We start from the raw sequence: 72,089 nt of genomic DNA, 5'->3' as shown, positions 1-72,089 counted from the left end.
CAGCTCTAACTGCTCTGACTAACTTCCTCTCAGCTCTGCTCCACCCTTCCTGTTCCACCCCTTCATCAAGCTCCTCCCAAGACAGGCTTCCTATGACTTAGGCTTTCATGTGACTTAAGCAGGTCACATGGGCCTATTAATGGATGGGAAAGAGCTTCAAATTAAGCAAAAATACATTAACAATATAGGCAGGCAAGTTACTTGGACTCTCTAGACCTCAGTTTCCTCATCTATAAGACAAAGGGTTTGGACTTAACTTCTTGTAGCTCTAACGCTATGATCCTTAGTACGAGTGGCCTGAGCTATCGATGTTCACTATGCATGTACCCTAATATCACACATGTTTCCTGCCACACGTATTTCCTCTCCCACCAGTAGTATAGGAATATGTAGAAGAGCATCCCCCACGTGTGTAGGAGGAATTTTCTTGTCATTTACTATGCTCTGCTATTTAATTAAATGTCATTTGCTTTGAACTTGGTGTCCTCTCATTGTTCTGGTTAAAAAAAAAATCAGTGGGTGCTCATGATCTGTAGTTCTGAGTGGTTGCTTAACTAAAATGTGCCTTGAATACAGGGAAGGGTTTTGTTGTTGCTTTTATGTTTTGTTTTTAATGAAGGGCCCTGGGATACTCTGCTTTCTCTGTGACTGCTCACAAAGGATAGTCCTTTGTAGTCTTTTAACTTCTGTAGCTTATAATAGGATCTGGAGTCTGAGGACCTGCTTTTGACTGCAATTTTGGGCAAGTTACTTGACCTTTCTGGGCTTCCATTTCTTGGCTCCTGTAAAATGGAGGAGAGTAGCTGTTCTTGTGAATAGAGGAATGACTATAACTGACCTACTTTCCACTTGCATATCAGTGTTGTTTTTTTTAATGGGAAATACTCATAAAATATTATGTACATATATGCATGTATGTGTATATGTATATATGTATGTGTGTATAAAAAGATAATGCATGTAAAGCTCTTTGCTATCCCTTAAGTTCTTTATAAATGGCATCTATTATTGGTGATGGTAGTGGTGGTAGTTTCTGAACACTACAAGCTTATATACATGTAAATACACGCCTGATTACTCTCCTCTTAACAATGGGACCAGTGATGTGATGTAATGGGAAATAAAGTGAAATCCTCTCTGTTTCCTGGCCACTAGATTATGATGTGTTCTGGCTTTCTATTTAGTCCATTAACAATTTTTCATCTTTCAGTTGAGCACTTGGCCTCTGATTACACTAATGTGCATGGAGGTCTAATTTGCACACAACTTAACTGTGTAATTGCTACTCTGAAGGCTATAAATAGTCTTGTTTTTTTCCAGATGAAACCACATGCTCCAAGTTCATTCTCATTTTGGTTAACATTTTTCTGATTAAAATTGTTGCATGAACTCCATTTTCATCCCTTCTGTCTGAGGCCACATTTCATAGACTCCTATCTCTCAGGCCCACTGAAAAAGAAAATTCACCACCAAATGCTGCATGATCTTGGACAAAGCTTTTCTCCCCTTTGGGTCTTAATTCCTTTGCTTATAAAATGAAAGATTGAGATTAGAGGATTTCTCAGGCCTCTTCCAGCTCTCATTTCTAAGATTCATGAAAACATTTCCTGACAATTAGAGAGATTTAAAAATGGAACTGCTGACCTTGGAAGGTAGCATATTTCCCTTCAGTGGAGATCTTCAATTAAAAGTTGGGTGACTATTTGTCAGATACATTGTAGCTAGAATTCCTCGTCGGCTTTGGGGTGGACACGGTGACTGCTAAAGTCCTGTTCTGCAATACTCCTAACACGTGGACCCCCAGGTTCAAGATACTATGTACAACTCATCCATTCAAACGTGTAGTCTATGAGCCCCCATTGATATGTTCACTTTATTTCTAGTTGATTAGAGGGTAAAATTAGTTTAGAGCAAAGGCATTTAATGAAATAATATCATAAGAAAAATCTCAGTAGAATCTTCCATCCATCATCCACAAATACGTAGTTAGGAGAATGGATATCCTTGGGGTTTTTGGACAATGAGCATATGTATAGGGAGCACATGTGGCCAGGGTGCAGGCATGGAGAGGTAACTCATGCCTCTGATGCTATGTTTTCTAGTGGTATCACTGTGTGCTCTGATTATTACCATTGCATAGTTTCATCAAGGTTTGATACTTCACTGATGTTATGGTGACAATTGGGTATATACCACTGCTGGGCTACCTGCTACCAGCTTCTGAGTTCATCTCTTTAGGACTATGCCAGTCATCTCAGCTGTAGACTGCTTTACAAACTTTGAAGTGTTATATACAAATGTTTTAAATTTTTTGTTGTTGTTACAGTTATTGTTTGCTAGAAACTCTCCCCAAGATGACAAGCTAAGACGATCTTTTCTACTTGAATAATATGTCTTTTGGGACGGAGATCAAAGACCTCTATTATAGATAATTATCCAACTTTGAGCTAGATATTCCAAAGATTCTCTGGGCTTACTATAAAAATGAATTTAAGTTGGATAAAAGATAAACCAAGAAGCCAAAGTCACTGTTCTCCCTCCTACTAGAACTGTTCCTGCATTTATTATGTATGCATATATTTCAGCAGCAAAATCCTAATTTGGGCAGGGGGGCGTCTTTTTCTTTTCTTTCTTTTTTTTTTTTTTTGCCAATAAAAAAAACCCTTGATATCTCTTTACACTAGAATTCAATTTGAGATCTGGTAGCTGTAACTCAACTAAAGTTTTCTTTCAGTAAGAAAAAAAAGTTTGTGTTCATTGTTTTTGTTTTTGTTGTCAGTGTTTCTTAGTCTAATTATTAGGAGATAATTAAAAACCACTCACGTTTATATTATATGACCTTGTCAGTATTATAAAGAGATGCAAGGTAGTTTTTTCAGTTATGGAGCATAACTTCCTAAGAGTCTAGAGGTGGGAGGTTGCAATGTACATGAAGCAACGGCTGATATCAATAGATATTTTTGAGGAAAATGCCATATATAATATATACATTTTCCCAGGGAAAATAGAATTCAAATCAAAGTCAACAAAAACAAAAACAACAGGGTAAGTTTGTTTCAACTGATAGTGAATACAGGATAGTAATTATTTAATCAGTATATGCAAATGAGGCAAAATTTCTATTGGCACGGTTCATGTTGAATCACAGTGAGGACGAGCATAGGTTTGCAACATAAATGAGTTGTGTTATAATGCTATTTTTTTATTTGAATGTGAATTGTGCAAACTCAAAATTTAGCCAACTTTGCATGGCAATTGAAAGTACCATAATATATGTTATATTTTTCAACATCAGTCATGTTGCAGGTACAATATAATGAGATAGATTTTTTTAAACACCCTGCAACTCTTAAATAATTGAAGTGGCTTGAAAATAGTTATAATTATTTGACCTTTTCAATAATCAAATTTATCTAAAATTTTTTCTTGTCTCATGTTTTTAAAAAGTGAAATAGTATCACTTCATGATAGTTAAATGCAGCTAAAACCAGTGTAAGCAAGGCAAGAGAGACAATTTAAGTAGCAAAAATAGAGAAACAGAGAGAAACCATACCAAATCCAGAAACCATGACCCATTATTTTCATCTTTAAGATTCCCAAGCACTATATGGAGAAAAGAAACCAAACCAATATGTTTCCTTTGTATGAATGGTTTTGCTGAAGTTAGAGTGAAACCTAATTAAGTTGAAATTACAACCTTGTAAAAGTATTCATTCAGATTAATGGGAAATTTAACAGAATTTTTCTAGGAAAAATTAAACAGTTTTAAAAATCGAAAGGACCCATTTCAAAAACCTTATCTGTGATCTCTAAAGAATTCTTTGCATGTTACAAGATTGTTTATAGAGTTGGTAAGTGGGGAAAAACCCAAATTCATTCAGTATAAGAAACATTGGTGCTACAGTAGGTAGCATTGAACTGATATGCTTAGCAAATCAGATATAAAGCAATTTTGAATGTTTCCACTTTTAGAGAGATAATATAGTAGGAAGGTTAGCTGTCCATATGTCTGAGAGACCCTGGAAGTGGATGAAACAACAGAAGTAGCTAAAGATGCTTATTTGCGTAAGGTGGATGGATCAGGGAAACCCCTATTCAAATGAAGGATTTCCCTGAACAATCTGATAATATTATAAGATGTAGCCTTCTGAGCTTCTAAATAATGGGGGATTTTGGACTATTCTCATTAGTGTGCTAGCCGTATTTCTAAAATAGCTGGCAGCAGTGTCTGCCAAGAACAGACTGGATGAAGTGAGGTGAACATATTCATAGCCTTGCAAAGAGCCCAACAGAAAAGCTACACCTTACCTAAGGAAGAGCATCTTAAAGATTCCATCAAAAGGATTTCCAGGAGCTGTGAATTGTCTCTTTGCTAATTTGTTCTCTAAGCTTAAACCCACCTTTCTTAGAACTCTGTATTTATTGCTGGGGAGATGGGTTATATCAACTCCATCCCCATAGTAAATACTCATTTCTAAAAGCGAATTAACTCTGCCTGATTTATATCAACAGATAATTATGGAGGAGAAGCACTTCGGTGGGGGATCATAAACTATACTATCAGAAGCTTCCTTTGCCCCAGCGGAGTCTTAAAGGGCTTATACATACGTAGCTACAAAAGATGTTGGAAAGGGTAACAGATTTGGTGACATGAAACGAGGGTTCAAGTCTTGGCTCTGATAATTACTAGTCTTGCGACTGTAGGAAAGTCACATAACATCCCTGAGGCTATTTTCTCATCTATAAAATGAGGTGAGAGGTGTTGTTGCATACAGGATAGAGGGCCAACCTTGGAGTCTGGAGAACCGGGTTCAAGTCCTAATTCTGCCACATACTACCTAAATACCCATGGGCAAATCCCTTTAACACCTTGTAAAGATTAGTTCATTTGCATATGGTAAATCCCTGGATACTACCTGAGCAGTCAGCCGAGACAATGAATTTACACTAAGGGCCCAGAATGTCTTCTCCCCACAAACTCATTTACATGGATTAGTAGGAGAGACTTTGAGTTTTAAAAACTGAGAAGACTGAAACCCCATAGCTGTTTGATGATTACTGAGCAAATGATCATTTCCTAGTTAAGGCCTAGACTGCAAAGATGACTATTTAGCAAATGTACTGGAAAGCCACCATAAGTTAAGGTGATCCAGCCCCAAGAGTGTTCTGAAGTAAACTTAAAATGGCTCTTGAAAGTAAATCTACAAATCAAGGCTTGATTTATTATTTTATTGATTGTCCAAGCTTAAGACAGTGATGGATAAAATGCTTATAAAGTTGATTAAACTTAAAAGTAAGCCGTGTGTATTTTTTCCCCCAGAGAGCCAGTTGGTAAACATTTACCAATACACTGAGCCAAGACCAGTACTGGGAAGAATTATTGAAAAGTAAAAGCTTAGCTTAACAATGCTACAGTAGCTTGCCAGGACAACTCTGATTTCCCACATCCTGCCCAGGTGGTGGCAGGCTTCAGAGCTATGACAGCAAAAGAGCAGAGCCAGGAAGGGTAAGGATCCATTCTCTTTCATAGCACCCCAGCTGAGGATTTGAGGCCAAGTATGAAGCTGGCAGTGGTAGAGACCACAGATGGCTATTGAGGTCAGTTCTAGTGGGTCTATACAGGAGTCATACTTGAAGAGCAGCTCAAATGATTACGAAGTATGTGTTAGATGCATGGAACTAGAGAAGGAGAGACCACAAGATGCCACATGAACATGGGAGAATGGAATCTCATGCAGAAGAAGCAGGGCCAGCACTGAAAGAGTAAAGCTATTTGAGGCTATCCAACATGAAGAGTGTCAGAAACTGTTGCTGAAATATTCCTGGTGTAAAGCCCCCAGGGCTATATGTCTGTACCTCCTTTCTCTCTAGTCCCACATGAAATCCTTTTTAAAAAGCTTTTTATTCTGGGCAGAGGCCAGAAGAAATGTTTGCTGAAATGTTTGCTTTGTCTTAATAAACAGTGTTAAACACAGGTCTTTGCTGGTCTGCATATACCTATTAGCTGGTTGGTTGTTGTCCTCTATTCTCAAAGAGGACTGAAATGACATCACTATGTTGGGGTCAAGGTACAGTGTATCAGACTGTGGCTGATCAGACCAATAGGAGCTTGGAAGGTTCTACCACAGGTCAGGCAGAGTCCATAAGACCATTTGGAATGGAGTCTTCCACCCATTCCACCAGGGAAAGTCTTCACATGCTTGGGGATAGACACTCCCTGCCCCAACCCATTGACCAGTTTGAGGTCCCTTGGTCACCCTCAACCTGGTTTAGCCCATCTGCTGAAATGGTTTGCCAGGATGTGGCCTTTGGGCATGCTATAGCTTTTTGAGCCACCGGTGAGAGTTGGGTAATTCAGATGGACACCAGAGGGAAAGCAGACCAGAAAAGACTAGAGGTATGAGTCTTTCCTGAACACCCGATACTCCATACCTACTAGTAATAAGGGGACAATTGAGGAGGCAGAAGCCTCAGAATAGAGTGAGATGTAGATCTAATACTGAGGTGTATTACCAGGGTGCCATGTCTGGATAGGGGCTTAAAGCTACAAAATATAGAGATAATTATAAATCCTTTGAAATGACTTCCCAGAACTAGAAGGAGCATTGACATCAGGAAACCTACCTGGACTGTGAATGAATAGCAGGGTGAGGGGGGCAACTCAAAGTGGTTCAAAAATTCTAATTACTACCCCACCCGACTACTGCTACCTGCACATTCCAGGCATAAGGGATAGACTGTACAAAAACATGGAAACAGGAGACAGAATGTTGTATATGTGGAATGGCAAGTAAGGGCAGTTTAAATGGAAGACAGAGTACAATAAAGAGGAATAAGATGTAGTGAGTCTGTAAAGGTAGATTGGAGCCAGATTGTGAAGGGCTTTGAATGTCAAACAAAAGCATTTGCATTTTCTCCTACATCTTCTTAACCAGAGGATTGATATTGTCAGACATGTACTTGAGAGGGCAGAGATGTGGTTGAGGGTAGTGACAGGGATGCAAGGGGAAAAAAATATACAGCACTAATGAAATATTTAAAAGTATGAAGAAGAAACCAAAAAGAAATTCAAAAGGGGAAACGAATCAGACTTGTCACTATTATGTTAAATTTAATACACATTCTTTTAAAAAAACAAATCATGAAATAGAAGTTAATAGTTTCATACACACAATCCTGTTTTTATTTGTATGCTGAAATATTAATATGTATACAATTATTAAATTTGAAGTAAATAAGAAAAATTTTAAAATATCACTTTGGCAACTATGAGGAAGAACGAATGGAATAGAAAGAGACTCCTTGTAGAGTCCAAATAGGAGGTTATTGCAGTAGGCCAAAAGATGGAGATGTGAAAAAACACATGGCCTTTGAGGACTTTACAAAGATAAATATACACATCAAGGAACTCTTGGAAAAACAACCTAAATTTCCAGACAAAAAATTAAGTATTGTTGCTAGCAAAATGGGAGAAATTTTAAAGTTTGATACTGGACAAACTAGAAAGTTATTTTGGAGAAATTGAGTAAAATAAAAACCAACTGAAGAGGAAAATGGGTAGTGGTGGTAGGAATCCCAAATCAAAGATGCTATCTTTGATGCTTTATCCTTGATAAAGGGAAAATGCAAATAGAAAAACCTATAGAGTTATTAATATGACAGAAGAACTTTGCCTAGAGTTGTTTTGTTGTGTTTGGATTAATACTACAGATAATAAATTTGTAAGGTGTGTATTCCCTTCTAATAGAATAAAAGAGAGCCCTACCAATTGTAATGCTAAATGTAAAAATACTAACCTCTCCAATAAAACAAAAAAGAGGCACTGAAAGAATAAAAAACAAGAATCTAAGAATATATTGTAATTGTAGCAAATATTTAATATAGAAAAAATTAAATAATTGTAAAATAAGAATCATTTAAAATTCATCACATTACTGATAAATCACAAAAAGATTGATGACAATATCTGACAAAATTTAACTCAAACCAGAAAGTACTAAAAATAAAAAAGATACACAAACAGGTTTTATACCAAGAGGTTCTATTCAAAATGAGAGTGTATTATTTTTAAACATATATTTATCACCTGCACTGCTATGGAGTTGAAAGAGTCAAGCAGAAACTATTTGAGGTTACCAGTTCATGATATTTTAGAACCAGGACTTCTGGGACTATATTTTTGGGGATCTCTGGGAGAGGGGAGCCAGAAGCAGAGAGATCAAAAGTTCACTCTCCATCTTGGTGCCATTTGTGCAGGCAAGGGTTGAATTCTGTGCCAGGTCTCTGGGCATATGTTCCCCTGACATTTTGTTTTGAGACTTTGAGAGGCTCCCACTGCTTCTATTGCTACTGTGCTCTTGCTGTTCTGAGAGAATAGCAGTGGAAGGGACTTCTGAGAACTGAAAGCAATGGTCCTTGAGAGCCCTTCCAAAACACCTTCCTCTTCTCCCTCCTTCCCCTTTGAGGGTAGGAAACAGTTCCTATTAATTGCCCAATTGGGGAAAAGAATTAAAAGCAGAAGCTGATTTCTGCTCTACAATTAGCAGTATGAATATCGGCAGTTTTCTATCCTAATGGACTGTTTCCCTGCCCTTTACTCACTTTATTCCACTTAATACAAAAGAAAATCTTGGGGTTGTTAATTCTTATTGTGTGATTAATGCTAGAATAAGGATAAGGGGTCTATCAATTACCCTACCTCCACTTAAATTAAGTGATAATATGCTATGTCCTGATACATTTATCATGTGAGAACAGATTTCAATCAGTTAAGGTTGTGTGAAAAGTACTTGAATGAACTGGAATGACCTTGATAAAATATTCAGTTTGGCTAAAGAAACTTGAACACTCCTTGTGGGTCATCTCTAAAATAGAAGACTAGTTTGGAACCCAAGTTCTGAGCACTGAATCATCATTCTCTCCACCAGTGAAAGGAGCCTTATGCAAATGTTCCAGGCTTGAAACTTGGATTATACTTGTATAAAAGATGGAAATAAGGGAAGGAAAATTATGTAGAGTGACAAAATCAGAGTCAGAACAACCATAGGCACACCATGAGCATGTAATAATATAATGAAATAAAATAATAATAGAAACAATATTAGAAAAATGCAAAAGAAAGACATCAGAGGGAGTATGTAAGGAGGTAGGGGTGTAATGATTATTTTAAAAGTTAATATATTCCTTAACAAATTTAAAATGCTTTGAAATTTGTGCTTTTATATAATCAGTTTTATTTGTTTTTTTGAATATTTGTCTTTTTCAATATTACAAAGTTCTGAATAAGAGGAGAAAGGATAATGCACATAACGTTAAAGCATAGAGTGATCATGCACTGGCAATAAATGCTAAGAATAATCAGAGCCTCTTTTTAAACTGTGTTGTGGTCAAGTAGAAGATCAAGCAAAGGGTGGGACTGCTGCTCACAGTGGATGAGTGGACAATGGAGAAAAGGCAGAACTATTATTTATTTTACTTCTGTTTTCTTTACCAAGGAGAATTGTCTTCAGGGTGGGAAGAATAGAACAAAATAGTTAACAGATAGGTGAAACCTTGGAAGAGATTATAAGAAGGCATTGAGTTGCCTCAATGAGTTCAAGTTAGGTGGCCCAGAGGGGCTAAATACCAAAATACTGAAATTGGCAAAAACCAGTGTCAATGATCTTTGAAAAATTTTGGAGCCTGGGAGAGATACCACAGTCAGTCAAACTTAAATCAATAAACATTTACTTATTTGCCTATGCTGTGCCAGAAGATGGGCAAATGTCATCTTAATTTTTTAAAAAAAATAGACTATTATCTTCAAACTATTGGTTGATGGAGTTGACTTTAGTTCTTATCAAAATCCCAGAATAGAATATTAAAGGATAAGATCATAGATTTAGAGATGGAAGGTACCTTATGTATCAATGAGTCTGACCCCCTCATTTTACAGATGAGGAAATCGAGGCTGAGAAAAGTCACACAACTAGTAAGTGTCTGAGGTAGGACTGCCTTCCTATCTAAGTGTTCCTATCCACCAGAGTTCTTCAGCATTTGGAGAAGGAAGCTGTAATCACTAAGAGTCAGCAAGTTTACATGAAGAATTTGATTCCATCCAACAGAAGTTCATTAAATGCCTGTGTAAGGCACCAGAGAATGGTTAGTGGAATTAGAGAATCTTAGATTTGAGTTGGAAGAGACTTTTAAAAAAAAGTTCTTAAAAAATATTTTATTGATGCTTTTTGGATTTTACATCATAGCCATTTCCTAATACACCCTCCTCATCCCTCAGTTGTATCTTCCCTTGTAACAAAGAAAAAAAATTAGTCAATAGAGCAAACATATCTGATAGCATATGAGACAATCCACATCTGTAGTCCTCCACCTCTTAACTGTGAGCGGGGAAATTTATTTCATTATCTATTCTTCAAGGCCAAGACTGGTTGTCATCCATTCATTCAACACACAATATAATTAATTTGTACCCCCATGCCTGTAATGCTCTTCTTCCTTGTCTCCAACTCCTAGATTACTTCAAGACTTAGCTCAAATTCCACTTTCTGCAAGAGGACTTTCCTGGTCCTCCCCTCCCGCCACATCCACTAGTGCCTTCCCTCTCTGGTTATCTCCAATTTACCTTGTGTATATCTTGTATATACATCATTATTTACATGCCCCACACCCCATTAGAATGTTGGTGCTCTTGAGGGCAGGGTTCATTTTTGCTTTTTCTTTGTATTCCTACTACTTGGCACAGTGCCTCACACAGTAAATAGGTAATAAATGCTTGTTGACTGACTGGCAACTCATTTCTTTCTTTCTTTCTTTCTTTCTTTTTTAACATTTATTAGATTGGTAGATCCAGATCAGGGGAATACTGAATATATAATCTACTTAATTTTCAGTGACACCTTTGACTACTGTATTGTCCTCGAGAACACAGTACAGGTAGATGGATTTCAAAATGATTGAATGACTATACCCTAAGAGTAATCATTAATGCCTCAGTGTTGATCTGGGAGATATCTCTGGTTAAGTGACCTGGGGCTATGTTCTTGGTCCTTCATTGACCCATATTTTTATACTTATCATATTTGTAGATAGTACTAAGATAGATGGGTTAGCTAACATGTTAGATAATGGAGCCAAGGTCCAAAATGATTTCAACAGACTACAGTAATAGACCTAATTGAGTAAGACAACATTAACAGGGAAACACATAAAGTCAGGTACTTGGGTTCAAAAACTCAACTGTTTAACTGTATAACTATTGTACAATTTTAGACTTCATTAAGAAAGTACAAGAATAGGGAAGCGCTAATTCAAGTGTCTGATGCATTGGTTAGATCCCGTCTAGAACAAGGGTCAGCAAACTACAGACCATGGGCCAAATTCAGCTTGCTGCCTATTTTTGTATGATTTCAAGTTCAGAATGGTTTTTACATCTTAAAATGATGATTTAAATAATTAAAAATTTATGTAAACAATAATTTAATTTATAATAGTTTAGTATTATATTTAATGCCATTGATATAATATTTGTATATTAATGTTTAATATAATTAATATAAATTTAACATGGTAATTTAATTTTTATAATAATTTAGTATAATTTGATATACTGTGTTGATATCATGTTTGTATATTAATATTTAATATGATTTAATATGATAATTTAATTTGATGATAATTTAAAATATAAAAACCATTCTTAGCTCATGGTCCACACAAAAATATGTGGCAAGCCAGATTTGGTCCAGGAACAATAGCTTGCTAACCCCTGATCTAAAAGTATTGTCCTCAGCTCAGGGCATCACATTTCAGGGAGGATATTGACTAATTAGAATGAACCCCAAAGATGGGTGACTAGGCTGGTGGAGACAATGCCACAAGAAGATCAGTGGAAGGAACTGGTGATTCTGTTCCTAGAACAGAGAAAACTTAGGGGAAACATGATAACTTCAAATATTCTTAAGGTATGTGAAGTGCTATAATACAGAAGAGAGATTAGACTTGTTCTGTTTGTCCTCAGAGAGCAAGATTATGAACCATGGGCAGAAATTACTGAGAGACAGATTTAGGTAAAATGTAAGGTTGTTTATGGCCTGTTCAATTTCTTTTTCTAAAATAGGTCTATTTAATATTCTATTTCCTCTTCTGATAATCTAGGCAATTTATATTTTCGTAAATATTCTTCCATTTCACTTAAATTGTTAAATTTATTGGCATATAATTGGCCAAAATAATGCCTTATAATTGTTTTAATTTCATTTTCACTAGTGGTAGACTGATTACCAAACTGAAGGTCTACAGAGCCCTTGTGCTGACCTCATTGTTGTATGCCTGTGAAATCTGGACGGTCTACCAACACCATGCCAGGAAACTGAATTGCTTCCATTTGAATTGTCTTAGGAAGATTCTGAAGATCACCTGGCAGGATAAGGTAACAGACACTGAGGTCCTCTCTCGAACTAAACTGCCAAGCATTCAAATCCTGCTTCAGAGAGCACAACTTTGATTGGGCTTGCCAAAAAGACTATTTTATGGAGAACTCACACAGGGCAAGAGCTCACATGGTGGTCAGAAAAAGTGATACAAGGACACTCTCAAGGGCTCTCAAGAACTTTGGAATTGATTGTGTGACATAGGAGGCGCTGGCGCAGGACTGTTCACCATGGTGTTCCCACATCAGAGAAGGTTCTGTGCTCTACGAGCAAAGCAGAATTGAAACAGCTCAAAGGAAATACAGGATGCACAAATTTAGAATATCTGCCCCAAATGTTCACATGGACTATTTGTGCCCAACCTATAGTAGAGCAATCCAAGCTTGTATTGGTCTGATCAGCCACAGTCAGAGACATTGAAATTTGACTCCAGTATAGTGATGTCATTTTGGTCCTCTTTGAGAACAAGGACAACAACCAACTGACCATACTTACCCTTTTCATTTTTGATAGTAATGATTTGGTTTTCTTCCCCTTTTTAAAAAATTAAATTAATCAACTATCTATTGTATTTGTTTCTCATAAAACCAACTCCTAGTTTCATTTATTAATTCAATAGGTTTTATTTACTCTAAATTTTATTAATCTTACCTTTAATTTTTAAGATTTCCAATTTAGTGTCTAACTGGGGATTTCTTATTTATCCTTTTTCTAGTTTTTTTAATTGCATACACAATTCATTAGTCTGCTCTTTCTCTATTTTATTGATACAAGCATTTAGAGATATAAATTTTCCTCTAATCACTGCCTTTGTTGTATCCCATTGGTTTTGATATGTTGTCTCATTTTTGTCATTCTGATTAATGAAATTATTCATTGTTTCTATGATTTGTTCTTTAACCCACTCATTCTTTAAGATTAGGTTATTTAATTGCCAACTAGTTTTTAATCTATGTTTCCTTGTTCCTTTAATAAATATAATCTTTATTACATTATGATCTGAAAGGGATACTTTTAATATGTCTGCTTTTAACTATAATATTTTTATGTATTAATATATGGTCACTCCTTGTAAAGGTACCATAAACCACTAAGAAAAAGGTGCATTCCTTTCTATTTCCATTCAGTTCTCTCCAGATATCTATCATATCAAGTTTATCTAAAATTTTAGTCACTTCCTTAACTTCTTTCTTATTTATTTTTGTATTAAATTTATCTAATTCTAAGTGGGGAAGATAAAAGTCCCCTACTACTACAGTACTACTATCTATCTCTGCTTGTAATTCATTTAATTTCTCTTTTAAAGATGTATATGCTATAGTATTTGGTGCATAGTTCAGTATTGGTAGTTGCTTAATTGTCTCTATGCAGTGCTTCTTAAACTGTGGGTCATAACCCCATATGGGGTGGTGACCCACAGTTTAAGAAATGCTGAAGGGGTTGTGAGTAGAAAAAGCTTAACAAGCCCTGGCCTATGGTGCTTTTTCTCAAAATGTAGTTACTCTGTTGATCTCTCTTGATTAAATCTATTTGAGCCATAACTTTGTCTGAGATCATAATTGCCACCCCTGCCTTTTTTGCATCAGCTGATGCACAACTAATTCTACTCCAACCCTCTCTTTTAATTCTGTGCATATCTCTCATTTTTAAATGTGTTTCTTGTAAACAACATATTGTTGTATTCTGATTTTTAATCCATTCTGCTATCAGTTTCTGTTTTATGAGTAAGTTCATCCCATTTACATTCAAAGTTATAATTACTATTTGTGAATTTCTCTCCATCTTATTTTTACTCACTATTTTCCTCTTCAGCCTCTCTTTTTGCCCTATTCCTGTTACCTTATCTTTTCCTGTTACCCTCTTATTCCTTATTCTACCCACTCCTCTAAAATTCCCTCCCTTATCCTCTTAATTTTATTCTATATATCCTTTTAAAAGTCCCTCCCTCACCCTATCCCCCAGTTGTCTCAGCTCTTGAGAAGTTCAGAAGATTTCTAAACCTCTTCAGGTATATACTTTGTTTCCTCTTCAACCCAGATGAGAATAACGTTCCAACGTTACCAGCCCTCCTTCCCCACCAGTTTCCTTGGTATTAGTTCTTCCTTTCACACCCCATTTTTATTAGATAATTCCTCCTTTTTACTTTTACCTACCCAATTTTGTTTTTTAGAATTACCCCATCATACACAACTCAGCCACAACCTTTCTTTCAAACTACCTTAATAATAATAACAGTTTTAAGAATACTGATAACATTTTTGTATATCATAAGTAAACAGTTTGACTTTTATTAGTACCTTATAACTAATCTTTAATGACTTCCGTATATTTCTTCTGAATCTTTTATATCAAATTTTTCATTGAGTTCTGGTCTTTTTGTTACAAATACCTGAAAGTCTTTCAGTTCATCAAATATCCATTTTTTTTAAATTCAGAATTATATTCAACTTTGCTGGATAAGTTATTCTTGGGCGCAAATCCCAGCTCCTTTGCTCTTTGAAATATAATGTTCTAAGACCTTTTAGTGTAGAAGCTGATAGGTCTTTTGAAATCCTGATTGTTTTCTGCAGTATCTAAATTGTTTTTCTCTTGTTGCTTGCAAAATTTTCTCTTCAACCTGGGAATTTTGAAATTTGGCTATGACATTCCTTTAAGTTGTCTTCCTAGGATCTCTTTCAGGTGGTGATTGATGGATTCTTTCTATTTCTACTTTACCTTCTTGTTCTAGAACTTCAGGACAATTTTCCTTAACAATTTATTATAATATTGTATCCAGATTCTTTTTTTGATCATAATTTTCAGGTAGTCTCTTCAATCTGTTCCCCAGAGCAGTTGTTTTTCTAATGAGATGTTCAAATTCTCTTTGATTTTTTTTCTAGTTTTATTATATCTTGGTATCTTACAATGTCATTCAATTCCACTTGTCTAATTCTAGTTTTCAAGGAGTTATTTTCTTCCTTAAGATTTTGTATCTCTTTTTCTAATTGGTTAACTTTCTTTTCATAATTTTCTTGGATTGTTTTTATTTTTTTCTAATTTTTCCTCATTCTCTCTTATTTGATTTTTAAATACCTTTTTAAGTTCTTCCAAGATTTCTTTTGGGGCATGTGACCATTTGACATTACTCTTTAGGGTAGGAGTAACTTTTTTTTTAACCTATCTTCCTATGAATAGAACCCAGATCTTCTTTTGCACCAAAGTAGCTATCAATGGTCAAGCTCTTTTTCCTTTGCTTACTCATTTTTATTTTTAATTTATCTTATTTTTAGCAGCATAACATTATTATTATCAAGTTTTAATCCCAAGTTACCGGTAATGTTGCCTTAAGCCTCAGGTCCTTCTTACTGTTGTTTTCTGAATTCAGTTGGGGGGGGGTGGGTGGGGAGCTCAACCTTAAGGACTCTTCTCTTCCTCCCCTAAGCCCCAGTCACGCTGTCCAAAAAAATGTTCTTGCTCCCTGACATACCGCACTCAAAGGGAGTGTACTTGCTCCTCCTCACCCACAGCCACAAAAAGGGATCACCTCTGGTCAACACCATTAGGCCTGACTGCAGGAAACAGCAAGAGGTCCTTCAATCTTCCCTCACTCAACTTCTGCTGTTCCTTAGATGAAAGTTTGTGAGGTAAAAGTTCCTGAGGTGAAATAAATCTCTTGAGGCCATAAGTGAGGGGGAAAGTTGAGGTGACATTTCTGGAGGCCTAGTTGCTTCCGGCAGAGCCCACTGTTTGTTGATTCAGTGGAGTCTGCCTAGAGGTGTTTATACTTTACCCAGACCAAACATCAGCCCCTGGAGTCTTCTCTGAGGTCCTCTCAAGATATCTTAGGAGGACAACTGCTTTACCCCTTTATTTTTGCTGCTCTACATTCATTTCATGGCACTTTGTCTGTTTGTGGAGGAAATCTGGAGAGCCTGGAAATTCTGACCTACTCTGCCATCTTCCCAGAATGCCTATCTCCAGTCTTCTTACACCTTACTCACCAAAACATACTGTTCAGTTCAACGATACAGGCCTCCTGGCTCTTCCTCAAACAAGACACTCCATTTCTTGACCCCAAGCATTCTCTCTGGCTGTCCCGCAGGCCTGGAACACTCTCCCTCCTCAGTTTCACTTATTGACTTCCCTGCTTCCTTTAAGTCTCATCTAAAATCCCATCCTCTACAGAAAACCTTCCCAAACCCCTCTTAATTTTAGTGTCTTCCTTCTCTTCATCATCTTCAATTTCTCCTGTATATAGCTGAAACAGTAAGACAATAATAACAACGTAGATGATAATTGTCAAAATGCCCATGTAGTTCTGTGTAGCAAAGTTACGAGAATCTCCACATAGAAGGTAGAAGAAGCAAACCATTTATTCAGACACCAGAGAACCACATCCCATAACCAAATGCTCAGCTCCCACAGCCTGTCAGTCCACTTCATCATAACAGCAAGGAACCCAAAACATTCAATACAGAATATCACAATATGGAGCTTCACCATCCTGAAACCTCTTGGACTCCCTGATGGGGTCTTCCCCAAAACAAACTCACAGTACAGCTAAGTCAGCCTGTTCAGTTCTAACAATCACAAGCATAGCCATTAGCAGCCATAACATCTTTCTCTCTCTCAGCATTTCCTGTGACATAACTTCCTTTTCCTGTCAGGAAGCTCCTCCCACCACATATATCTTAGGCTTCCTGTGATGTAAGCATGTCACATGGCCTATTAATGGGTGGGAAAGATCTTCAAATCTAAATTGCTACTACAATAGCATGAGACTTCTCTTTTCTGCTTTTCCGTTTTCCATATTCTAAGTCTGTGATGTCCTCCCTGTTTGCTGCCCCATGTAAAAATCATACCTATCCTCTAAAGCCTACTTTAAACCTTTCTTCCTTTTCTAAGTCTTCTCTCTCATTCAGTGCCTTCTTTGCTTATTTATAAAAGAGATACCAATGAAGCACATACATCATCCACTGGTTCTTGTCTTATAACCAGGCCAACTTTTTGCATCATACATGTCCTTTACTCCAGTTCTTAATAATTCTTTTTGGTATATGTTCCAGCCTGCTCACACCTACCATGCATCTCTCCATTGCCCTATGCATGATACTCATCTTCAATTCTTCAAAGACTGTAATGTTTCGTGACTCACAGCTATATAATACAATATTGGCTCATAGACCTTAGGTTGTGGCATAAGTTTGCAGTCATTAAGGGAACACTGCAATTTCCTGAAGATAATCCAGGTCACTCTCCTCCTCCTATTTAATTCTGTGTCCAACCTGTCCATTTGCATTGCTTGCCCAAGATATATAAACTGATGGTCAAGTTCTAAAGGTTACTTACCTAACTGCCTCTCATAATCTATAACATGGGTATGGGGGAGGGGGGTTGGTCCTTGCCAAGTGATTTTCTCTCTCCTCCCATGTCTAAACACGTAGTCACAGATGAGAAGGTATTCATGTATTGAAAAGGTATTAATACCCTGTTATCTGTTTATGTTTTTCCCTATGGAATTCAGAAGAATTAGTTAAACAACAACGGGTCATACCCCCATAGAAGTCATTTAAATAACTAAGGCTAGAGATAGTTAGAGGCTAGAGTTTGGAGACTGGAGTCAGTACATACCAGGAACTAACTACTATGGAGGAGATCCTTGATGGGGGTAAGGGAAGAAAGGATTTCTGTCTGCTTTCCTGTCATCCAGGAGACATTGAATCCACCAATCCTGGAGTTCATCAGTTCAAGAAAGTTTGAAATTTATTTGAGATACATCTTGTTGAGGGCACAGGGGCACATACCAGACAAGATATAGTTGTGGAAAGATAGTCACTGAAATCTAAAAGCAACTTCGAGGACTGGAACCAAGGAAAGAGTCAGCCTTCCCTGTGTAGAGGATGGTTAGGCTCTAAGTGACTTCAGACCTCTTTCGAAAGGCTTTGTGTGTTTCAGGGTTTCACCCAACCCATGTCATCTGGGAAGAACAGCATCTGGAGAACCTCACCATCCACAATGAATCTCTCTTCAAAATGAACTCACCTCTTTATTTCTTCTCGCTACTTGTATCTAATTGGGTGCCAAATACTGTAGATTCTACCCCACAGCATTTCTCCAATCGGTCACTCTCTAGTCACATGACTACTCTCCTAGATCAAGACTTCATCACGTTTTCTGTAGACAAGCAGTTCTCAAAATGTGGTCATAGTCCCCCAGGAGTTCCTGAAATCCTTTCAGGGGGTCTGTGGGGTCAAAATTATTTTCATCACAATTTATTGTTTTTGTTCAGTCATTTCAATTTTGCCTGGCCCTTTGTGATCCCATTTGGGATTTTCTTGGCCAAGATACTAGAGTGGTTTGCCATTTCCTTTCTCCAGCTCATTTTTTTGGATGAGGAAACTGAGGCAAACAGAGTTAAGTGACCTGCCCAGTGTCACATAGTGTCTGAGGTCACATTTGAACTCAGGTTTCCTGGCTCTATCCACTATGCTATCTATTTACCTATTAAAATACTCTTCCCTTTTCCAATTATTTATCTGTGCAAGATTGGATTTTCTTTATATACTTCAACCAGAATAACACATCCCAACAGATTGAATGCAGAAACAGATATGAGAATACCGCTGTCTTCTATTAAGCCAGACAGTAGAGAGATTTGCAAAAATATGTAAAACAATGCCATTCTTCTCACTAATTTTTTTTAAGCTTGGAAAAGTTATTTTTTTCTTAAAAATATGTTATGTTAACATGTAACAGGTTTATTATTGTTATTTCAAAATGAATTGATAAATATTTTTAAACTATCAGTTTCAGTTTCTAACACAGTAGATATCAACAGATATAACCTATAAAATTTGGGGTCCTCAATAATTTTTAAGCATGTGGAGGGGTCCTTAGACCAAAAATGTTGAGAATTGTTAAATTAGACCATTTCTTTGTTTTTGTTCTGTCATTTTTGAGTCATATCTGACTCTTCATGACCTCATTTAGGGTTTTCTTAGCAAAGATACTGGAGCCTTTGCCATTTCCTTTTCTGTTTCATCTTACAGATGAAGAAACTGAGGCAAACAGGGTTAAGTGACTTGCCCAGGGTCACATAGCTAGTAAGAGTCTGAGGCCAGATTTGAACTTAGGAAGATGAGTCTTCCTGACTCTAGGTCCACTACTCTATCCACTGCGCCATCTAGATGCCCCATAAGTATTTCTGTCGCCTCCTATTTGCCCTCTGATCTTTTCTCTTTCCAATTCGTTTCTCCACACAGTTGCCAAACTGACATTCCTAAATCAAAATTGAAGCGACTATGTCACTCCAGTTCTCACAGTGGCTCACCCTTGCCTCTAGGAAAAAATAAAAACTCTTCTGTCACTTAAAGCCTTCCCTATCTGGCTCCAGGCTATTGTATCCAGCTTATGACACATGATTCCCATCCACACCCTCCGTGTCACATCAGACTGATCTATTTGCTTTCCTCATAGGTGACATCCCTTTTCCTGTATACCGGCCTCAGCACAGACCATCCCTCTTGCCCAGAAGGCTCTCCCTGCACGTCTGCCTCTTACAATACGTAGCTCCCTTCAGAGCTCAGCTAGGGTGCCACCTCCTACATAAAGGCCTTCCCTGACCCTCACAGGTGTTAGTATCCTCTGCTCCAATAACTTCGTCTTTACTAAAGTAAATATGGTTTTTCTATGTACTTATCTTTGTATGTGTGTTCCTCCCGATAGAAAGTAAGAGGCTTTAAAGAAGAGACAGTTTCATTTTTGTTTGTGCTCCCAGTACTGAGCACAGTGCCTGGAATATGATAGTAATAATAATGGTGGTAGTAGTGGTAGTAGTAGTAATAGTAGTAATAGTAGCAGTAATGGTAGTAGTAGTAGTAGCAGTAGTAGTAGTAATAGTAGTAGTAGTACTAGTAGTAGTAGTAATAGTTGTTGTAGTAGTAGTACTAGTAGTAGTAGTAATAGTTGTTGTAGTAGTAGTAATAGTAGTAGTAATACTAGTAGTAGTAATAGTAGTAGTAGTAGTAATAGTTGTAGTAGTAATAGTAGTAGTAGTAGTAATAGTTGTAGTAGTAATAGTTGTAGTAGTAGTAATAGTAGTAGTAGTAATACTAGTAGTAGTAATAGTTGTTGTAGTAGTAATAGTAGTAGTAGCAATAGTAGTAGTAGTACTGGTAGTAGTAGTAATAGTTGTTGCAGTAGTAGTACTAGTAGTAGTCGTAGTAATAGTAGTAGTAGTAGTACTACTACTAGCAGTAGTAGTAGTTGTAGTAGTAGTAGTAATAGTAGTAGTAGTAGTACTAGTTGTTGTAGTAGTAGTAGTAATAGTAGTAGTAGTACTACTAGTAGTAGTAATAGTAGTAGTAGTAGTACTGGTAGTAATAGTAGTAGTAGTAGCAGTAGCATTTATATATCACTTTAAGTTTTTCAGAGTGTTTTATATATGTTAAGTGATTTGATCCTCACAATGACCCTGCAATGTGGGTACTATTATTATCCCCATTTGACACAGAAGGAAACTGAGGCAGACAAAGGTTAAGTAACTTGCCCAGGGCCACACGGCTAGGGAATGCCTGAAGCAGGATTTGAGCTGAGGTCTTCCTAACTCCTAGTTCGGGGCTCGGTCCACTGAGCTACCTACCCAGTTAATAGATGTTTATCAATTAATTGATCTATTCTGCCTGCAGTGAGCATCTTTGATGAACTTGTATCTGCCTCTTTGTTTTGTTTATGCCTTGCCTAAGACGTGTGATCAGAGGATCAGTGACCAGGTAATCTCTGTTTCTATTTTGCTCAAGGAATCTTGAATAATTTTGATTTATGGATAGGGGATGTCTTGAGAAGCAGTATAGTACATGGAGAGTTCGTCTTGGTACATAGAAGACCTGAGTGCAAGTTCTGCCTATGACCCATACTAGCTGGGTGTGGGCAAGTTATATAATCTTTCAAGGCCCAGACAACTCTCTAAAATGAACAGCTATGGATGAGTTGCTGATTTGCGTTGGTGAAGGGACATTCCACACCAGGAGCTCCCCATGCTGATAAAAACACTCATACTCATGTATAAAGGTTTACAAAATGCTTTTCTCACAATAGCCCGGTAAGGGACATAGTATAAACTGCCTGGTATACTGGACTTAGACTGACAGATTTGGCGTTAGCACAGTGCTAAACCCCTTCCTGGGTTGTTGTTCAGTCATGTATGACTCTGAATGTTCCCCTGGACTTTGTCCATGGGATTTTCTTGACCAAGATACTGGAGGAGTTTGCCATTTCATTCTCCAGTATGTCCCTATTTTTCAAACGAGGAACTGAGGCAAAGAGGGGTTAAGCAACTTGCACAGGGTCCTACAGCTAGTAAGTGTCTGAGGCCAGATTTGAACTCAGAAATTTGAATTCCTAACTATAGGCCTGATGCTCTATCCACTGTGCCACCTAGCTAGCTTCAATGCCCTTATTTGCAAAGGGGGTAGGATCACAGTACCTATTCTTAACCTTTTTTTTTTGTGGCAATCCATCCCTTTGGCTGTCTGGTGAACTCTTCACAGAAGAATATTTTTTTAAATGCATAAAATTAAATGCATAGGAAACCAATTATATTGAAGTCCTGATAGCAAAATATTCTAAGAGTACAGTGATTAGAGCACTAGACATGGAATTGAGAAGACTTGAGTTTGAATGAAGCCTCAGATACTTACTAGCTGTGGGACCCTGGACAAGTCATTTAACCTCTTCTGGCCTCAGTTTCTTCAAATATAAAGTGGGGGTAATTATAATGCCTATATCCCAGGGTTGTTGTGAAGTTCAGATTAAAACTCTAGGTAAACGTTAGCTAGCTATTACCAAAAACAAGTTCAGGTATGCTGGGTTAAGAACACTTAGAGAAGGAAGATCTTAATCCTGTGAATATCTGATCTCTAATTTACAGAAGAGGAAAATGAAACTTAGAGAGGTTGAGATTTGCCCGTAGCTACATAAGTAGTATGTATTAGTAATAATTAATAATGATATATTATATTATATATTGTATATAATAATGTATTTTATAAAATCTATTATCTATCATATATAATAATTAATAATAATTTTAAAATAGTAATAACACAGAGTATTGCTGGGGTCAGGTAGGCATACTTGGAAGTCTTATAATGTTAAAATATAAGAGTAAGTACCAGCACCTGTATCAGTAATTAAGGTGGAACTTTTTGTTGGTCTTAAGTGCCTTTAATGATTCTGGCCTTTGAATGGGGCAGGTAAAGTGGGATCTTGTCTTGAAATGTTTCCCAGCACTAAAACAATCAGGAGTCATTGACTTGTATATAGTAGTACTAGGGATTAGACCAACACAACACCAACAAGAGTTGCCAGCACAATTGTTGCTACAGCACCCTTCTTCTGTATGGGAGGGTCGTGGATTTAGAGCTGAAGTAACAACAAAGCCTCACAGTTGTATGGCACTTTAAATATACTCTCTCATTTAGGACTTTGTCATTCTCCAAATCCAACCATCTTATTGTATAGATGAGAAAACAAAGGCCCAGAGGTGAGAAGTGATTGGCCAAGGTCACACAGCTAGTGACTGGCAAAGATGGCATATGCACTTTTGTCTTCTAAATCCGGTTCTGATACACTTTCCACTATATGATGCCTGCTTACATGGAAACTGGATTTCCTTGGTTTAATCTCCCCCCTTAATTCCTCTAAATTGGTTGGATGCACGACAGCTTCTCAACACACACGCAAATTTGGGGACCTCTCCAAAAAAGTATTATCTCCAGAAGCCCTCTGATAAAATGAATTTGGAAAGGGGAACACTATTAACACACTAGTTTCCATGAATACCTTAGCATAATGAATTTAAAAAGTGAATTTGTCTCCATCTGGATTTAATTTTTAACTTCTGCAAGCAAAGATGCATGTTACCTGGTAAGGCAGAAGGGTTTATGATGACAGTTTAGCATGAGGCAATTGGATTATCATTAAAGATGATCACAAGTATAGAATGAGAGGCACTTGGCTAATAAATGTGCAAGACATTTGTTGCAAGTTGTCTTAATACAGGCTCATGGAAGCTTGGAATACCAAAGTCCTCTGTTTAGCAGATTTGGATAGGCTACTGTGTTCCTTATAACTGGACCACTTTGGCTTCTGTGGAGCTGCTTAGTGACAAATGAAGGCAATTAGCGCTAATTATAGGATCTCAGAACTGGAAGCAATCAGCGGGTGCTTAGGCCATCCTACCTAAACTGAGAGCTCCTCTACAATATTTCAGACAAGTGCTCATCCAGTCTCCTGCTTGATAGAAATCTCCAGGGTTTGGAAACTTGTTATGTCCCAAAGCAGCCCACTGAACTTTGGGGTAATTCTAATTGCTAGCAAATTCTTCCTTCTATCAAAACAAAAAGAGTTTATTAAACTAAATTCTTCAGAGGACAAGGATTGCATCATTTAAATTTTAGCTCTTCCCAGGATCTGGCAGAATGTTCTGCATGCATAAGAAATTTAATACATACTAGAATGAATGACACATGAATAAGGTGAGTTAATGACAAATTCATCTGGGTTTTCAAAATAATGATAACTTGTAAGATAGTTATATTGGTTATAGGTTTTCTGTATGGATAAGTGCCTGGCTTGAAGGTAGCATAGCTAGATAGCTCTGGAATCTGGCTTGTCTCTCTTTAAGGGAGATTGCATCTTTCACCTTGAGAGGGGCAGAAATTAGGATTGTGGCTGGGTGCTTTCCCTCAATGATCTCCAAGAGGGATATCAGACTAGAATTACATCTATCTGTCCCCTCAAATATTTCTGGTCTGCGGGTAAGAGAACAAAAGACTCTTCCCAGGTCACTTTTAAGGGGGAAGGTAGTTCCAAGCTTACATACCTGTTGACCTGCTCCTTCCCAATAAATGCTAATTACATAAAAGACCATCAAAAATAAAAATAGCAAACCTAAACAAAGCAAAACAACAGCTAAACAAGCAAATAGAAAATATCAATTTATTTATTTTATTAAGTGCCTACTATGTGCCAGGCACTGTGCTAAGTGTGGGGGTAGTAAAAAGAAGCAAAAGATAGTTCCTGCCCTGGAGGAGCTTCCAGTCTAATGAGAGAGAACACATGCAAACATTTATATACAAAGCAAGGATAAACAGGAAATAAGTAACAGAGGGAAGGCACTGGAATTAAGAGATGTTGGGAGAGGCTTTCTGTCAAATTAAACACATTAGAATATAACAGAAAATGCACAAAAGAGAATGAATACCTTAGATAGAAGTGAGATAAGACATCTGCAGCTTCTAAAGTATCTGGAACTACAAGTGTCTCTTCCAAGAAGCCCTGGTACTAACTCTGCCCCTTATGCAGGGACATAGCACTACTTTAGCCTTTTCTCACCAAAATGCCTGGAGCTGAGGTGGAAGTCTGGGTTCCATGCATTTATAGAGAGTATTCAGCCTCTCAAAGCTTTCATATCTAACTTTATGCTGCTAGATAAAATAGGTATTAGCCCCACCCCACTCCCCCTTTTTTTTTAAACAGGTGAGACAGAGTGGTGCATTCGAAAGATTACTGGCTCTGGTCCAGAGACAGAAAACTTTTATGTGAATCCCTGCCTATCACTCCCTACCTGTGTGACCTTGGACAAGTCTTTTAACTTTCTCAGGACTCATTTTCCTCACCTATAAAAGGGGAGGGATGGACTAACTGGTTAAGATCCTTTTCGTCACTAGATCTACAATCCTATAAAAATGAAACACAGATTTTAAAAACAATTACTCTGACGTCAAACATATTTAATGGCAAATTTTGAGGTTGGGGAAGAAAAGAGATATTTGAACATAGGTCACGTCTATTAGGTCAGTATTCTTTTCATCAACTATACTGTTTGGATTTGTAGATTACCTAAGTGGGGAGAAAGAAACCCACAGCCAAATAAGTCATGTATTTTTTTTTAAGTAACACTATGCAAGCTAAAAAAAAAATGTTGAAACCAATATTCCATTCTTGGCTGATATAACCAGATAAATATGCAGCTGATATCAAAGGGTACCCCAGGATCTTAATGTCCTCACTTAACATTTTGGGGCAGAGTCACCTGTCATTTTCTTCCCAGAATCCCTCAAGAGCTCTCCCTGATATGAGCCAAGCCTGAACTTTGACTAGGTTAAATTACAATTCTGCTATTCCAAGAGAATTAAAAGGAAAGTAGATAGGGGCAGCTAGGTGGCGCAGTGAATAGAGCACCAGCCCTGGAGTCGGGAAGACCTGAGTTGAAATCTGGCCTCAGACACTTGACACACTTACTACCTGTGTGACCTTGGGCAAGTCATTTAACCCCAATTGCCCTGCCTTCCCCCCTCAAAAAAAAAAACAACAACAAAAAAAAAAAAAAAACAAAAGAAAAGTAGAGAGCTAGCCTCCTTATATTCTTGGATTTTTTTTTAATCTCCTTCCTGTTAACCAGGTCAATTTAGGTCAGTCCAGGATTTCTGGCAGCCCTGTGGCAGACTGCCCTGAAATGTGGAACTTCTGCCAAGTTCAGGATGCCAACTGGCTGATGGAAGCTCGAGACAACAGTAGGCCTCATTTAGTTGAATCGCTTCGGCTGGAACAAGCAAAAGATGAGAGGGTTGTGGCTTATTTGAAATTCTGCCTCTGTCAACCTGGAGGCCCTTGAATTGTAAGGGCTGCCGACCTGGTGGTACGTGGCCAAGAGATCTGGGATGGGGCTGGGAGCTAGAAGAAGTCCCTTGTACTGACTGCTCTGTTCCCTGTTGCCTCCAGGACACTGACTTCTCTGTGTCCCAGGGTGTGTCTGCTTACCATTTTTAGCCTGTGCTTCAAAGTGCTCATGATATTAGGCACTTTATCATGTATTAGTTAAGCTTTGAGCTTGGGGTGTTCCCTCCCAAGGTCGTTGCACGGAGATGAAGGAGAGTCAAGAGGAGATAAATGATAGGATCATTCTAGTATAGAGCCTTCATCTGTGCAGACCTGCCCTTGATAATCAGATAAACGGTTATCGTTTTAAAAAAAGCTGATTTTTTAAGAATTGTTTAAAACAGCTATCATGTATGGCAGTGTTTAGGCTATATTACTCTCTACTCCTTTCTTCCATTAGGTTAACATACCATTCACGAAATTTGTTTAAAAGGAGTCATTCCTTACCCTCCCCTCCAAAAAGGCAACTAGGCAGGAAGTATGGGTACTGTTGAGGTTAAAATTCCAATTAGCCCTTCTCTAAGTGGTCCACTACTGCAGCAGTCTATGCCTCAGAGTAAACTACTAGTCTATATCTCTCCCCAGAACATGTATGAGAACTACTTTCTGAGTTGAAGATATGGGCAACCTATAGCCCAAACTGCCATATTTCCAATCACTGGCAAAGATACAAGGGTTAATAAAATACATCCTTTTCCCTTATGGAGTTTATAATCTTCATCTGATAAAGTAGATAAGAGACAACACATAATTTGATGGATGAGTCCATGGCCTCACTGGTGTGTGTGTGTGTTCACTCCAGCTAGGAAGATTGCAACCCACCTAGGACTTCTCTTTCTGCAAGATTCTTGTCCCTTTTGATCTTGTTCAGTCATGTGTGACTCTTTGTGACTCCATTTGCAAAGACACTGGAGTGGTTTTGCCGTGTCCTTCTCCAGCTCATTTTACAGATGAGGAAACTGAGGCAAACAGGGTTCATCGACTTGCCCAGGATCACACAACTAGTACGAATCTGAGATTGGATTTGAACTCAGGAGGATGAGTCTTTCTGACACTGTGCACCCTTTCAGTACAAGGCTTCTCAACCAAGGGTCTGTAGATTCCCATGGAGTTTGGAACTTGGATGGGGAAAAAAAAGTATATCATCATTTTTCACTAACTTGCAATCAAAATTTAGCATTTCCTTTGATTATTTAAAAATATTATTCTGAGAAGGGATCCGTGGGGTTCAATGGGGTTCAATGGGGTTCATGACATCCAGATAAGGTTAAGAACTCCTAGATTAGAACCCCATCTCTGGTGCTAATCTTTTTTGTCACTTTAACTCCCTCAGTCTCAATTTCTTTATCTTAAAAAAAAAAATGAAGGGTTTTGACCAACCACTTCCAAGGTCCGTCCCTGCTCTAGAGCTATGTTCCTATGTAACACGGTAGGCCTTCTTCTAGATTTCTAAAAATATTTGATCAGAATAACTAAAATAGCCAGTAGGATATGGCAGGTCCACAGGAAAGGCATTAACATGGTACAATGACACTTCCTAAGAGGGAGGGGCTATTTCTGACCAGGAGGAATCAGGAAAGGCTTCACAGTGGAAGTGGCAGTAGGTCAGGGTCTTGAAAGTTGAGCAGGACTTGACTTATGTTTTTTCTTTAGCTCCTACAGACTGGGAGTGCTTTCCTAGCAATAGATCATTATAACAATTCTTCTATAAGGAAGAGATTTGCAGATGTTCACGATGGAAGTCGATCTCTTACCTGGAAATCAAGTTCAGTGATAAGTATTCAAATCTTGCCTCCTTATTTTCTGCCTGTTTCATCACTGACTCAACAGCATTTGTAAGTGGGGCTACCTTTCCCCTCAGATGCCTTCTTCATAGTCATTGAAATTGGCACAGTGTCCCTGTATGCCTTCAGGGGCATGACTAATTTTAATGCAGTGTCTTCCTCCCAGCAGGGAATCTCTTGTCCTTCTTTGTTATTCAGTTTAATTTGGAAAATGCTTTCAAAGCAGTATGGTCTGATGATTACCTAGAAAGCTGCATGTTGAAAGACCTAGATAGGATATAGTATCATTGACTTAGAGCCAGAGAGCGCCTTAGTGGTCCTCTGTTCCAAGCCCCTCACTTAATAGACAAGAAAGCTGAACCCTAGAGAAGTGAAATTACTTGACCCCAGTCATACTGATAGGAAGTACAGATTCAGGATTTGAACTCATGTCCTCTGACTCAAGAATCAATGTTCTTTATCCTGTACCAATCTGTAATCATCTGGGTACATGCTACATTAAGGCACAAAACCAACTGTTTCTTATGATATAGAGCCATATCCAGAGTACGGGGGTGGGGGTGGGGCAGGGGGGGGGGATTTATTGTTTGCAATGGGATTCATCAATAGGTTGGAAAGAGGAGGTGGCTTTTAAAAAAATAATAACACTATCGATCAACAATTATTTAATAACCACCTACTATGTGCCAGGCATTGTGGTAGGTACTGGGGATAAAGTACAAAGAATGGAACAACCTCTGCTTACAAGGAGCCTCCATTCTAATGAGAGATATGTAAAAAATGTAGACTGCATAATTATAAAGCAAATAAATGCAAACATGTTCATTAAATTTTTAAAAATTCATTCTTATTTTATTTTCAGTTCCAATTTCTCTCCCTCCTCTCTCTCCTTCCCCCACTCATTAAGAAGGCAAGAAAAACCATTATAAATATGGATAGTCATGGAAAACAAATTCACACATTAACCAAGTCCAAAAACAAAAAAAAAAAGGAAGCAAGCAAGCTAAGCATTTATTAAACAAGGAAGGAAAGGACTCATGAAGTACAGGGAAGGAGGGAGTTTATTCCAGGCATGCAGTGTAAAATCATGGAGATGGGAGAAGTAATGTTGTAAGTGAATAGAGAGAAGACCAGTTTGTCTGCATGGTAAAGTATAGAAGGAGGAGTAATGTGTTGGAGTAAGAAGGCTGGAAAGCTAGTCCAGAACCCAGGTATGTAGGACTTTAAAAGCAAAACAGAGTTTACTTTTTATCCTGGAGGAAACAGGAAGCCCCCTATAATTGAGTGAGTAGATGCAACAATAATTCAGCTAGCAGCAGCTATTGAAGTGTAAGACCCAACAAAACTAACAGGAGCTGCTAGCACAGGTTCTTTGATCTGCTTTACTAAGGAAAGTAACTTTTAGAGGTTAACAATCTTACTTTAATCAAACACATATATATATAGTATAGTATATATATATATATATATATATATATATATATATATACTCGCTTAGTTCAGGAGGAAAAGCCAGAAACCTGTACTTCAGAGTGAATACAAATAAATTACAAACATACATTATAAATAGACCAAATACAAACCAACATCTGGGTTAGCAAAGCCAGGGAGGCAGTTGCAACATCTTGCCCAGAGTCACACACTACCCTTCCAGTGACTGAGAGCCCCCAAACAAAACATCTGGGTTTCTTCAAAGCTGGGGGTCTCTTAACAATAGCTGCCCAGAGTCTCCACATCAACACTCCTCCATGAGTGAGGCCCAGACAAAATGCTAACCTTTGAGTTTTTATAATCTGTTCAGGGCCCGAAGGATTCACACCTAATTGGCAAAAGGGTGTGAGCCTGAGACTTAGCACATAGTTAGCAAAAGGGTGTGGGCCTGGGGCTTTGCACCTAGTAAGGCTTAATCAAAGGTATTTGACTACTTTAGCATTTCTAAAAGAGAAAACAGTAAAAAAAAAAAAAGTCCCACCTTAATTACCAATACTGTAAAGGAGTCACAAGGTCAGATCTGAACTTAAGGAAAATTACTCTGTTTGCAGTGTATAAGGTGAATTGGAGTGAAGAAAGACTTGAGGCAGAGAGACCAATTAGAAGGCTGTTGCAATCATCTTGGCAAGAGGTAAGAGGGCCTGAACTAAGTTGATAGTTGCTTGAATAAAGAGAATAGGCTAGATAAAAGAGATCAACAGATGTTGTGAAGGTAGAGAGAGCAAGATTTAGCATCTGACTGAAAAGCCAAGTGAAGCAGAGTGGCAGTACAGGTTCATGCCAAGATTACAAAATGGAGTCACTTTAAGGATGGCAGTGTATTCAGCATAAATTGAGAAGTTTGGAAGAGGGAAAGGTTTCAGGGGAAAAATAATTAAGGGAGTTTTCTACATTTTCAATTTAAGATACTTCGAGGACATCCAGTTTGTAATGTCCAATAGACAATCATTGGGTGATGCGGGACTGAAGCTCAGGGCAGAGACTGGGGCTGGATATATAGATCTGGGAGTCACCCAGGGGTGGAGCCAAGATGGCAGCTGGAAAGCAGGGACTTGCGTGAGCTCCCCACCACATCCCTCCAAAAACCTATAAAAAATGGCTCTGAACAAATTCTAGAACTGCAGAACCCACAAAATAGCAGAAGGAAGCAGGAATCCAGCCCAGGACAGCCTGGATGGTCGCTGGATGAGATCTATCGCGCACAGAGTGGAGGGGAGCGGAGCTCAGCGTGGGAGGCAGCAGGACCAGCCAGACCAGGAGCCGGGCAGAACAGGCCCTAGCACCCTGAATCAGTGAGCTGTGGCAGTTACCAGACTTCTCAACCCACAAACACCAAAGACAACAGAGAAGGTTAGTGGGAAAAGCTGCGGGGGGACAGAGTTCGCAGTTTGGCCACTGCCCCAGGGGCAGCAGGGGAGGTGCAGAACCACAGCTGCAGTTACTTCCATACCAGGCCCACGTGGTGGGAGAAATTAAGTGGCGGGAGGAATTAAGTGGCGGATCAGAGCAGGAGTGAAGAGCCTGCTGAAGATTTGCGTCAGGTCTGGGTTGGTGGTTCTTGAGGAAGGAGGAGTGCTGGGGTGGCAGAGCTGGCTATATAGAAATAGCTCTGAAATCAATGGTGCATCCCCTCAAGCTTGGAACAAAGTACTCTTTGCTCTACAAGCAGTCATACCAGACGAAAAACTCAAGGGTCAAGTAAGTTGGCTAGGAACATGGCCAGGCATCGAAAACGCACCCAGATTCGGTCTCAGACTTTGGAATCTTTCCTTGTGACAAAGACGACCAAAACATACAGCCTGAGGAAGTCAACAAAGTGCAAGAGCCTACACCAAAAGCCTCCAAGAAAAACATGAACTGGTCTCAGGCCATGGAAGAGCTCAAAAAGGAGTTGGAAAAGCAAGTTAGAGAAGTAGAGGAAAAATTTGGACGAGAAATGAGAATGATGCAAGAAAACCATGAAAAACAAGTCAATGACTTGCTAAAGGAGACCCAAAAAAATACTGAAAAAAATATTGAAGAAAACAACACTTTAAAAAATAGAGTAACTCAAATGGCAAAAGAGCTCCAAAAAGCCAACGAGGAGAAGAATGCCTTGAAAGGCAGAATTACCCAAATGGAAAAGGAGGTCCAAAAGACCACTGAAGAAAATACTACCTTAAAAATGAGATTGGAGCAAGTGGAAGCTAGTGACTTGATGAAAAATCAAGATATTATAAAACAGAACCAAAGGAATGAAAAAATGGAAGACAATGTCAGATCTGGGAGTCATCTGCATAAGGGTGATAGTTAAACCCATGGGGGAATTTGATATAGTTGATTTTTGTTTCCTATTGGATTTGGGGAGATACAGGTTATTTTGTCCAGTTGTTCATCCTTTTCTGAATATAGTTAAATTCCACCACTTCCATCTCACATGAAGGTTTGCCTAAATTTTCTCAGAATAGCTGTTTGGTCAGAAATGAAGCTTGAAAAAGGTTTAAAAAAAAGGTTTTGATCTAGGAACCTATTTAGACATGAACGTGTGTGTGTGCATGCATACGTGTGTGGGGGGTGTGTGTGTATATTAGGAAGGCAGAATTTATGATTTCAAAGAGAATCTCATATGTACCTGAAAGGTTTGGAACCGCAGGATATAAGGAATTCTCTAGGCAGAAGGCAGGATAACTAAAGCATGTATTTACACTCCACAGTAACAGGCCCACAAACCAGCGTCCTCATTTTGATATTTTCATCAAAAGCTTCCAGGCCCAAGAAGTCCGCCTCACAAGGGTAACCAGGAGGCCACAGAGAAGCGAGATGGTATAAGGCAAAATCGTATACACGTTTCCCCTCTACAGTAAGATTACCCAATGGCCTCCAGTCCTCGCTCAGCACTCCTCGCTCCACGTGGGTCAGCTCTGCTACCGGCAGCTCAGCTTCAGCTGTAGGCGTCTCTGGCTCCAACCGGAAAAGGAAAAAGGATCTTCAAGCTGTCCTCTCCCCTCTTATAGAGTTTTTGACATCATCAAGCACCACCTGAATGACCAGGGCCGATTGGTTCTTGACTTGGCCCCTCCCCCTAGCGTAGACCACGTTAACACACCTCCCCTCAGCCAGCCCCATGACTCATCACACAGGAAGTTCTCTGATTCATGGCATGGTCACTGGGCTTCCTGCCCCGGAAGAGCAAGCCCCAGTGTCCAGGGAAGCTCAATGAGGTAAGCTGAGTCATTCAAAGGAAACAAAGGCCATTCTGGTTACAGTGTGTATGTGTGTTGGTTTGAAAAAAAAAGACCTAGAGTCATGAAACAAAGTAATGTGCAAGAACTTTGGAAAAGTAGAATAACGTTATATTTTGATGGGTATTAACACCAAATACAGAAGCATAAATTTTATTCCCGGGAAAAGGGGAGCCCTGGGAACTTCTTGAGCAGCAGAACCATAGGGTCAGTCCTATGCTTTAACAATACTTTCACAAGTTGTATGGAGAATGGCTTGGAGTAGGGAGAGACATGGAGACAGGTAAAGCCAATTAGGAAGTTATTGGACTAGGTTAGGAGAGGTAATAAGAGCCTGAACTACAGTGAAAGATAGTGAATGGAGAGAACAAGTCAAACAAAAAAGATATCGTAGAGAATCGACAAGACTTGGCAACTGATGAGAAATGAGGACTCAGGGGGGAGGAGAAGATATCTCCAAGGTTGCAAACCTAGGAGAGTGGAAGGACAATGGTGGTTTTCTCAACAGTAACATAGAAGTTTTGAAAAGGGAAGCCAGGTGGTGTAGTGGGTAGAGCACCAACCCTGGAATCAGGAGGATCAGAGTTCAAATTTGGCCTCAGACACTTGACCCACTAGCTGTGTAACCTTGGGCAAGTCACTTACCCCAATAACCTTGCCTTCCCCCCTCAAAAAAAAAGGATGCACCATAGGCAACTCAAGATGTCCAAAATAATTTATCTTTTACCCAAGCCTATACCCAGTAGGATATAAACTCATTGTGGGCAGGGATTGCTTTCCCTCTCCATATCCATAGAATGTGGCCAAGTCTCAACATATAGTTTTAAGTGCTTAATATGAATTTGTTGAATTGAAAGGTCATAGATATACTTGAAACAAATAATGAACTGTATCTGTGTTTTCAGATTTATTTTATTGCTACCTTTGGACAAGCTCCTATCTTGCCCCAACACCAGCTCTATTAGACATCCACATAGTCTCACATATGTATACAGAGACACGTTTTCAAATCAATGTGGCTTAAGCATACTAATGATATAGTCTATCATTCATGCAATTCCAAATGTGAATGTGGGTCATTTAGAGAAGTCAGATTTCACAAAGACTTCATAATCGGGAGATATCAGGAGCTTAGAGAAATGCTTTAAGCAAACCAATCAACAGTCCGTATAGCAAAGGAAATTATTTATTGTAAACAAGATATAAAGTACAACATAAGAAATACTGTGCAAATCTTAAAGTAGTCACAAGAATCCTTTTGACACTACAACGAAACTTCTCTATAATGTTTCCCACAGGGCCAAGTTTTTAAATTGTATATTAAGAAAAAATTTGAGGAGGTAATATTGCTTTTTGGCCTTTACCTGAATGTTTAAAAACTAAACCTGATACACAGAAAAATGTTAAATGAAGGAACAATATAATGAAAATTTCATTGTATATGCCAAACAGTTCATTTTGCTCTACTGTGTATAACATCCACGATACGACAGGATAGAATAGAAATACTGTTAATGAAAGTTACGTACTAATTATTCCTACCTCCCCTCTACTCTAAAAATTCCTAAAATGGGACCGACTTTTTAATTGTCCTTGCGAACTTAAAAAACCAATAACCCCCCCACTAACTTTCTAGTTCAATACAGCACACATTATATCCTTATTATATAAGGATAATTTACCTATAATAGAACCATCTTTCAAAGAGTAACTTATTCTTGATGTCCCTTCTTAAAACTGCAAGATTTTTTAATCTTCAGATATTTTTAAACAAAGTGCAGTGTATCTCAGAGTTTATAGAAAACACGTTGGTATACAATTTTCAAATCTACACCAGAAACTGCAGGCAAACTAAAAGTTTAAAGCATCATGGGATGCTTAAATAGTCATGTTTTAACTTCGTGACTGAAAATGAAAAGTAAAAAACAAGTGGAGCTATATATTAAAGTAATTAAATTTATGAGGATTCCAATTTTGTTGGTCCTCTCCAGCCACAAACGGCTTGTTTTGCTTCATTCCAAATATGAACAATTGTGGAAAACTGCCAATACTAGTTAATAGTTGACAACTGCATTCATTAAGTATAGAGATACAAAGAAACCAGATAATTACTCAGCTAGGAAAAGATGACAATATTTGTAGTAATCAACGCAAACCAACATCACACGTCTACTTCAGTACCATGTTTCTCTCCTGTCTATACTCTCTTGAAACCACAAAGTATTTCAAAAGGATCCCATTGAATGGGTCTCAAGTAAGAGCAAATGTGCTAACAAATGATGCACACCAATTCAAAACCTGTGCTGCCTGTTTTTTCCTGATCTGAGACCTTCCAAAGTATTAAAGACTCTTCTTCCTCATGTGCAAATGAAATCTGCCATTCTGTTAGTGACTGGCCCCCCTCTCTGCCTGTGTCTCTGCTTCTTGTCATCTCTAACCCAGAGTGGGCCTTTGCCCCAGAAGCCACTGCAGTCCCACCCCCAGTGGGCACCAAAGCATCCCGGAACCGGGGTGGAAGCACTTCTACATCATGGCGGATTGTGGCTGTGACCAAGGTTCATTCCAATGTTGTCTTCAGGTACCATGACTTCACTGTGTGGTAGCAGGTGCTGGGGGGGAAGCGATGTCACTTAATTTGCTCACTTCCATCTGCCAGTTTGGGAGCTTCTTAGCGGACAAATGGCGGCGGGCATGTTTGGTCAAATGGTCACTCCTCATAAACCGCCGATCACACATCGGACAGGCAAACTTCTTCTCGCCTGTGTGTGTTCTTCGATGTCGGGAGAGTTCATCTGAGCGGGCAAACTTCCTCTCACAACCTTTCCAGCTACAGCTAAAAGGTTTTTCTCCTGAAACAAAAACAGATAATTCATAATAAAAAACTGGAGCAGTGAATGAAGGTAGTCTCTGTATCTTCCCATATCATCTATTAAATCTGCTGGTACGGTAAAATACTCCATGAAAATGAGGTTGGATGCTTTCTAAGCCACTCAAAAAGGAATGCTATCAATAACGTTACTCATGCTGAGCTTCTGGATTATCTAATCACATCACATCTGACATGTAAAACTGCCAGCCGCTGCCCCCGCGTAAGTGGCCCCAGGCTAAGATATCAGCTTTTCAAATCATGCCTATAGTTCAAAGATAAAATTTTCTGTAGACTCTCGCTATGCTTACCATACTATTACAACATGGTTAGAAATGTGTTTGTCAACAGTCAACAGTACCGTAATTAAAAATTTTTGTCTAAATACCCAAGACACAAAATGATCAATACCTGTATGTGTCCTCATGTGGGCTTTTAAGTGGGAACTTTTAAAATAAGTCTTTCCACATCCTGGATGACTGCAAATGTGACTTCTTATTCTCAACGAGTCAATCTGCGCTGCAACTTTTGTCGTAGAAGGGGCAAAACCTGGAGCAGGAGCAATGGGAGATAGTCTGGTGCCATTTGGGCTCATCACTGGAGGTTTGGGGTTCTGGACCACAGACTGTGGCACGACAAACATGACAGCACCTTTAGGCACTTGTGTTCCCATGAACACAACAGGCTGGCAAAGGGCTGGCTGTTGACTAGGTGGAGTGTTGGGGACGACTGCCGTTACAACAGGGTTGTTTGTAGGGAGGGGGACCATCTGTGGAACCATCTGGCAAATGACTGGCACGGGTGGAACTCCACTTGCTGATGCAGTACGTGGAGAGACCAACACTGACTTTTGTTTTGGGGAAACAGGAAGTAGCTGAGGGTTACAGATGACAGTCTCTGAAGAAGGTACTGAAAAGTCACTAAGAGCAGCACCTGCTTTTTCTTCCATATGTGTCACTGTGTTGCTTTCACATTTCGATCTGTTTGGTGACACAGCTGCACAGGGTACATTTTTCCTTGTAGTCTCAACACTTGGGTGAGTTCTTCTTTTAAAAACATTGTCCTGATATTTTAGCATACTAGCTGCTTTCACAGGGCAGGTTCTGTGATTGCACAATTGGGCATCAGCTGTATGACGAATTACACTTGTGGCCTGAGCTTTCAAAGGTCTTGGTGCTGGTAACTGGCCCTTATCATTCTCTTTAAAATCGGCTGTATTGGGAGGCTTTGAAGTGTCAGCAAATGATTTGAAGTGCCCAGTAGATGGCGCTGGCACCACTGAATTGGGTATTTGGGAAGCTTCAAAGTCAGATGGACTGTAGGGTGGAGTCAAACACTAAAGAGAAAGAAAAATAGAAATGTTACCAAGAAAAATCTCAGAGTATGATTAATTCTGTTAACAGTGCCACAAAAATTCAGCCAGAGATGTTAATGTTAAAAAGAGTAACTTACAAATGCTGGTATCGCATGGAAATCGGCAGTACCAGGTAGCAAGCCCTCTTCAGTTTCTTCTGACACATCAGATGCTGGTGTGATTGGTCTAATTTCGGTGTATTTCTTGAAATCAGACTTCCAGCTGCAGCTCATGGACATAAGTGCTTCTACAGCTTCAAAATCACTTTTCTCTGTTGTATGGTTCCAGGAACATCTACCTTCTTTTGGTTTTTCAAAAATCATTTCTATTCTTTCCGCCTACAAAAAGACAAAAAAAAATTATCACTAGCTTTTAACAATTAAATGGTAAAGTGAATTATAGTTTAACTTAAGAAAACACCAGAGTTACTTGAACACCACTTTGGCGTTAAAAAACGAAGCTATTTTTTCTTTCCCTCCATATTGTTAAGTAAAGACAAAAATGAAGCTGCTGCTGCTCTTTAGGAGACTGAAAACTCATTAGTAACAATAAAAAACCTCATCACTCAGATATTGAGGCCTAAATATTAACTAACATAATGGTCAGGAAATAAACTTTGCATTTGTGTTAACCACACTTGTAAATCAAGAGAGATAGATATGAAACAAATGACTCACTAACTACTAAATGGCCTTGGACAAAAATAGTTTAGGATGCATGTATATTAAGTGCTCCTTTTGTAAAAAGATATTTGTGTGGCTGCAAAAATTCTGCAAGCTATCTTGTGCAGTGCGAATTTTTGATAGAAGCAGTGGGGTGCAAATAATTGGAAGAAGCACTGAAGCTTCAGGGGACCTAGGTTCTAATTCGGACTCATGAATTCATTATACAACACTGGAGCAAGTCACTTCAGGAGCTTTTACCCTGGGGTCCATGAACTTGAATTTTTAAAACTATATTCCAATATAATTCTTTCTCTTTGCATTCCTAAGAATTTTGACGGGCATTCAAAAACATGCTGAGAAAGGGATCACACGATCACACATACAGGTTAATAAATCTTGGAGACTAGATGATCTCTAAAGTTTTTGTTCTTTTTATTTGTTGTGAAGGATGTGGAATGTAAGGTTCAGGAAACTCCAAGCTTCATGTCAGACCATAATTTTGCACACCTGCAACCTTTTACTTTTATGGATCAGGAGTAACAACTAAGCATTACAAGATATAAAAATTAAAATGCCTGACTAAACTGAATATGCCTCTGAAAAACTGAAAGCTTGGCTTTCATACTAGTGTAGCTTTTCAGGTTTGGTTGGTTTTAAATACCAGTTGATTGCTATATATCTTTTGTACTTATGTAAGTTTCTGACTTGAAAACTTAATTTTTTTTAATCAATATTGTTGAGATGTCTTCTATGTGTCACAAGACTTATAAAGAATAAATCACTGAAATTTCTCTGAAATATTGTTTTAATAGCTTAAAACTACACTAAGACTTCTGGAATATCCTATATATACTATCTACATACCAATATACCATTACTGTATTTCCTTGTTGGAGGACACCTAAGGGATTCATAACCACTTTTCCCTACATGGAAAAAGTTGTTTCTTTCAAGCTTAAGCACAGCATTGAAGAGAGTTTAACTAGTATTTAGTTAAAAGGAAAAAAAGCCACCCTAAAAGAAAGGATGGCTGAAACAGAACTGGTACTAGTGCCATCCCATCTGTTTCTCTAAATCAGGGGAGAATGCACGTCTGCAAACCCTCAGCAAGCCTCGGGAGGGGGAGCAGGGATGAATCGAAAGCATCAGGCGGAGAAGCTCCAGAGCTGGCCGAGGGGGAAGGAAAAGGTACAGGGAGGGAGAGGAAAAGGGAGTGGGGAGCAGGGCAGGAAAGGGAAGCAGGAGAGGCTCAGGGCGGGGGAGGCAGACGGAGGGAAGAGAATGAAAGGGGGGTGGCAGACAGCGGGGGAGCTCCTCTCGGGCGAGACCAACCATAGGGGGCCGCCCTAACCTCAAAGAGGCTCGAGGGTGATTCGAGGCGGAACATTCCTCACCGCTCGCACGTCCCCGAGTCCCTCCTCTGCCATTGGCCCGTCCGGACCGGCGGCGTGGAGCGGGATTGGCTATCTCCAAGAAGGGGGCGGGAGAGAAGTGAGGAGGGGGTTGGGGCTAGAGGCATGTGAACAAAGCGTGATCACCGGCTGCTCCCGGGCTGGCAGGAAACGTGAACTGGGAATTGCCGCGCGTTCACCCTTCACCTACTTCCTGAGACCGCAGGGGCCCAGCCCGCCCCCGCGTCAGGGCGGGAGAGGGAGGAGGGGACTGAAGGCAGCCGCCAACCGCCCAGTAGTCCGCTCCGGAGGACTGGGGGTGGGTGTGGGGAGGGGACCGCGCCGCGCCCTCCTCCCCCCGCCTAGTGGAAGGAGACTCCCCCCGCCTCTTCATGCCTCCAGCCAGCCGCGGTTCCCTTAGGAACCGACAGAGGGGCTGGGCCTCACTCCCCGCCCCACCAGGCGCGGGCTGGGTCACCCGGGGACGAGGAACTGTTCTACTCCCTCCCCCCTCCAGCCCGGGCGGCCGGGGAGGGGCCAGAGCCGCCGCCGCGGAAGCCATCACCCCTCCCCTCCTCTCCCCGGCCGCCAGTCCAGGGGGACCCGGCGCGCCTCAGCCCCGCCCCCCGGCCCGAGCGCTGACCCCGAGGCCCCCACGCCCAGCCTGGCTGCTCGCAGATAGAGGCTGGGCTCAGCTCCGCCCGCCCCTCCCTCCCCTCCGCCCCCGCCCCGACCGGCGTGGCTCGGCCAAGGCAGTGCAGAGCCAGGCAGCCGCCGCCCCCCTCCTCCTCCTCCGACAGTTCCCCGCCCCCGCCCCGGGGACCTCAGACCACCTCGCAGCCCTCCCCAGACGCTCCGAGGCTCCCCTCCCCCTCCCCTCGATTTCCGGGAGGCGCAGCCCCCGCCACTCCTTCTGACATGATTTCCCAGACGGGCGGCCCCCAGAGATGTTCCACCTCCCAGACTGAGCGGAGCTCAGCCCCCACGCGGCGCGTCTCCCTGCCACCCACGGCCCCCTTTCCCATCTGAATCCCTTATCTCGTCCCACCTACGACCCCTTTTCTTGTCCTCCGGTACCCCGCAGGGCGGCAGCCCGCTCCCCCGTCTCTGGACAGCCCCGCCGGGGGCAGCTCCCTGCCTTCTCCCTCCCATTCCCGGACTGAGCGCGCTCGGAGCCCCCCATCCTTCGCCACCGCAACTCCCGCCCTCACTTGTCCTCAGCTCCAAATGTCCTGCAACAGCCCCCTTCCCGCTCGTCATCCGCCCCCTCCTCCTATTTCCCCAGCCTCCTCCACGTTCTTTAGCCCTCTCTTCCTCATGTGTCCCAGTAGGACCCCTCCAAACTTCACTCGTATGGCCTTACACCTTCCCCCCAAACTGCAAGCGCCCCCACCTTGTTTTACGTACCACCTCCCCAGACGCCCCAAACTCAGGTACCCCCTCCCGGATCTGCCTCCCCCGTCAGTGCACCTGTCCCCCACTCTCGGATCAGTAACTGGGAACCCCTCCCCATTTCCCCAATGTCCCTGACTGGGCAGCCGCCTCCCCTCCTCACCCTTTCTGTCCCCATCCTTCCCGCTCTTCTCATTCCTGCCCCGGTTTCCCTGCACCCTTATCCTTTCATCCCTCCCGCCTTTTCGGTTACCTACCCCGCAGCCCACAAACCTTCGCCTCCTCAGGTGCCAGACCAGCAAGCGGGCCCCTCCCGTCTTACTCCCCACCCCCACCCTCCGAGGTCCTGGCCCTGCAGCCCCCTCCCCTTCTTCCGTCCATCCTTCATCAGAGCTACCTGCCCCACAGTCCTAATGCCTCTCTTCGTGCGTTTGTATCCTCCAGACCCTTCCTCTCCTCGGACACCCCCGATCGATCCCCCACGTCCTCTTAGTCCAAGCAGCCAAGAGGCGAGAAGGCAAGCCCCCCACCCCGGGACTCCCACGGCCCCTCTGCTCAAACGTGCCAGAAGTAAGGGGTTCGGGGGGTTGTAGCCTTTTGGATCCTCTGGGGAAATGGTAGCTGCAGGGAAGGACAGGGAGATCTTCAGGCGACTCACCGAAGGCTGCTGAAGGGAAGACCCGAAGTTGAGCATGGCTGGCTAGTGACCGGCTAGAGACACGCGTTGCCGCTCCCGCCGCTACAGCGTTCCTAGCAGTCTGCCCACCCCCCCATTCAGGTAGCCGCTCAGCCTGCCTAGCGCCGCGGGAGGGGGCGGGGGCGGAGCCTGCGTCGGCCCAATCAGCTGCAAAGGTGTGTGAGGCGCCGGCCAATGGGCTCTGGGGACCACGCGTGATCAGCGGCTGCCCGGCAGCGTGAAGCCAGTGTCAGTAGAGCGTGTACACAATCCCGGGCAGCGTGTTCCCTCGGCTCTACCCTGAGGGACTCCCTGCAGTTGCCCCGCATGACTTGGTGTCACCCTCCCCGCCTTCCCCTGCCTCCCATTCTGGCCTTTCTCTGCTCTCCTTTCTTCCTAGGTGTCTCTGGGGAACGCCGCGGGGGTGAGGCTTGGACTGGAGAGGTGGATTAACCCGGCTGCGGCGGGTCTGCCGGAGACCACGTGGGTGGGGAGAAGGAATTCCCCAGTTCGGGCCCCGCCACCCCCACCTCCCAGCTTGGCAGGCTGGCCCAGTCAGTCCGCCCGGGGCGGTCCGCCTCCGTCCTCCGCCCCGCCCCTGTCCGCTCCCTGCTCCCCGCTCCGGGCTCCCCACCGCCCCTGGCCACGCCTCTGTTGGGTGGGCCCAGAGGGGTGTGGGTGCAGGGAGGAAGCCTCTCGGCCCGGCTGGCGGCGAGCGGGCGGCGGTGGTTGCTGCAGCCGAGGGGGCCGGAGCCAAGTGATTTGCATTTAGAGGCGCCTTCGTTCTCCATTAGTGGGGAAGCTGGGGAGAAACCAGATCCTAGTGATTTCGTTAGTTTCACTTAAAAAGCATTTCCTACTTGCCGAGTTGTGTTCCTCCTCGCTGAGAAGGAGGGGAAGGAAGGAGGCTGGGGAGCGTCACCCAGGGTCCGCACGCACCTGGTTCCCCTCGCAGTGCACTTGAACCTGGGCTGACCCCTCCACCTACCCCTTCCAGCAAAATAGGGGTCGCGACGGCGTAGTCTTCTGACGAGAGGAGGAAGGAGAGCTTTAAAAACTCTTGAGTCGGTAGAGAAACGGCCTTGTGGATGTGTAATGAGCTATGGTACTGGGGAATTAATAACTAGATTTTAGATCTTTAGATCATGGAGTATAGGCGTCTGGCGGAAAATCTCTCCATTTTTATAGACAGGGAATCAGCTCACTATTGAATCAAGTTTTAAATAATACTCTCCTCGCCCCAATATTTTAAGACCTAGGTACCTATTGTTGCGTTGTAAACTTAAGTTCCAATGCAGCAAGCTAACTTCCAGACCTCCCAGGGTCGCCGCAGGTGCCATGGCTATGAACCCGAATTGTCACTTTTTCCAAGGGTCCTCCAGTCCAGGGAGTGAGTGGTTGGTGGTTATGGCTAATCACGTCCTCGTATCCCTTCATCGGAAATAACTTCCTGGTAAATTTGACAGCACCCCAGAACAGCCAAATCCCTGCAAGACCACGTATGTAAAACCTCTACTTTGTCATTGCATTGTCACTTTTCTTCCAGAGAGGTGTCAGACCCACCCTTGTTATGGATGCACGCCTGTCATTAGAGTTTCCTGAGCTTAGCACAGTGCCCAGCATATAGGAGGACCTTAATAAATGCCAGTTGACTGCCTGCCTGCCTAAGTAGGGTTAGTGGTTCCTATTTTGTTCCTGAGTTTTTCCTCACTTTTGAGCTTGTGTTGTCCATCTCTACTGGAACACATATTCTGGGACTTGAAAACCAGTGTTTCTGCTGGAACTCCGGAAGGGTATACAGATTAGCAGGGCAGTGTTGCCACTATCAAATTAGATTTAATATGTTCTTTAAAAATACAAGCTGTGATAGAGATTCATAGTGCCCTACCATCCTTTTTCTGTTCTTTCCCTTATGGAAATGTCTGCTGATGTTTGACAACTTCACGATAACAATAGAATATTTAAAAATTTTAAACTCATTGTCTAAAATAAGAAAACATTCTATTTCCAGATTCCTGGCTTAAGTGTCTCAGTTTTCTCACCTGTATGATTAGAATGCTTTGCCCCCTTTCTACCTGTCTCAGATACAGTAAAAAGAGGAAATGGGATATTTGGAAAAAAATCTGTAGATTGCTTTGAATGTAGCAAGCATGCCAGTTTAGGTCAGATATGATAGTAATAATAATAATATATTTATTCAGTGCCAAAGATGCTCAAGGAATTGTGCAGAGGAAGACTGAATGGGCTCCTATCATTGCCTCTCCTGAATCAGCTGAAGGATTTTCAGTTCAATGGTGCCAGGCAATTTTTCCCTCCTCCCCCTTCCCTTGTTTCTGCCTGCAGGGTTGTCCCTTATTCCAGGCTTCCTTCCGCTCAGTCTGCCCCATCCTGTTGATAGAAGCAGGCTGTGCTAAAGCAGCTCAGCTGGGTTTTAGCACCTGCTGCAGTCAGAGGAAGCACTCTGTCTCTGATAGAAGCAGTATTTCCTGTCAAGGGCTGTTCCATACAGTTGAGTCACATCACAGTTTAGCATCAGGTTGTCCTGCAAGACCTGAATGCAAATACATCCCATGAAAATGCATTCCCTTCTCCCATGCACCAAAGTATGCTGCAGAAATACAGTCTAAACAGGGGAAACGGGGGGAAGAGTCCATGCTGGGTGAGGAGTGAGAGAGAGGGGTAGGAGAGTTGAAAGAGCAGAAGCAGTGTAGATTCTGAAATATTCAAAAGTATTATAACATATCCAAGCTGGAAGTGACCTTCCCCACCTAGATTCAGAGAAAAAGAGAAGAGGTAAAAATTGGCTGCTTCTGTGTCCTTGGAGAACACCGTGATTTGGGATAAACTGAGGAGATAATCTTTACCCCAAGTTTTTCCATTTATGTGGACTAATAGTTGCTTCATTGCTGGATATGAAAATCATTTATCTGTAACACAAAGCAAAAGAAGGCCTTTAGTATTTGGTGACCAGTATTTAAAAGAGATGTGCCTTCTCTCCTAATGAGGGTGGATTTTTAAAGGAGCTAGCTCTAGGCCTGATCTATGGGCAGGTAGACCAGGCTGCCAGCTTCTCCTTAGAACTGATCCATGGGCCCCAAGGCTTTCTCCTTCAACAAGTTCTACACTTGCACTAATCACTAATCTGTGATCTAAGATGCTAAATTTCCAGGACTATCTTTTTTTTGGAGAGGGGAACGGAAGGCAATTGGGGTTAAGTGACTTGCCCAAGGTCACAGAGCTAGTAAGTATGTCAAGTGTCTGAAGTCGGATTGGAACTCAGGTCCTCCTGACTCCAGAGCAGGTGCTCTACTCACTGTGCCACCTAGCTGCCCCCTTCAGGACCATCTTGGCCCCCATACCTGTTTGGTCCTCTGACCTTTGTTGTTGTTCAGTCACATCTGACTCTTCATGATCCCATTGGGGCTTTCTTGGCAAAGATGCTGGTGTGGTTTTGACATTTCCTTCTCCAGTGAATTAAAACAAGCTGAGGTTAAGTGACTTGCCCAGGGTCACACAGCTAGTGAGTGTCTGAGGCTGGATTTGCACTCAGGTCTTCTTGACTCCAGGCCCAGTGCTCTATCCACTGAGTGACCTAACTGCCTTCTCTCTGACCATAGCTGATCCTAATCACCTTTCCTCCCTTCTTCTGTTACTCCTCCTCCTAGGGTTTTAGGGCCCATGCTTCTGATACCTGCTCCCTTTTTCCTTTAGCACGTCACAGCCATCTTGTGTTTTCACACAGATATTTATGTATAAAGTATATGAGGAGTAAGGCAAAAGTCCATATAAAAGAATTCCTCTTAAGCCAACTTGACTGTACTGAGTTTATTCCTTTCTAATACCTTATAGCTAAGTCATATCACAGTTTAGAATCAGATTGTCCAACTAGACCTGAATGCGATTTCACAAAAGATAATCACTTGTCTTTTGCTTTTAGGTTATATTCAAAATAAGTGTGTTCGAGAGATAGTTGAGGTCTATGTGGAGTAGGTGTTACTCTTATTTCAAAATTATCTCCAGGATCAAATACAAAGTATTTTAGCTTTCATAACCTTTCATAACCTAGCACCTTCCTACCTTTCCAGTCTTCTTACATTTTACTCCCCACCACATACTCCAAGGTCCAGTGACTCCGACCTCCTGGCTGATTTTTCTTCATCTACACATCTCCTAACTCCAAGTGTTTTTATTGGCTGTCTCCCATGCCTGGAACCCCCCACCCCCCACCCCTTGCGTCTGTTTCCTAGCATCTCTGGCTTCCTTCAAGACTTATCTAAAGTCCTACCTTCTCCGAGAAGACTTTTCTGGTCCTCTTTAATCTTAGCGACTTTCCTCTGAGATTATCTCCAATCTACCCTGTAAAGATCCTGTTTATACATAGCTATTTGCATGTTATCTTCCCCATTAGACTGTGATGGGGGACTGTTTTTTTTTAACATCCCTCCCCCCTTTTCTGGTTCCAGCACTTAGCACAGTGCCTGGCATATAGTAGGAACTTAATAAATGCTAGTCGACTGACAACCCTGCTTCTCCGTAACAAGTTTAACATCTAGTGTGATGCGGTGGAATCAATGCTGCATCTGGAGTCTGAAGATATTGGTTAAATTTTAATGCCTGTGACCTTGGACAAGTCACAGCCTCTCTGGAGCTGAATTTCATCATCTGTAACATTGAGGGGCTTGGATTAGATGCTCTTTAAGGTCCCTTCCAGTCTAATATTTTAAAAGTTGGATAGGTAATAAGATTCTCCCCCTGTGTAGTTAACTACCCAACCAAGTTATAACAGATGTCTCACAATCGGAGAAAGAAACTAGTATTCAATGTAAATTAAAATGCCAGAAATATTCACTTGAAGTATGAAAGACTCTCCAGTTGTATGGTTATATCTTTGAAGGGTTGTGGGAGGGATAACAGATGGTGATACCCACAGAAGGTCTAAAAAAAAAAAACCAACAGAGGAAGGTCTACAAGAGTTTAGGCAGATTATCTAATCCCCATCTCCATTCAAGGTTCAACTGGAGTGCTACCTCCTACACAAGACCCTTTCTTAATTCTCCCAGGTAGTACTCCCCTCCGTGAAATTATTTTATATTTATTTCATGTATAGATTGAATTTATTCCTATGCAAGTTATTCCACGCCCCCCCTCCCATAGAATGTAAGCTCTCCAAAGTCAGGGATATTTTTGTATCCCTAGTACTTGGCATCTAGTAGGTACTGTTCAGGTCAAGTCAACAAGCATTTATTAAGCCCTTTCTATGATCCAGGCACTATACTAGGTACTGGGAATACACAGAAGGGAGAACAGTTCCTTGCCCTCGAAGAGCTCACAGTCTAATGGAGAACATGCAAAACAACTATGTGCATGCTGGATAAATACTGTATAAATTGGATGTAATCTCAAAGGGAAGACACTAGCACTAAGTGGGACCTGGAAAGCTTTTTTTGCAGAAGGTTAAGATTTTAGTTGAAAACTGAAGCAAGCCAGGTGGTGAAGAGTAGAGAGAGAATATGAATCTTTGGATGATTTATGGGAGATGGGAGAAAAGAATTTCATAGGACATTAATGGAGGGAATGCTTATATGAATAAGATCTATCAAGGTATCTTTAGAGATGCCTGACTTGTAAATTCATTCATTCCTCAGTGTTTGAGTTTACTTTGAACAAGTTAGCCTCACTGGCTAATATATAACAATTAACCCACTGTTAATAATAGCTAGCTTTTGATCAATGTTAAATGTAACATTCAGTTAATGAGTGTATGAAAAATCATTTAAGTGTTTACTGAGTGCCAAGCACAGTACTAAACACTGGGGATCACAAACAAAATGAAAGGTAGTTCCTGCCCTTAATGGGCATCCACTGGAATTGGGAAAGTAATATATTAGGAGAGGGGTGTTCAGGGAAGGCTATTTTGTTTTGGAATGGCTGAGGAAAGGAGTACGTTGACACACCCTTTCCAGTAGCTGTAGAAGTATTGATTTGATTAAGGTTTATACAGGAAGGGGGAAAGGAAGTAGATATGTTAAGTTAGGAAGGAAGCAGTAGCTAGCTGACTTCAAGAAGATAGCAGAATACAGTAAAGCATGCTTGGAGGACCCAGCTTGAGAGTGGACCGTACATGAGATGGTCTTGGATTAGGAACTCTGGGACCTTGGGTGGGATCTGAAGCCTTCTAGGGCTTAAAGATCAAAGAATACAGAGATCTCCTAGTATACCACTACATCCCGACAGCTAGCCTCCAAAACCCACATGGGATATTGGCAAAGGGGAATAAGGAAACGTTGGGCATCGTAACCAACCAAGGCCTTCATAGACCTAAAAGAGATCTTAAATATCACTCACTGTATCCAAAAGTGAAACAGGCTACCCCTAGGAAGGACAGTTATCTCTTCCGCATCAAGGGGGTAAGGGTATTGTTCCTCCCGCCCCCAAAATCTGCACAAATTTTTTGGCCCTCCCTTTGTACTAGAGAAGAAGTCTGAATTTTCCCTTTTTCTTTTATGGGGTGTTTACAGTAGCTTATTGTAAAATTTGGGTTGATATTATGCAATAAGATACATATATTTTATGCATTTCTGAGTTTCTAAACTTTTTCTGGGTGGTCTGCCAGCCTTCATATGTCATCTGTGACTTCTTCAAAACTCCCCCAAAATTTCCGGAGATATATATTGAAACCACAAAGGGGAAAGTGGAGATGTGGAAGGGATAACTGTAATGGATTCCTCCTTAGTTAGAGATCTTCAAAAGCAGCAGGTGGATAAGTCCTTGTTAGGTAGGTTTATCAGTATGGATTGCACTAAATGGCCACTGAAGCCTCCATCAAACACTGAAATTCTGTGATAGTACAATCCTTCCATTTCAGTTTATTGTTCTATTTTTTCTTGAATCCAGGGGTCTTTTTTTTTTTAATGTTCTATTGATGCCTTGTTTATAGTTATTGAGTCATTATTCACTTGTATCCAGCTCTTCAGCATTGGGGTTTTCTTGGCAAAGATACTGGAGAGGTTTGCCATTTCCTTCTCCAGCTCATTTTACAGATGAGGAAACTGAGGCAAACAGCATTAAATGACTTGTCCAGGGTCACACAGCTAGTAAGTGTCAGACCAGATTTGAACTCTGGGAGGTAAATCTTCCCAACTCCAAGCCCAGCATTCTGTCTACTTGGCCACCTAGCTGCCCCTTTTTTCATAGTTACTCCTCAAAACCCCTCCCATTGAATCCTTGCTTGTAAGAAGAACAGTTGCACAAAACTGACCCACAAACAGACCCATCTAACAGCATGTGCGCCAACATTATGCACCATTAGTGCCCCGTATCACTGCTAGGAGGAGGCAAGTGTTTCTCTGGGTTGTTAGGATATATGTGTGAGTATCCTGGCACGGATAGATAGCTTTTCTGGGATGTGGCCCACTCTCTCTCCAAGAAAAACAGTGATATTATGATGACATAGAAAGGAGCAGGAGGCGATCCCAGCTCCTTTCCACCCAAGCCTATCAAAATTTTAAAGTCTATGGTTCTAGTGAGTTCAGAATTAAAAGGCACTTTCCCTAATCCACTCACAAAAGGGACAATACTTAGCTCCCTCTTACCAAAACTGGCTTTATAAAAGACAATCGGAATGGGGAGTTGACTCATTTATGCTAGCAAAGCAATAAACAGAAATTGGGGAAAGTTATACAGACTAGAATAGACCAAAGAATATGAAAGAGTAAATGTGCTCTTCATTCCAAACCCGAAGAAAGAATGATAGCACGGAGGGGAAATTTGCTTTCAGCAGTCTCGAGGGTTGCAAGCTTTGTCAAGGGATAGGTTAGAAGGCTGGCTTCTCCTATACCAGTCTTGCTCTGAAGGTTCCCTGAAGCCGTTCAGAAGCTGTGCTTTGGGAGGGTCGCATTGACTCCATAGGGTGGGGAAGGGAGGGTGCTTGAGGAGTAGCAGCAACAGCAGAGATGACATCAACAGCAGGAGTAGCCTTGGTTTAGGAGCCACCATGTTTGAGGATGTCCAGGCCAAGATCCAGGACTACTGAACTGTTGGACCATTGCTTTCCCAATCAGAACCAGACCAAGAATTGCTGGCAGAACTTCCTAGACTTTCAGCATTGTGAGGACACCACGACTGAGAAAGGTAGAGATGTGTCTATCTGTCTTTGGCACAAATGTGTCTACAAGTCCCTCTGTCCCTTGTTCTGGGTAACTGCTTGAATAGAATGGCAGAGCAAAAGATACTTTCCCTGGGAAGATCTGAGCTGCTCCCTCTTTCCATTCTCATCCCCACCCCAAAGTCTGGGGCTGGATCCCCTCTTTCCCCAGGGTCTGAGTAGAAGGAATGTGATTGGTAACTGTCCTTGCCCTGGGGTCCTGATTTATGTTAAAATAAAACTATGATAGAATTTGGGAAAAAAATGAAAAGCCTCCACTTTACTCTCCACACTGTATTTCTCAAGTCCTTCTTGAAGTGGTTCTCCAATGACTTCTGAAGTCTCTTCTCTCCTCACAGAGCTATGCAGAGCATAGGAAGCCCCACCTTCTTTTGGCTGTCCCACCCAAAAACCACTCCAGGCCTGGTTGGAAGTATAGGTATATTCTGTTGAGACAAGTAATCTGAGTCCCAACCCTTTCATTTTAGAGGTGAATAAACAGAGACCTTAAGAGGTAAGGTAACTTGCCCAAAGTCACACAGCTAGGTAATGAAGTCAGATCTTCTAACCCAGCTTCTTTCCACTATAATATACTAGATTCTTTCGATCATAAGATTTCAGAATCTTAGGGCTGGAAGGGATACCAGAAGTCACGTCAGCCTTAAGAGGAATAACTTTTTTAACATCTCCTACAAGTGACCACCTATATCGTCTGCTGGAAGACTTGTGGTGAGGAGTAACTTACATTACCTCCAATTCTGTTGTGTTTTTGAGCCCTTTCAGTCACATTTAACTTTTCATGACCCCATTTGGGGTTATCTTGGCAAAGATACTGTAGTGCTTTGCCATTTCCTTCTCCATCTCATTTTACAGAAGAGGAAACTGAGGCAAACAGTATTAAGCTACTTGCCCAGGGTCAAATAGCTAGCAAGTGTAGGTCGAATAGTTCATAGAGCACTGTGCCTGGGGGAGTCCTGCAATCCCTCTTCCTGAGTTCAAACCCGGCTTCTGATACTAGCTGTGTGACCCTGTGCAAGTCACTTAACTGTCTCTGTTTCCTCATCTATAAAATGAGCTGGAGAAGAAAATGGCAAACCATTCTAATATCTTTGCCAAGAAAACCCCAAATGGGGTCACGAAGAGTCAGAGCCAACTGAGATGACTAAACAGCATCAACAGATGTGTTGATAATAAGCCGCACATAGTGCTTTAAGGTTGGCAGAGCATTCTGTATATGTTACTTCAGTGATCCTCACAGTGACCCAAAAGATAGGTGCTATTATTTATTCCCATCTTATAGATAAGGAAATTGAGGCTGGGAGAGGGAGAGATTAAGTAACTTGTCTGGGGGTATCTGAAGGAGGATATGAACTCAGGTCTTAAGTCCTGCTCTCTCTCCACTGCACCTTATACTGAAATCTGTCTCTCTACAGCCTTTACCTATGACTCCCTCTCAAATGATTCTCTATGCATCTGCCAAATTAATATCCCTAAAGTACAGATCCAATTTTGGTATTCCTGTACTCAAAAATCTTCACTAGTATCGTATCTGTAGGGTAAAATACAAAATTTTCACCCTGGTATTTTAAGCCCTGTATCATATGACATACCTAACTTTCCATTCTTATTTCATATTATTCCCCTTCATGCATTTTCCATGCTAGTCAAACAGGATTGTTAGTTATTCACCATACAGGACATTTCCATCTCTCTCTTCCATGCTTTCAAAGATAGTTCCCCGTATCCGAATCTTTTAATCTCCATCTCTTAGAATTCCTATCTTATCTTTCTTCAAAGTATAACTCAGGTGCCTTCTCACAGTTTTATGAGCATAATTGAACTTAGTAGCTGCTTAAAAAGATGTTTGTTGAATAGACTTGAATTGAGTCAACCATTACCATTATGTTATTAAAGTAGCAGCAAGTACCTAGGATAAGGCAAAAAATACGTATAATTATCATAGAGGTTAACCTTTCCCTAGAATGTTACACCTTGTCAAGGGGAACAAAAGCCTCCTTAGTGGGGCAGCAAGGATCCATTTGGCATTTGGAAGTAGCATTAAATGAATATAATCTCCTCTATTCTGTTCCACAATGTTTTATTAGTGATTCACTCATAGCTACTAACTTTTCCATCCTACCCCCAAATTACCTTGAATTAATTTTGTATCTGTTTATCTGGAGAGCCAGATAACTGTGACTGAGCTCACAGGGTCTGCAACACCTGCCCCTTCCTTTCCTGTATGCAGACATTGTGGTTTGTGGACAGAGTCCTGTGCTGGGGGAGGGCAGAAGCTGTCTCTACTGTGAAGGAGGCTCTATTTCTTAAACCCATAAGTTTGATAGCAAACCCCAAGCCTGGCATCCCACATGGAACCATGCTAACTTAGTAAAAGTTATGGCCTATGAGTCTAGGATTTTCCTATAAAAAAGGAAGTAAAAAGATACTCATTTGGACTGATAGTTTATTTTTACATAGAAATACGAAACACGTAAGAATCACAGCACACTAATAGAATTAACAGGTGTCAGTAATTTAACTTAAAACTGTATTTGCTAGGAGTCTGAAATTTAAACTTCATTAGAACATAAAGACTGCTCATCGGGCACTTTTCATTTCACATAGACATTGTACTGAATGTACACTGGGCCAGGCTTTTGTCGTTTCTCTTGTCCAGCACTTAGTACAGTGCTGGTACATATTAAGTGCTTAATAAATGCTGGTTGACTACAGAGATGGGAAATGGAATGCCACAACTAAGGAAGAGTAAAAAAGCCAGATTACTTGAATGGTAGAAAGCATAAAAGAGCTCAGTAATGAGGTTGGAAAGCTATGTTGGGGCCAGGTTTTGAAGGGCTATAAATGACAGAGTAGTTTATATTTTCTCCTAGAGTTAAAGGGAGCCACCAGAATTTATTGAGTCAGGGTATGGCATGATTAGACCTGGGTTTTGGAATATCAGTTTGGGCAGCTATGTGTTAGATGGGATAAATACTTGTTGATTGAGTGGTGTCTTAAGGTCAATCCTTGTGCTCTGTGCTTGGTAAATGCTAAATAAATGCTTGTTGGAATTCAAGATAAATGTATATGTATATTTGTGGGGGGAGGGGGAGATGAGGTTTTTCTGCCCGGATCAAGTAAGTTGCATCTCTCCAAATAATATCTATAAATTCAAATTTGTCTTCTTGCAGTAGGCCCTCTAATTTCCTTTGTTTGTTGCCTAAATTTTAAATATTTTTATGTAGACTTTTTAGGCCATTGGCTCTCCTACTCTTTTCTTGGGATTTTTTTCCCTCCTGTGAATTTCTGGGCATCTTAACTACTATTTTCTTTCTTTCTTTGTGGCTCTCCATAGTATCTACAAGATAAGACATAGTTGTCTTCTCTCTTCCCTATCCTTTTTTTTTTTTCAAGTGAATGGGGTTAAGTGACTTGCCCAGGGTCACATAGCTGGTAAGTGTCTGAGGATGAACTTGCAACTCACGTGGCAAATATATTCTTACCAGACTTTGTTAGGTCTATTTTATCTCTTACCAGGAAATCTATCATCCCTGTATTTTAAGCCATAGTCCAGAAATCCAAATTCCATTCTCAGATATCACTTTCTTATCCAGCTGTTCACTTCCCAAATTCATTTTCCCCCCTTTTTTGCATCCTTTTCCTTTAATGGAAAACAATGGAAAAAACACTTCTTCTCTTCCTCCCCACCCCCATAATAGTCTTTAATTTCTGCCCAAGGCTTTATCATTTTTGACAATACTTTTTAGGTTCCTTCTGCAAGTGTCATTCATGTCCACGAGAATCACCCAAAGTGGGTAGCTGTCCTCTGTTCTATTTGACATGGATGTATCTCGTGAGAATGGCAGACACCTTTGGCTGGCACATGTCTCCCTGTTTTATGCCTTGTTTGATACTAATAAGCAGAAAGTTATTGAACAAAGCCTCTGTTATCCATCTTTCAGGGAATCGTGTTTGGTTTTGACTTATGCATGGGAGATACTTGGCTGAAAGAGAAACTTTGAAGTGGCATTTTGCTGTATTGAGGCAGCTATGTGGTCCAGTGGTTAAGAGTGTTGGGCCTGGAGTCTGGAAGACCTGAATTCAAATGTGGCCTCAGATACTAGCTGTGGGACCCTGGACAAGTCATGTAACCTCTGTATATCTCAGTTTCCTCAACTATAAAATGGAGACAGTAACAGCACTTATTTCCCAGGGTTGTTATAAGGATCAAATGAGGCAAAGCACTTAGCAGAGTGCCTGGTACACAGTAGGTGCGCGCTAAATACTTGTTCTCTTCCTCCTCTTTTGACAAATATTAATCTTCACAGAGAAGTGATGAACCCAAGGTGAAGAATGTGGCATATATTGTTTTGCCTGACCATGCCTATCACATAAAAGGGTTTTCTTTTTCTTTCTTTTAATTGGTAGTATGAGAAGAGAAAGTTAGTGATGAGGTTGCCAGAATGAATGAAAAAAGAAAAAAAAAGTAAAGAGAGAAAGTCATTGAAGCATTTTTAATTAAACGGTTTTTCAATTAAAAGCATTTAGTTTCTTTTTCACTTTCCCATGCACTGAAAAAAAAGAACAGTAATAACCTTGTAATATGTATCTATAGTAAAGCAAAACAGCTTCCCATTTTGGGAAATGCCTACATTTCCATTTAGCTATCTCCATATTGAGTCTATCACCTTTCTGTCAGGAGGTAAGGAGCATTCTTTATCAATGGTTCTCTGGAATCACAGTTGAATATTAGGTGAATCAAAGTTCATTGGAGAATCTTTTAAAATCCCTAGAAGAGAAAAGAATAAAAATTATTCGGAAACACAGACAAGCAGGTGAGCTTTCAAAATAACATGTTGAACCGAAGTTTATGTATAAAAAGCAAGTTGTTTATAATACAGATTTTCAGTTTCATGCAAAAAAAATACAGAGAAGCATGAAAATTCTTCTATGAACTGATATAAAGTGAAATTAATTGAACCAAGAAAACAATATACACAATGATTACAACATTGTAAATGGATAGCACAGCAAAACTGTTATTTAACCAAATTCATCAAATTTGGCCTTAAAGAAGAGAAAAAAATGTACTTTGTGCCTTGGCAGGGAGGAGGAGTGGCACTGTGGGTACAGGCTATTGTACATCCTATCGGACTCAATGATGTCTTGATTCATTTTGCTACTCAGCTCTTCCTCACTCTCTTTTTTATTCTGTTTGTTTCTCTTAGGTTACCCGTGCCTCGTTGACTTGAACATAAGGTCTTTGAGGGCAGGAATGTCATCGTATTTGTCCTTGATGGAAGATTGGCAGGTGATGCGAAATTATGGAAAGAGTGCTGGATCTGCCTTCAGAAGGTCTGCATTCAAATTTGCAGAGTGCAAATCACTTTTCACTTTTTTCTTTCTCCATAAATATGGCTGTAGATGATCTCTGAGGTTTCTTTTGGTTGTAAAGTCACGATCCTAGGATTGATTAACAAGTCATCTTTGCCCTGACAAATAAAAAAAAAAAAGGAAAACAGCAGAGACCAAGGTTCCTGGAAAGTACACATTATAACACAGTAGGGCTTTTGTTGCTTTCAACCCTTTCTTTGCTGAGATGATACATAGCCAATATCAGTAGGATTTAGAGCTGGAAGGTACTTGAGAGAACATCTTGTTCAACTCTTATTTTTCATGGATTGAAAATCCTATAGCCTATGGGCTTTCTTTCTAGTTCTCCCTACAAAGGCAGTAAGAAAGGTTTATGAGAGATATCTGGATTTGGTTTACTTTAAGGTGATACTCCTTGGGCCACAGAGAAATGAAAATGCCAAGTTATGACTAAGGCTAATCCCTTTATTAATGGTTTATTTCAGCCAATCATTTTCTGGTTACTGTTTTGCCCTTTCCTACACAATGTTTGTTGTAGTGTTGTGAACAACTGAGAACCAGGGCTACTTGGCAGATAGAAATATAAACCATGACTTAGCACCCCTCCTCCACCAAATATTTTGTCTTTGTCTTAGAGGCGATCCAAAGTTGCCTCTAAGAAATCGCAGAGTATAGCTAAAATGTAGCTCATGTTTAGGTCTCCACACATTAATCAACAAACATTTATTTAAGTACCTACTATGTGCCGGGGAATACAAAAATGAAAATAAAACAGACTCTACCCTCAAGGAGCTTACATTCCTTTTTTTTTTTTTTTAATAAAAGAGTCCTTGGGCCTTTTATAAAAACTTAAGGTAATAATGCATATATCAAATACAGGATAGCTTTTAGGTCTGCCCCACAGAAATTACAGAAAACACTCTAAGGACTCATAATAGACCATAAACAATTGATGCAGTTCTTCTCTCTGGTTAGGCCCACTTTGCCCCATGCTCTTAAAATCTTCTGGATTCCTAGGATCTCTTGGTGCTTTGGACTCTCTCCTGAAGATGTACTTGGGTTTTCTAAGGAGGTGACTTCTCACCCCTTCATACCCCATGCTGCTGTTGTTCTTTCTCCCTAACTACTTTGAATTTATTTGTATTTGTTCTCTATTTATTTTGTATATGTGTGTTTGCATCTCCATGTAGAATATAAATTCCTTGGTAGTAGAGATTATTTTATTTTATATATTTTTATTTTCAGTACCTAGCATAATAACCTGGCAGAGAATGTTTATTTTTTAATGAACGTTCGTTGGTTAATCAATTGAGATCCTCTTTCGATCCTAAGTCACATATAGGCATCCAGATTTATGGTACTACCATGTGGTTTGGACTTTCCCTGGAAAGGAAACAAACTTGGGATTGATAAACAGGCAGGCAACATCCTATCTTCCCTTCCCCACCACACATATACACAAAAGTCTCCTCAGAGGTCACTTTCACTTCTGGCGATCCCTATAGGCATCTGGTTTTGTGGGACTACCAGAGGGGAACTGGACTTTCCAAGCTTGGGACTTGCCATGGAGACAAGCCTTTTCCCACTGTACCTATCCTATCCTAATAACTAATGTTAATAGTGGACCGCAAAGTCTATTTCTCTTGGTCTACTATCTGGTGGCTTTAGTCTCTTGACAGTACTTCAGTTTTGAGAGAATCGTGAACGATGCACTTCTACCTGAGTCTTTTGCTGAGTGGAAAAATCCCCTGCTTTCACTAGAAGGCCATATTCTGGGACTTTTGAACTTGGGGTTATTAGAGTTGTAATAGTGAGGCTTCATGCTGCCAGGGAAATCCCCCTTATCACACCACTAGAAGTCTGGATTCTAGAATTACACTCTCCAGGAACTCTTTCCTACTCTATCCAGGAATATGGGGTTCAGAAACCTGACATTGTCCAGAAAGCCTTCCTCTACTCAAGAGGCCAGGATTCAGGTACTCTTACCTCTTGGCTGTGTAGCTCCCTTCTCTGTGGCTGCTATCTCTAAAGCTGAGAGGTTGTGCCATTGCATCTCCAAAGGTGAGGTTAGGGCCTTGGGGTCCAGACTTTTCCCTTCAAAATGACTGAAAGCACATAAAACTTTAATGTCCTTCTGCCCCATGATGGATTTTATTATTCCTGGGGTGGATTTGGGAGGCGGGGTGGGCTGGGGGGTTGTTTGGGAAGAGAATCATTCTGTTATGAACCAGTCTGTCCTCCAGAAAAAGGGGGGAGGGAAGGTTAAAGGGTGAAGTCTTTGGGCCTTCTATAAACCAACACAAGGGAGTGTCTCCTCTCACAATAGTCCATCCCACAGGAAGCCAAGCCAACCAATTAATCTATAATCAGTAAGACCTATTCTCCAGGTATCCCCCAGGAGCATGCCAAGGAAGGAAGGAAGAAAAGAAAGAAGGAAGAAAGTGTCTGCAGTGTTCCAGGTGTTGTGCTAAGGGCTTTACAATATTATTTCATTTGACCCTCATAATAAGCCTGGAAAGTAGGTACCATTATCATCCCATTTTACAGATGAGGAAACAGAGACAAACAGCAACTAAGTGACTTGCTTGGTGTTACAGAGCTAGTAAGTGTCTGAGGCAGGTTTTGAACTCAGGTCTTCCTGACTACAAATCCAATACTCTATATAAACTGCCTCTCTTAGCTGCAGATAATCTAGGAAACAGATAATGTATTGCAAGAATAGTAACTTCCCCCCACCTTCATCCCTCCCAAACCAGAGAGATTTTATAGACTACTGGACATTCTATAGATATTTATAGGCAAATTTAGAATTTATCTGGGATTTAATATATGGCAAAAGAAGAAAGGAAGGAAAAAAGGAAAGTGGGAGGAGTTTGAAATGTTCACGGTGATGCAAGGAGTCTTTCTATTCCTAAACCTTCAGCCGAGGTTTAATGTAAAAGCTCACACCTTGTTACCTGGTCACTTGCTAATTACCAAATCATTTCAGGAAAGGAGGATGGCATCCAGTTACCGCCCTCTCCGCCCATTAATCATCAGGGAAAGAAGAGGAACTGAGTCCATTAATCAGGCTTAGGTAGTAACCATGGTTATTTCCTGAATAATTTCCCCTCTCTTCTACCCTGCGGGAAGTGGGAAGCAGCGATCCTTCTGTCTGACATGGGCTCAAGCTTTGATTTCTGCCTTAAAACAGAGTGTAAAATAAGCCTTTACATTTTGGAAGCCTTCCCATAACCCTCTTTACTGTGTCTCTTTAACAAGTGGCCATATGTCTGTGTGTTCTCTAGATTATTTATGTAATCTGAACTTCAGTAGTCCTACTCACAGAGACTATGGACCCAGTTACTAGAGGGAATGGAACCTTGGGGGACTTACAGTTTAACTGTCACCTTAAGAGAGTTAATTGTCATGGCTAAGAGAGTCTATGTGACGATTGAGAAAACTTATTTCTTGAGACTGAATGAGTTAAGGAACCTTGAGAAAGACTGGAGAAATTTTGAGAGAACTGCATTTACCTTTTGTCCCATACAGAAGAGAAACTGTTAAGAAGGGTTCTAGGATCTCCAGGATTCTTGGGAAACTTAACTGTGATGTGGAAGAATTGAATGGTGGGGCTTTGGTTCCAGGGTCTGGTGAAGCCAGCACTTCTAGGTTATAGCCATGATCTTTCTCACAGTGGACACATTGTTGAAATATTTTAAAGTTTTTGAATGATTACATTGATAATAAATTATGTAGTCAGTAAAAATTGATCTTGTTGAAGCCTCCGAGATTGGGGGGGTTTGAAATCAAGAGATTGTTCAAAAAGAGGTTTCTTATTTATAGGTGCGAGTGGAAACTCAGAGCTAATTGATTAAATAATGAGATTGTATATTTCTCTTAATTTTTGAGGAAATATCAGAACATATCCCTTGGTTGTCTTAAAACCTAGCTGGTAAATAGTCATGAGGTCTGATGTAGGTGTCAACTATTGTACAGGATAGCTGACCCTCACCTGGGCTATGTATGGAGTTGCCATCCTTAAACCTGTTACATTTAGAAATCATTTCAGCCTTTGCTGTGAGTGGTTTGCCATTTCCTTCTCCGGCTCGTTTTACAGATGAGGAGCTGAGGCAAACAGGATTAAGTGATTTGCCCAAGGTCACACAGCCAGTAAGTGCCTGAGGTCAAATTTGAACTCAGGTCCTCCTGACTCCAGGCTCATTGGCACTCTATCCACTGCACCACCCTAGCTGCCCTGTAGTGGTAAGAGATACAGCTATAATAGAAACGTGCCATTAAGTGTTATTATTTCATTATTACCATGGCCCATAGGCATGTTCCTAAATACTACTATGTTGGGCCACCTAAAATATTCCTCTTTCTGTGGCTGCCGTCATTCCTATTTTCTTTTCGGTTCTAGGTACTATGGAATGCTCCAGGTATAACTGGGTGAAAAGGAAAAAGATGAAACTAGCCATCTTTGATGCATTGGATGCTTTGATTCCCGCAGATCTCAGGGATGTGGGATAAACTGGGAGCTGAGTCTTGTGGGACACTGCAGCCCTTACAGGGAAACAGCAGGTCCTCACCACTGTGGTGGATCATCTTTCAGGAAAAATGAAGCTTCAGTCTGTGTAATCAGGTATGGCTGGCATACAGACAGCAGGGTTAGAATACGTCTGAAGGCAATCAGAAATCAACCCACCTGCTTATGGAATCAACCTGCCTGTCTTACACTTATTTTAGAGATGTGGGAAGGAAACAGCAGTGGCCTGCCTACTCACTTACCTCGGAAATTCTGCCTAGTGACCTAGTATCATGGGAATTTGCCTGACCTGCTTTATGGAGGTAGTCCAGTGCTAATTAGCTATTCCCCAGTAGTCAGCTTTTAGAGTAGAGATGTCCAAACTTTTTTGATCGTATACCCCTATCAAAAAAAAATTAGCATCCATTTCCAATTAGCATATATTTGTTTCTAAATTATATAGGTACTAATAATTATGTAACACAGATGGAACATGTACAAAGCAACCCTGCCTGCTTCAAGCTGACCACCAGCGGCTCAGCACTGAAGGAACTTGGTGCTTTGGGCAGTCCCTTGATGATCCTCCAGCCATGTGAGAGCAGCAGGGGTGGGGATGCTGTGTCAATTAAAAAGACAGCTTCCTGCTCTTTCTATCTCCATACCTCTTTGATTCTCCAGGAAGGGTGGTACATAATTCTCCTAAGAAGGATGGGAGGAAGGGTAGCCCTTCCCCTAACCCTGCAAACATGGCAATTGTTTCCAAAGGCTGTAAAATAAGGTTGTTGTGGCGTCGTTTCAGTCATGTCTGACTCTTCAAGTCCCCATTGGGGTTTTGTTGGGAAAGATACTGCAATAGTTTGCCATTTTCTTCTCCAGCTCATTTTACAGATGAGGAAACTGAGGCAAACAGGGATTAAATGACTTGGCCAGCATTGCATAGCTAGTAAATGTCTGAGGTCAGATTTGAACTCAGGAATATGTCTACCTGGTTCCAAGCCCAGTGCTCTCTTCACTGCACCACCTAGTTGCCCTTAGCTATGATGAGGAGGTTCAAACAGGTGAGCTTGACTCTGGGCCTCTGGCTGCCTCTTCTGCTTTATGTTCCTTCCCTGGGCATAGGCGATTGAATACAGATCTCAGTGTTGACTCGTCCAGGGTTGGAAACAATCTTGTTAGCTCCAGAGATCCCGGGTCCATTGATTGGAGCAGGGAGAGTTCTTGCATCAAAGAGGATGCCATCCATATGGGGAAGTGCTCTGCCCCTGGTTTGGCTTGCCAGACTTGGCTGGAACTGTTTAAAGAGTGCAGAGATGAAGTGAAACATGAAAATGCCTATTCAGCTCTCCTGCAAAGTGCCTTATCATTATCATCATCATTATTTTTTAAGGAGGCAATCAGCGTTGAGTGACTTGCTCAGGGTCACACAGCTATTAAGTGTCTGAGGCTGGATTTGAACTGACTTTGACTCCTGATTCCAGGCCTGGTGCTTTAGCCACTGTGCCACCTAGCAGCCCCCAATTTTTTATTATGATTTTTAAATTCCTTGTTTTCATGGTTTAAATCAGACTCCTAGAAGAGTATAATTACTTATAAGGTGCTATATACTGTTTTGTCTTTTTGTTACTACATACATGTGCTTTTCATCTTAAGCATTTTCTTTTTGTGTAGGCAATAAATAGCTGTCCCATACCTAATTCATATTATACATTAAGTACTTTTTTACTCTCCAGTTTGAAGACACTTTAGACATACACCAAACCTAAGCTACAGGTAACTTTCCTCAGGATGCAAGGGTTAAGATATACCAGGCCAAAGTGTACGGGGAAAACAGAAAAGAGAGAAAGGGCTTGTTGAATCTTAACAAAGTACCAAACCTTTTAATACTGAAGATGAAGATGAAGTAATATTTAATCGTAGAGGTAATGGAGAACCCCCAGAGTTTATTGAATGAGAAAGTTACTTGATTCAACCTGCACTTTAGGAAGATCACTTCAGCAGCTGTGTGAAGGATGGAGTGGAGAAGGGAGAGATTTGAGACAAGAAGACCAAGTAAGAGACTATTGAAATAGATCAGGCAAGAGGCGACGAGAGTGTGAACTAGGATGATAATCTCATGAATAGAGAGGAGACAGATGAGAGATATTGTGAAGGCAGAAATGACAAGATTTGGCAAGATGTAGGTTTAGAGAGAATGAGCAGTCAAAGATGATACTGAAGCTGTGAACCTGGGGAACTGGAAGGATGGTGGTGCCCTGGATAGAAATAGGGAAGCTCAGTAGATGGATGGATCTTAGGGGAAAGATAATGTGATGAGATCTATGAGGAAGACCAAAACTCATACATTCTTGTTCATCTTGTATAATTCATTCTCTCCTAATCAAAATGAAAAATGGGAGAGTGGGTGGAGTTCTTACTCATTGGTTATTGTCTTGGAGCCTATGTAAAGAGAGGTTCCTGATGCAGATGTGAGGCGATCTAGATGAGAAGAGGTAGGTGCTCTGGGAAAGGGAGAGTGAACTTCCCCATGGGCACCTATGTAGCCAGGTACTAGGTTACTATGTAGCTAGGTGGCACAATAGAGTGCCAGGCCTAGAGTCAGGAAGACCTGAGTTCGAATTTGGCCTCAGAACTGGGCAAATCACTTAACCCTATTTGCTTCAGTGTCTTCATCTGTAAAATTAGCTGGAGAAAGAAATGGCAAACCATTCCAGTATCTTTGCCAAGAAAACTCCAAATGCAGTCATGAAGAGTCAGACATGACTGAAAATTACTGAACAACAACCTATGTAGCTACTTCTGTGGGTGCCCAGGTAAAGATTAGGTTATAATAGCTTTGAGAGGCCAATGCCCATATTGAAATGGGGAAGGTGGAGAGAGTTTGAACAGAAGAAAGAGAAAGAGTGGTATAGTGTTAGGGAATAACAGCAGATGTGGTTATGTTGGAGAAAAACCCCTTAATTGGATGGTGGGATTATCGTGGATTGTGTTGGATGTGATCTGTCTTCCTACCCTCTTCTGGGCACTCTATCTTCTCATCTCTGTATCCTATCTTTCCTGGCTTCCTTCAAGTCTCAGCTAAAATCTTTCCTTCTGCAAGAAACCCTTCCTGATCCCCCTTAATGCTATATTGCCTTCCCTTTATTGATTCTGTCCAGTTCACCTTGTACATATCATGTTTATATGTAGTCGTTGGCATGTTATCTCCTCCATTAGACTATAAGCTCCTTGAGAGCAGGGACCATCTTTTGCCTTTGTATATCCAGTGTCTGGTACATAGTAGGTGCTTAATAAATGCTTGCTGACTTACTATCTGACTCTAATTTGTTGATCACATGCTACCTTTGGTCAGTCCATAGCCTCCACTTTGGAGACATCTCTTTATAAAACTTGCTATGAAATGTTAAAACACCCAGGGTATGTTTTTGGTTAGTGATGTTGTCTTTAATCTCATTCAGAGGTCATTCAGTGCTGGCCCCAGCGCTGTCCTTGGGCCAGTTCCTGGCTAGAAGCCAAGCAGAAATGGGTCAAGAGAATATTGGAGTTGACTTGTTCCCTACTATTGATTTTTCTTCCTCATCAGTGAAGTTTTTATCTTTTGAGTTTCAGGACCAGTCATGCCCTCATTTTCCCATATTGTACTAGTTTGTATTTATGATAAACTTTATTAATGTTAAAGCAGATTGCTGGTCCAATTGAACTGGTAATGTTATCATTACTCCATTGTTCAATTAGTACTGGAGCTATGGGCTGAGCCCTGAACCCTAGGCTTCAGTGATCAGAATCCAAGGCCTTAGCTTCAGTGAAGAGGGAGAGAATGAGAAGGGGAAGCAACTAAGATGGGGAGCTGAAACCGGAGTATATGCAGAATACCTTAAAATAGTAGGTACAGCAGCTGCTAGAATGGCATTAGTACTCTAATGAATTCCCTTTTGAAAATAACTCCTTGCCCATATGCTCAGGTTACCTAAAATTCAATAGCAGGTGAGGGAAAGCCTTATACTTGCTGTCCTAAGGTTTCAAGAGGCAGAGAAGGCCTCGTGCTCTTCCTCTAGCCCCCAGATCACCTTCTTCCACACCTGGGTTGCTGCCTCAACCTCCCTACTCAAAGCTTAGCGCCTTTTACCTTCAGGTTAAAAGCACAATGTCAAATTTGGATATTCCAGGGACAGGTAACATGTCAGACTATTGCCAGTTACTGGAATTAGATGCCTTCCAGTTCTAAAATGTTACAGTTAGGAATTTATTCAAGCTGTGGGTGAATTTTAAAATAAGATTTGAACTTTTTACTGTATTTTGCTTATGTAAAGGAATAGACAAGAAATTCCCCACACTTAGCAAATTTGTGTGCTAGGATATCGACTTGTGCCCCCTGGAAAGAGTACGGAGAAGTTAGGAGTACCTAGGAGCTAGGAGTCCCTAGGCTCAAATCTAACCTCTGACAAAAACACATATGTGATCTTGGGCAAGGCCCTTCAATCTCCCCACAGGTTGGGCACAGTCCACATGAGCATTTAGAGTGGAGATGTCTCTAAATTTGCGCATCTCACATTTCTTTTGAGCTATTGTACTTCCACTTCACTCATAGAGTCCAGTGCCTTCTTTGATGCAGGCATGCCATGTTAGGTGGTCCTTTGCCAGTGTCTCCTATGTCACACAATTGATTCCACAGTTGTTCATAGAGACTTTGAGAGTGTCCTTGTATAGCTTTTCCTGCCTTCCATGTGAATTCTTGCCATATGTGAGTTCTCTGCAAAGTAGATTTTTAAGGGTGTGTATGTTTGGCATTTGGAGATCATGGTCAGTCTCTCAGAATTGCACTCTCTGCAATGAAGTTTGAAGGCTTGGCAGTTTAGTTCAAGAAAATGACCTCCATGTCCAGTACCTTTTCTTGCCCTGTGATCTTTAGAATTTTCCTAAGACAATTCAAATGGAAATGATTCAGATTCCTGGCATGGTGCTGGTATACTGTCCAGGTTTCACAGGCATACAATAATAAGGTCAACATAATGGCTCTGTAGACTTTCGGTATGGTAGTCAGCCTAATATTACTCTTTTCTCCCACACTTTCCTTTGGAGCCTCCCAAACACTGAGCCAGCTTTGGCAATGCATGAGTCAACTTCATCATCTATGTGAACATCCCTGGAAAGTATACTGCCAAGGTAAATGAACTTATCTACAGCATTCAGAATTTCTTTATTCGTTGGAACTGACGATTCCACATACGGAGAGTGCAATATTGGCTGAGGGAGAACTTCTGTTTTCTTGGTGTTAATTGTCGGGCCACAATTACCACAAGTGGCAGAGAATGGATCCATACTCTGTTGGGTCTCAGCCTCAGAGTGCACAATTTGAGTGCACAATCATCTATAAACAAAAAAAATCACACACCAATTTTTCCTCCACTTTGGTCTTGACTTACAGCCTTTTCAAGTTAAATAATATAAATAATTTCAAGTTAAAAAATTTTGTTGGTAGCTGATCTGGGTGCCATTTTTGTCTTTGTTGAAGGCATCTGACAACCTTGCTGAAAAAGTCATGCTAAAAATCAGGAGAGCAAGCACACGGCCTTGCTTTACTCCACTGGTGACTAGGGAACCACAAGAACGTTGTCCTTTATCCAAAACCCGTGTAAGCACGCTGTCATGAAACTAATTTCATGGCATGTTTAGGATAGCATATGAATTTTTACATATGTTTTTCATTTTCCTCCAAGCGTCTAAGGAAGAGCTTTATTTGTTTGTCTTCCTTAGGAGCATAAGACATCAGGATTTGAAAGAGGCTTTACTTTAGTCACATCCTGAGAGGCAGCAAGTGTGGTAAACTGGTTTGAGTATTGGGCTTGGAATGAGGAAGATCACAGTCCGGTCTTGACACTAGTTGTATGAGCATAGCTAGTCACTTAAATTGTCTGAGTTACAGTTTCCTCTTCTGCAAAATGAGTGGGGGAAAATTTTATATATATATACATACATATACACATATACACACATATATACATACTGTATATATGCAGATGCAGATACACATAAACATACATATATAGTTGTTGTTCCATTGTTTTTAGTTGTGTCTGACTCTTTGTGACCCCGTTTGGGGTTTTCTTGGCAGAGGTACTAGAGTAGTTTGCCATTTCCTTTTCTAGCTCATTTTTACAGATGAGGAAACTGAGGCAAACAGGGTGATATGACTTACCCAGGGTCACACAGCTAGTAAGTGTCTGAGGCCAGATTTGAACTCAGGAAGATGAGTCTTCCTGACTCCTGGCCTGGCATTCCACCCACTGTACCACCTAGCTGCCCACACATATACATACACATCTCTATATCTACATACATACACGTGTATATGTGTATGAACACACACACACATATATATATATATATATATATATATACATATTCACATACATTCATATATGTGATATATATTTATATATGCAAAACCTAAGGCCTGGGGGACTCTGAGTAGTTCATCTTCAGTAGATCCTGGCTCAAAGAGAGGAAGTCAGCTTTCTATTATATTCTCTGACTCTGTTATGTTCCCACCCTGGAGTTTTCTTAACAAAATTTAGACATGTGACACGTCTAGAGTCTTCCCTAAAAATGATTAATAGGTCTCCATCTCGAATAGGTACACAATGTACAAAATAGATGTGAGACTGCTTAAAAGATAGAAGCACACATACTTAACACGGATTAACAAATAGCTATAACAAACAGAAGCACATGTGTATTAAATAGCTAACACATAAACTGATAACCCAGTCATTGCCATCGCATTCTCCTGGGAGGTAAAGACAACTTTGGAAGACTGCTGAGTAGCTATCATGTGGCCTTCTAGGTCCTTGGTTGTGGCTTTTTGACTGAGTCCAAGTTTTACAGAACAGATCCTTTTATTAAAGGAATTTGTTCTGTGAAGTTTGGATTCAGTCAAAGGGCAGCCCTTGAGGACCTAGAGGGCCACATGTGGCCTTGAGGCCATAGGGTCCGCACCTCTGATCTAGGATTTGTACTGTCTGAGAAACTCACTAAATGCAGACCTTCTATCCATGACTGAGTCCCTTCAGATTCAAGATGGTCTTGGGCAGGTGGGCCCAATTTGAGAAGCCAGATTCTTTGAACTTTAAGGTTACCTAGGGCCCTCACTGAATTTATATTGAGTTTGTTTGTACTTGATTTTTTTTCCTCCTCTATTAGACTGTGAGCTTCTTAAGGACAGGGACTGTCTTTTGCTTCTTTTTTGTAGCCCCAGCAACTAGCCCAGTGCCTGGCACATAGTAGGTGCTTAATAAAAGTTGACTGACTGATTTAAACTGCCTTCCTACCTGGCACAAGCGTGCCTCAGGAGAACAAAATTCAAGTCCTGGTTCTGCTTTTCAGGAGCTGTGTATTCTTAGGCACCTGACTTTGTTGATACTGTTTTTATATCTATAAAAATGAATTTGCTGGCCTAGATGACCTATAACTTCACTGTCTCCCAATTTCTTTGATGCTTCTGTAGTGGATGTAATCCAGGACTCCCTTCTTAGTCCCACTGATCAGCTCTAGCTACAGGACACTCTGTAGTACATCTGAGGCTGGAGGCCTTCAAGTGTCAGACATGCTCTATTTGGAGCTAGGCCCCTTCTGGTAATGCTTTTGCCCTGAGCCTTTCTGGTAAATAGTAAACATTTATGTCCTCTGATCATTGGTCAGAAGTGAGTTAAAGGGGGAGGTACTGGGCAGAGCCACTCTCCCTTATTCTCTCTTGGGTTTGCAGTTATAGTAAAGGTTGATGAGTATGAGATTTATTCTCACTAAAGGACCTAGTGAAATTAGTTGTCAGAGAAATTCGGCTTTGGGGCATAATAGTCATAACACCATAGATTTAGAGCTAGGGGAAAGCTTAGAAGCCACTGAGCCCCACCTCCTAATCCTATAGTCAGTCAATAAACAATTATTAAGCACCTACCACGTGCCAGGCACTGTGCTAAGGGCTGGGGATACAAAGAAAGACAAAAGATGGTCCTTGCTCTCAAGGAATTACACAGTCTAACAGTTTTACAGATGAGGAAACTGAGTCCCAGAGAGGTTACATGACTTTCCCAAGGTCACACTGATCATAAATGACAGAAAATGTGAACATAGATCCTCTAACTCTAAAGTCAGCGTTTTTTTCCACTGAATCATGCTGACTCTCAGTAATAATTATACATTATTCTGGCTTTATATAAATTATTTAATTTGAAGCTCATAATGATATCTATGTGTATAATGTATATAACATAACATAATCATAAAAAATGCCTTTGCATGGACACAGGAAATGTGATATTGTGTGAGCGGTAGCAAGTAGGGTATCGTTAGACCATGTAGTATATGGGAGAAAAGTTAGGCCAAAAATTTAGGAAGGAGTGAGGTCGTAAAGAGCCTTCAATGCCAGAGGACTTTGAGTTTGATCTTGGAGGTACAAGGGAGGCCCCAGAGTTTGTTGGGCAAGGAGACCAATGAGAATGTAATGCGATGATCCAGGCCAGAGGTGATGAGGGTGAGCATGAGAGCAGGCCTCACTTGAGGACCTAAAGGGGCACATGTGGCCTTGAGGCTGCAGGTTCCCCACCCCTGCACTAGAGTGTGGCTGAGTGAGTAGAGCGAAGGGAATATACATGATGTAATTTTCTTTCTCTGGAACTTTTTTGAAAAGGAGTGACACTTCCTCTGCTCATTCCTTTCCCAGGACCTATGGCTACCCCTTGGACAAGTGAGCGGGCACATGTATTCCTTGCCAAGCCTCAGCCTGGGTCTCAGGCTCCCAGCTTCCTTCTTCTTCTTCTTTTTTTAGATTATACATGTACAATCATATTAAACATATTTCCACATTAGTTGTGTTGTGAAAGAAGAACCACAACAAAAGGGAAAAACCATAAGAAAAAACAACAAAAAAGTAAAAATATTATCCTGCTTCCTTCTTCCTGCTTTGTGTTTCTTTCCTTGAGCCTAGGGGACCAAATCACGATTCTAAGATTTTCAGCCTTGGAAGTGACCTTGTGAGTTTGAGAGGTGAGGAGCTCCTGGGTCCCTCCGCTGGTACACAGTAGCTTCTAATGACACTATCCAGGAATACCACTGCTTGGCACAGGGGACCTGAGTCCACCCTAGCCCTATGACCCAAAACTTCATAATGGGCAACAAAGCTGCTAGTTGGCACCTGTCACCATTGAACTGCGCAGGGTGTGGGCCTGGAGTCCCCCAGGATGAATCTAAGACTTCTTGCTCTGGTGTACAGCCCCTCTCTGGGCTTTAGAGTGTTCCATGCACCCCATGCTTCTCACCTGACTCAGTCCCTAGTGTCTGAAGACTTCCTTGTCTGTTTCCCTATGCCAAACTGGACTGAACGAAGGACTCACTGTCACCTTTTCTGTATTTTCCCATCAAGATTCGTTCTCCCGCATTTCCTAGGTCTGTTAGGATTTTGTGGAGAGGAGCTCAGTTAGATTGTTTCCTACTGTTCTGGTACCTTGAAACTGCCCATTCTCCCTTTAAGAGACTCTCTTCTTGACTCCAAGACAAGGATATAAAAAGCCAGAGAGTCTAAGAAAGAACTTGACCATTATTTCTAGGATACAGATTCTCCCACAGCTCATTCAAGTCCATGAATGTTGGCTCAGAGCTAGAGGCCCCTTTTGAGGAAGAAGATGAGTGCCCCAGGTCAGCCCCCTTGGACCTTTGATTCTGTGTTGTTATACAATAATCCCTGAAAAACAGCCATCCAGTCTTTCCTAGACCACGGTCAATGACAGGGAGCCCACCACTACCTCCCAAGACAGGGAGCCCGCCACTACCTCCCAAGTCCATTTTTTGTTAGAATGTAAACTCCTTAAGCATAGCAACTGTTTCCTTTTTTTACTTCATAGCTTCAGTACATTATACATAGTAAGAACCCCAATATTTGTAGGGTTAGATGAGTCTGACTTTTAAGAAAAAAAAAAACACATCACTTTCTTATATTGAGTCAAAGTCTAACTCCCTGCAATTTCAACCCTTTGGTCTGAGGCCTGCCTCTCTGGGCCTCATTTTTCTCATCTGTAAAACAGGTTTACTACTTATAGTACCACTTAATGAATTATTTTGAGGAAAGTAAATGGAACTTTATATAAAATGACTGTTAAAAAATATAATACATGTAAAGACAATTTTTAACATTCATTAAAAAAATTTTTTTGACTTCCAAATTTTCTCCCTCCCTCTCTCACAGAATCAAAGGTCCAATAGACTCTCTGGCTTTTTATATCCCTGTCTTGGAGTTAAGAAGAGTGATTTCTGGGTCACCTCTCATCTTGGGTCCTGTATACTTCCTAGGCAGCAGAGGGCAAGACAATAACAAAATCCCCTGGAGCAGTTGCCAATGATGACAGGATATCAGGGAATGAATTGGATATGGAAAAGATGAATTACAAAAGGACAGGGCTGGAACTGTGGCTGAGGGAGAAGAAAGGAGCAGGATGCAGGAGAAATGATGAAAGGGATGGTTTCAGAGAATCCTAGGAAGACATGTATACTGATACAAAGTGAAGTGAGTAGAACCAGGAGAATTTTTTTTTTACGATAACAACATAAAGACAATTAACTTTGAAAGACATTAAAACTATGATTAATGTAATGAACCATGATTCCAGAGGACTTCTGATAAAGAGTGCTTCCTGCCTCCTGAGGTGATGGATTAAAAATACAGGATGAGATGTACTTGGATATGAACAATGTGGGAATTTATTTGGCTTGGTGATGAATATTTATTACAAAGGTTTTCTTTTTTTCAATGAAGAGAGAAAGTAAATGCTTGCTAATTGAAAAAGAAAGTAAAATAATTTTAAAAGAAAGGGGCAGGATGACTCTGTGAGGTAAATAAAATGTGAAGACTTCACAGGAAAGATATGCATAAATATATATATATATATATATGTTTATACTAAGAAATGTTTAAAAATCAAGAAATAGGGAAGTGAAAAAAAAATTCTGAGGCCATGAGAGTCTGATGGCTCAGCCTCTGGGAAAGTTTACCCTGAAACTTTTTGTTCTTTCTTCTGGTTCTGGTTTAAAGATTTGCTCAGTAAGAATAGGGTCACTGTGACTTGGAATTTCAGGAATGGAGAGGGTCTCCCCCTCCCCTTATCCTATTCTCCTTCTTTAGGTTTATAGATATCACCTCAGTTGTAATGGTTAACTAAGGAAATGGGAATTAGAGTTTCTGTGCCTCAGTTTCCTGGTTCTTTGTCTAACTTTCATGCTCAGATTGTAAGCCCACCTCCCAGACAATGGTGAGAAGGGTCAGAGATGGGTGGGAATTCTCTTGTGTTAGGTATAATTATGGGTGCTTTGCCTTTTGTAAAGCACCTCCTTTGCTGGTTCTGCTCTGTGCTAGCAGGGGATGCCCAATTCTTGAGAACTGAATAAAATTTATTTCTGTTCCCACCCTGAGATGGCTCTTTATTATAAATTTAATTGGTGAGGGTCTTTCATCCCACACAACTCCCATTCAGACATCAGAGAATCCAACATCTAAACTCAACATTTATGTGCTAGACATAAGCTTCCTCTTGGGACTCAAAACTGCCTTGGCTTCTTGTTATGTCCTTTGTGACTGCTTCTGTTTCAGGGGTGTCCAATCTTTAGATGAAATTCTAGCTTGAGTTGGGATTACAAGAAATTGGTCCTACTTCCCAAATGTGGCTTTTGGTCAAGCAATGATCCAAGCTTAAAGTCTGCACTTAGAGGAAGGATACAGTCCTGAGGTCAGATGAGTAAGCAGAGGTGTACTGTTAAAAGGAAGAAAAGAATAAGACATTTCTGTTTATTAGCATCCCTTCATCTGCTTAGTCTTGTGCTGCACATCTCCAAAGCAGGATTATACTCACCTGGCAGTGTGCTAACTTGGCCTGGCTTGCACATGACCTCACACTGGCTTGGTTTCCCCAGCTAGAGTAGAAAGTCTTCTAAGGCAGGGACTGTGTCCTCTATTTTTAAAAGTCTTTCTTTCCTTTTCTCTCTCACCTCCCCTCAAATTCTATCCAATGTCCTGCCTAGCTTAAATATCATCTCTGGACTGACTAGAGAGGAAAGTCAGACAAAGAGGAGGAAAGGCAAACCCATTAGAGATTTCTGTTCCATGTATGGCTCTTTTTTGTGTAAGAAGACAAACTGGCAAAATGAGAAGAGTAACAGCACCATTCTTGTCTTGGTTCTGGCTGGGTGAAATATTGTCAGAGATTTAATCTCAGCCCTGCCTTTTGGCTTGCTGGGCCACCTCTTGGCCCTGCCCTAGCCTCCCTCTAGGCTTCTCCAGTTCCCTGCCCTGCTTCCCCTAGAAATTTAAGGTTGTCTTTGTCAGCCGTTGTAGAGGTTTTCAAAGTTTCCATGGCACAGGGTATCTGAGGAAGAAATGTCAGTGAGGGTAGATGAGGGACCAGCATTTTCAAACTTTCCTAAAGGGTACCAAATGAACATTTGCTCTGAGGTGTGCAGAGCAACCTGAACTTTGGGGTCAAGGTTAGAGGTGATAGCAACAGTGGTGTGTCTACTGTGTCTAAGAGTAGAAACAGTACCATAGTAACTCAGTGCCTATTAGGATAGGAGTTCTTAACCTATGGTCTATGAAAATGGGTACATTTCAAGAGGTCTCTGAACCTATTTGGGAAAAAAAATACATCTTTATTTTCATTACTCTCTAAGTATAATTTAGCATTTCCTTCAATTATTTAATTTTTTTTCCTGAAAAGGGGTCCATAGATTTCCACCAAATCACCAAAGGGGTACCCTGAATTGGTGGTTTTCCTAATTAATGAATCACCCTCCTTGGACTTGTTTCCTCATCTGTACAATAAGAGGCTATACATACTAAACGACCTCTGAGGTCTCTTTTAGTTTCAAATCCTATAGATCAGCATTTCTTAAATATTTTGGTCTTGAGACCTCTTTATTTCCTTAAAAATTCTTGAGAACACTCCAAAGAGCTTTTTGTTTATATGGGTTATATTTGTTGATATTTACTGCATTAGGAATATAAACATCTTAGTATTATTATGAAAATAACTTTCATCTCAGACCCCCCCTGAAAGGGTCTTAGG

The 72,089-nt window shown here is 40.9% G+C and overlaps 2 protein-coding genes across 3 annotated transcripts; one reads left to right on the top strand and one right to left on the bottom strand.

The window, feature by feature from the left end:
• Positions 1 to 33,790: 33,790 nt before the first annotated feature.
• On the bottom strand, positions 33,791 to 41,066 carry KLF10 (Kruppel like factor 10). Of its 2 annotated transcripts, none has more exons than XM_036740875.1 (4): positions 40,949 to 41,066; positions 36,941 to 37,180; positions 35,900 to 36,824; positions 33,791 to 35,471 (listed from the first exon to the last, which is right to left on the bottom strand). In XM_036740875.1, the coding sequence occupies exons 1-4, from the start codon at positions 40,982 to 40,984 to the stop codon at positions 35,212 to 35,214; spliced, it is 1,461 nt and encodes a 486-aa protein (XP_036596770.1). In that variant the 5' UTR covers positions 40,985 to 41,066; the 3' UTR covers positions 33,791 to 35,211. The 2 variants fall into 2 exon arrangements, with proteins under 2 accessions (XP_036596770.1, XP_036596771.1); XM_036740876.1 differs by lacking the exon at positions 40,949 to 41,066 and adding an exon at positions 38,859 to 38,888.
• A 7,903-nt stretch (positions 41,067 to 48,969) lies between these two features.
• Positions 48,970 to 49,173, top strand: LOC118842125 (cytochrome c oxidase subunit 6B1-like). The gene has a single exon (XM_036749755.1). It carries the CDS (start codon positions 48,970 to 48,972, stop codon positions 49,171 to 49,173), a length of 204 nt encoding a protein of 67 aa, XP_036605650.1.
• The last annotated feature ends 22,916 nt before the right edge of the window (positions 49,174 to 72,089 follow it).

Source organism: Trichosurus vulpecula, chromosome 1, assembly GCF_011100635.1.
Source record: "Trichosurus vulpecula isolate mTriVul1 chromosome 1, mTriVul1.pri, whole genome shotgun sequence".
NCBI lineage: Eukaryota > Metazoa > Chordata > Mammalia > Diprotodontia > Phalangeridae > Trichosurus > Trichosurus vulpecula.
The sequence above is the reverse complement of the archived record's forward strand: the minus strand, read 5'-3'. Positions and strand labels throughout refer to the sequence as shown.

Bases quoted from the DNA above. Each gene is read 5' to 3' on its own strand.
- KLF10 (XM_036740875.1), bottom strand. From the start codon at position 40,984: ATGCTCAACTTCGGGTCTTCCCTTCAGCAGCCTTCG. The intron at 37,181-40,948 runs GTGAGTCGCCTG...GTCTTTTTGTAG, and splicing joins CTTCCCTTCAGCAGCCTTCG to GCGGAAAGAATAGAAATGAT. The intron at 36,825-36,940 runs GTAAGTTACTCT...CTTTCTCTTTAG, and splicing joins TCCATGCGATACCAGCATTT to TGTTTGACTCCACCCTACAG.
- LOC118842125 (XM_036749755.1), top strand. From the start codon at position 48,970: ATGTCCAGGCCAAGATCCAGGACTACTGAACTGTTGGACCATTGCTTT.